Source organism: Maylandia zebra, unplaced genomic scaffold (assembly GCF_041146795.1).
Source record: "Maylandia zebra isolate NMK-2024a unplaced genomic scaffold, Mzebra_GT3a scaffold25, whole genome shotgun sequence".
Classification (NCBI taxonomy): Eukaryota; Metazoa; Chordata; class Actinopteri; order Cichliformes; family Cichlidae; genus Maylandia; species Maylandia zebra.
In genome coordinates this window covers 223166-295254 of record NW_027490055.1, presented here as the reverse complement: position 1 = coordinate 295254, position 72089 = coordinate 223166, and the positions used below count along the sequence as shown (strand labels likewise).

Genomic DNA, 72089 nt, shown 5'->3' with positions numbered 1-72089 from the left:
AGGCCCAGAGAGCGACCTGGTCAGGGTGGGGATAGTGTATCTCCCCACATGCCTGAGAAGGTCCCTGCGGATAGCTCGTCCACCAGAAGCTGGCTGATTTCTGCTATTCTGTGTTTGGATGGAGCTATTAAAATCAGTGACAGCCCTGATCTCTCACTCTGATTACTCCACACATTCGCTGAACACCCTCGGAGCTAAGGATAGCCCCAATGGGATAGTTTGAAACTCGTTCGCTACGCTCTGATAATGAGATATTTCCTGTGTGGAGGATAAATGAAAATATGCGTCTGAGAGGTCAGTTGTGACAAACCAATCGCCTGAGTAAATTGAGCGGCAGAGCATTTTGTGTGTGAGCATTCTGAACGTGTACTTTCTTAAATGCTTGTTTAACACACACAGATCCAGAATAGGACGGCGCGATGTTCCGTCCTTTTTCGGGATGAGGAAATAGCGGGAGTAAAAGCCCTGCTGAGCGTCTTCGCTTGGGACCGCTCTGATTGCCTGTTTGTGTAACAGGGAGGATATTTTGTCCTCCAGGACGTTTGCTGAATCGCCACTGGCCACTGAAGTTAACACTCCGCTGAATCTCGATCGTTTTACTGCAAACTGTAGTCTAACATGGGAAACGGTTGACAAGACCGAGGGATGAACTGCGCATGTGCACCACCGCTCCAGCCGAGCTACGAGAGGGTCCCTGAAGACGGGGTAGTATGACATCACGCCTGTCTCCCGGAAGGAGTTGGGGCTGTCCCCCTCGGGAAGAGTGTGAGCTCCCCCCACTGGGGACAAAGAGAATTGCCAGTGATTTTCTTTTGTTTTTTATTATGAAACTGGGGAGACATTCTGCCCTTGGCGAACTGCCTGACTGCAGAAATGCACATTTTATTTCTTTTGTTACCCCAAAGCACAGTGAAGTGCCTGGTGACTCTGGCCAGTGCTCAGTGACACTGACAGAGTGCTTAGGGATTAGATTAGATTATTTTGTCAACCTTTGGAAAGGTTGACTTTAACCCGTTTCATCTTTAAAACTTAGGCCTGGTTTCTTCGCCCCCCTTTAGCGCATATCTTTTATGCTCACATTTAACCTGTGTCACATTTTCTGGAACAATGGTTCTCTGTGCTCTGTGCTTCTTTTTCGGGTTCTCCTTTCTCGGTTGGTTCCATTCGGTCTGGGGCCTCCAGGATTCTCGCCACCCCTGTGGTTGCTATGGTCCTGGAATCTTCTCCTGTAAAGGATAGAAAACAAAACGCCTCTCTCTGCTACACCTCAATAATCTACTGTGTTCATCTATTGTTCTCTTAATTATTCAAAGTTGGTTCAAAATATCATGTTCTGGGCTCTGTCCTTTATATTAACTTTACTTAATCTTAATGTTCTTTATGTGTGTGAGCAACAGTTTTAATTTTTTAAACACACCCAGGGTAAGATATACACCATCCCCATATCAGCATAAATCTCCGCTAGAAAGCACACTCCAAAATTTTCGTCTATCAGGGTTTACGCCTCTTTTTGCTTCAAGCAGCTACATAACATGCAAAAGTTACAGTTAATGACAATTAGACAAGTTTCCGTTATCTGCAACATTTTTGTTTCAGCCGTCTCACCCCCACACGTTTCCTGTTGACTTATGGCATACTTATCTTTAACACCTTCTGCATCACTAGTTGCTAAGCAAAGACAAAACAAGATGTTTTCCACCTTTACCCTAGAAAATAGATCTATGTGATGTTTGTGTATGTAAGCCTGTTATGCATTCATTCCCTACACTTCACGCCATCCCTGCAATATATCAGTCCAGACAGTCACACTGAACCAAGCTTATGACCTTCTTAAGGCTGAGTGCTTAACAACTCTTTATGAGCACAAAGCAATGTGTGTATGGAAAATGATTATAAACGCTTATTCTACTAAAATACATCCAACCCAAGTAAGATGTTCAATCAGTTAAGCTTAAACGTATAAGCAATCACTTATGCATAAGTTTTACCGTACCTACATTATCAAACACCCAACAAGTCATAAAATGATCATAAAGACCATTATTTCAAATTAAACCTAAAATCCCCCCTTTTGACACCTCTTATGTGTCACAAACTGAAAATGCTTCACCAGAGCTTAGGAAATTAAAAGAAAAAGGTTAGTCATATTATTTCTCAAAACACCTCAGTGAGGTAACATGAGTTATATCAAAAAATGTTTCCCCTTTAGCATTTGGCATTCTCCCACCCATATACTATAATACCATAATCTAACCCCAGTCAATAAAACAGAAATTTTCTCAACGCAAACATCAGCAACCCAAAATCAGCATCCCCAGAATTAAGTCTTCCACTCCTCCTGCTCATGGCAAAAGCAAATCAAAGCAAAGCATCCCCTTTCTCTTGCTGGCATGGTAAATTGTTTGTCCACATTTATTCATCCCAACCTTGGTCCAGTCACATGCATTCACACGAGATATTGCTGATAGTGGAGATTCCCGTGCAAATAATCCGATTCTCCACCCTCAGCAACATGAGCTCATTCATTTGTTTTATTTTGGGTTTTTTTTAAGGAAAATAGTTCTTTATGCTTTTGGACAGGATTGGCTAGCGGCAATCCTTTTAGACAGGGACTTTCAATCTGATCAGGTCCCCACAGGTAGCCCTTTCCTCCGCCCATTGTAATCTGGAAAAGCTCACCTTACGTTTGTTCTCCCGGAAATTTTTACAGCGCTGTTCATTCACTCTTGCAGGCCTGCTTAGAACAAAAATGAGAAAAAACAGAGCTGATTATTAGCTCATCAAAGTACAAAACAAAATCACCTGCCTGGTTTTCTCTAAGTGCACTGTTACAAAAATAATGGGCCCCCTTAGACATGTCCATGTTCAATAAAACTCCCTCTATTAAAATAAGAAGAACACCCAAAGCAAACTGACCGAATCAACCCATCACTACAACAACCTCAAAAATCTTAAAAACAGAAAACTTTGCTTATTAATCTATCCATATGTTGTTGGGATTAGAACTTCAGGGCCACAAAAGTTTTTCCCTACTTTTGGCTTAACTAATACTTACATAGTCTGAAATCAGACTTAAATCACACCCTCTGTTCATTTTCCCCACATCATATTTCAATGGCCTCAGGTTCTTCAGCATCCTGACAGTCTGAGGTCAACTGACATAATTTCACCTGTCAATACACAGAAAATCTTGTCAAAAGCCGCACAACTTGCACACCATCATCACTAAATTCTAAATTTTCTTTTCTAAAAGCTACTACACACTAAGCGATTTGGACAAGATGATAAACAGACTCACATGCTCAACATGCTGTCTACTCGTCATGAGCTCTCTTGTATTTCTAAGGTTAATGCATTTTCTGTTTGTGTGTGAATTTTTGCAGTGTTTCAGACTCCTTCACAATTTTCCCACTTAACAGTCAGTTTTCTCTTTCCCAGGTTTGCTAACCCAAATTTTGATTTCCCACATTAAATAACAGTATTCCTCTGTGTTCTCACCTCCTGCTCCGTTGTCCTCTCTCACTTCAACAGTTCAGTATCGGGCAGTTCTCTCTCCGAGACAGAATCCACTCTTGGGTTCTGTCTCCTCTGTGTACACATGGCTGCCGTTAATGCACAGGTTGTTCAGGTCGCTGTTGCTCTGCTTGGAGCGGCCCATCAGTGAGAAAGGACCCAAAGACACCTTGCTGTCAGAGCTGCCGGTTTGTTTGTGTCCCAATTCGAATTTCTTCTTAACATCAGGAGAGTTGACATTGACAGTGTTAGCGGCGCTAACGGCTGCAGACAGGAAGATACTGCCAGCACCGGAAACGTGCTCGTCATCTCCGAGCATGAAGTAAGGAGAGCCTTCAAGAGAGTGAACACCAGGAAAGCAGCAGGACCAGACGGCATCCCAGGTCGTATCCTAAGAGACTGCGCATACCAGCTAGCTCCTGTGTTCACTGAGATATTCAACATCTCTTTATCTCAGTCGGTGATCCCCACATGCTTCAAAGAGTCCATCATTGTTCCTGTCCCGAAGAAACCCCACCCTGCTTCTCTCAATGACTATCGCCCTGTAGCCCTCACCTCAGTAGTGATGAAGTGCTTTGAACGCCTGGTCAGAGACTTCATCATTTCTTCACTACCAGACACACTGGACCCACTACAGTTCGCTTACCGTCCAAATCGTTCCACAGACGATGCCATCTCTCATCTCCTCCACACATCACTCACTCACTTGGACACTAGAAGGGGGAATTATGTTAAAATGCTCTTCATAGACTACAGCTCTGCATTTAACACCATAATTCCCTCCACACTCACCACCAAGCTGGAGCATCTGGGACTCAGCTCATCTATGTGTCAGTGGATCTCCAACTTCCTAACTGGCAGACCACAGGCAGTAAGGATGGGCGGACATGTCTCAGCCTCCACCACTCTCAGCACTGGAGCCCCCCAGGGGTGTGTTCTGAGCCCCCTGCTGTACTCTTTGTACACATATGACTGTGTGGCCACTACCAGCTCCACCACCATCATCAAGTTTGCTGACGACACCGTCGTGGTGGGCCTGATCTCTGATAACAACGAGACGGCCTACCTGAAGGAGATTAGGAATCTGGAGAACTGGTGCCAGAGGAACAACCTCCTTCTAAACGTCAGTAAGACAAAGGAGCTGATAGTGGACTTCAGCACTAAGCAGGAGAGGAACTACCAGACCCCCGTCATCAACGAGTGCCCAGTGGAGAGAGTGGACAGCTTCAAATACCTCGGAGTTCACATCACGCAGGACCTGTCATGGTCCTGTCACGTCAACACCGTGGTGAAAAAGGCCCGTCAGCGTCTCTACCACCTCAGACGCTTGAGAGACTTCCAACTGCCCTCCAAGGTGCTCAGGAACTTTTACTCGTGCACCATAGAGAGCATCCTGGCGGGAAACATCTTAACCTGGTTCGGGAACAGCACCATGCAGGACAGACGAGCTCTAGAGAGGGTTGTGCGGTCAGCTGAGCGCACCATCCGCTCCGAGCTCCCTGACCTGCACTCAATCTACAGCAGGCGGTGCTGGACCAAGGCCAGGAAGATGGTGAAGGACCTCAGCCATCCCAACAACAGACTGTTCTCTCTGTTGAGGTCAGGAAAGCGATTCCGCTCCCTGAAGACCAACACAGAGAGACTGAGGAGGAGCTTCTTCCCGCAGGCGATACGGTCTCTCAATCACACCACCACACAGTACTGACCCACACATACAGTTCTTACACACACACTGGACTTTCTGGACTTTGGTTTTGCACAACACTGGTCACTATATTCTTCATTTCCAGTTAATACTTGTACAGCTGCTGTTATTGTGTATATATTTATTTATATTTAGATTTCTTCATACATTCTTATATAGTTCTATATTGTGTATTTTGTTGTACAGTTATTTTATTTTCAACTTTAATTTATATATTTTATCTTATTCTTCCCAGTTAAATTTACCCTTCATTCTAATTTGTGTTGTACAGTTATTTCATTTTTAACCTTAATTTATATTCTATTCCTTCCTAGTTAAATTTACCCTTTTTAATTTTTCATATTTATTTCCTATCTTATTCATAGCCTTTTCCTTTTTTGTTTTCTTTAGGTCACGAGCAGTTGTCCAAGCATTTCACTACATATCGTACTGTGTATGACTGTGTACGTGACAAATAAAATTTGAATTTGAATTTGAATTTGAATTTGAGACCAGATGAGCGGCTGCCACTCAGAGATGAATTCTTCTCAGGTCGAGTCCTCAGTGTGGACATGGACTGTGAGATGTTACGCTGAAAGTTTGATCTTTGGGCAAAGAGCCTTTTGAGCTTAGATTTCTTTTCTCATCCAGGTTATTGCTCTTTGGAACTGCATTCCTTGTCTTCAGCCAGGAGTGAGAGCTCGCTGGTGAGGTTTAGTGACACATGGCGCTGTGAACAGTTCAGCCAGAAACCTGGCCTGAACGTTTCCAGTAATGTTAACCTATAACTTTCTTCTGACTGCTGCATGTGGAAAATTGATCCAGGTCTGCTTCCACCTACAGAAACTGAGACATTTTCATTATTATCATCAGTGCTTTTTTTTTTTTTTTTTTTTTTTTCTTTTGCCTGTCCCATTTGGTTCTTTAGCCATCAGAATTGTTGTCTGAAGACCAACAAGGATACCCAATGGATTTACTTTGCCAAATGGATCATCGTGGCATTGCCGTATTGGTCCATTTGGTCGATCTTTGTTTTTATTATTTATTATATTTTATTTTCAGATGTTACAGACGGGACAGACATGAGTGAGGGATAGGAAAGGGAGAAAGAAAGAGGAAGGAAAGGAAAAACAGAAGGGGAGAGGGACAGTGAGAAAGGGGGGGAGAAAAAAAAATCTCCTGGATCACCTGTTGAGAGAAGAATAGAAAACAAGCAAAAAAACAAAAAAAACAAAGCAACATACTAAACACAACACCATCGCATTAATCTAGCTAAGTGTAAACAGCAGTAAATACTAAATATTCAATGTTGTTGTGCAGCAGGCAGGACAGATGTGCTTCGAAGTAGTAGCCAAGAAAGGTGTAATTTAAGTCTACGAGCAGTGAACACCTGTGTGCATACCTGTGTGGATCAGCGTGCTTGTATTCCAAAGGTTTCTCCATGTAACGATCTGCTAGGGAGTGTGGGGGGGCCACAGCCCCGTCCTCCAGGGCATGAAGCAGGTATGGAGGAGATCAAAACTCCAGACATCCAGAGGCCCCCAGAACACAAGAGACCAAGGAAGACCAACAGAGGGGCAGCCGCGCCACTGTCCCAGAAAGAGCTGAGGAGAGTCCCAGATGAGGGTTCACTCAGCAGCCGCGGAGCAGAAGCCAGGGGGAGTTGCAGTGACGCACCCGTGAGCTCCGCCGGCAGCCAGCTGTGCCTGAGTGACCGAGCCCCAGGCCGAGAGGCCGGGGGCACCCCACCTCCGAAGTGGCCCGAGCAAGCCCCAGGCTTCAGGCCCCGATAAGCAGCCACCAAGGAGTGAGCCGGTGTGTACCTGGACGCCCACCCCCAGACACAAAGAACCACCAACACACCGACACCTGAGGGAGTCCGCCACCGGCAGGGGAAGTGGTGGTGGGTGGAGATAGGCCTCCAAACCTTGGAGGGCCTGAGGTGTCCCCAGAGAGGTGGTGTCTGATACCCAACCTGACATATAGACACAGACATACAGGCACACAGATACAAACATCCATTCCCCCCCTCATGCTCTCATATGCACTCACTCCACACTCAACCAACGTGGAGACAGACATAAAGAGACGTTGTACACACGATCACACTCCCCAAGCGTACTCTACAAACCGGGTCTAGGTGCCCTTGCCCCTGGAGGGGGGAACTGCACCCAGACCCAGGTGGTGTTACCCTTTTCCCTGCGGTGGGGAGAGGCAGACCACCCCGACTCCGTAGCAGCAGGGAGGCCCCACACTCCAGACCGCAGTCGGATGGCCAACTCCTCCTAGCCCCCCCGCTCCAGCAGGCCGCAGAGAATGGGGGTGGGAGAAGACTCCAAACCTCCCTCCACCCGCTCATTGTAGTGTTGATGCATGTGTGTTCTAAGGTGCAATTAAAACCCAGGAGGGCATGGAGCTACCTGCCAAGGAGCAGCAGGTAAGCGCATAGTCCCTCCTGATAGCCCTCAATGTCTACGTGTATTTAACATTGAGAGGTGGGCAACGACGCCAGGGGTGAGGTGTACACCCTGATGATAATATGGACTCCGTGATTGTGCCCACCCCCAAGATCCTATATGTATGTGTAATGAGAGTGTGAGTAATGTGAATGTCTAAGTTGTGGGATAAAATTGAGGCAGAGGCAGCCGGAAGGGGACAGAGGGGGGGGGGGGGGGGGGGTGGCCTCCTCTGCACCCTGGTGACATACCCCTACTCCAAGGCCCTGCATGTGTGGGTGGTTGTGGTGGAGCGGGAAGAGGGAGGCAGCTGGAGATGGGGAGGGAAGGAAGGGAGGGGCAGGTAACCCTTCCCTGGGGTCAGCTCCCCCGCTGACCCCAGTAGGCACTCCCACACTCCGCGACCCGCCAGGGAAAGGGGGCCCAGGCCCATCCAGACCGGGGACCAGTGCAGCAGCGCCTCCCGGCCCCACAGAGCCCGGTCATCAGTGCTTAACCGACCCGCTTCTCTCTCTCCGGTCAGAAATATCAATTTATGTCATGTATGTAAGTGTAAGCGTGTCTTCATTGCATAGGTATTTTTGTAATCAGGTGTAATTCATGCCTCTTTGCACTGAGTTGTGGATTCAAACCAAGGGCGTAGATTTGGCATGGACGGAAGGGACACGTCCCCACCAATATTCAGCGATTATTGAATTGTCCTCTACTGGAGTCCTACCTCATGTGAGTCCTACCTCAGGTTCTCCTGACCCCATTAAATCTGCCATATTGATTCCTTCATGTGTGAATGTCAAATTTGGCGCATCTAAAATTTTGCTCAACCTCTGTTGCGTCAATGGGGTCATTGTGAATGCCTGTGAGTTCACATACGCAACTACACTGTGTGTGGTAAGCACTTTCATTGGGTGTTCCCTCACTATGTGTGCTGTTTTCTGAATTATTTTTGCTACTCCTGCTGCATGTTGTGTGCATGTGGGATGCCTTGCTTCTGTTGAATTTAATCTTATGCTGACATACATAAGCACATCTCCACCGCCCCCTTTTTTCTGAAACAATACACCATTTACAACTCCATTTGTTTCTGAAACATCAAGGTAAAATGACTCATCGTAGTTAGCTGTGGCCAGATCTGTGGCTCTTGACAAATCCTGTTTTAGTGAAATGAACGCTGTCTCTGTGTCCGGCGTCCAAGGCAATTCAGCCTTAAGATTTCGAACGCCGACTTTCTTGATCAGGTCCCTTAAAGGGGCGGTTTTGCCAGCATAGTTCGGGATGAACTGCCTGCTGTAACCTGTCAAGCCAAGAAAAGAAAGCAACTCCTTCACAGTTCTTGGTTTTGGATGCGTCAGAATTTGGTCTCTGTGTGTGTTCATTAATCCCACTGATTTGTGTGCGATCACCCGGCCCAGAAATGTTACCTCTGGTCGGACCAACTGCAGTTTTTCTTTACTTACTTTGAAGCCACACTCTGCCAATCTGTTCAACACCACGAGCGATGCTGCTGTACAGGCCGCTGCTGACGGGGCTGCAATAAGAAGATCGTCAACATACTGTGTCAGTGTACAACCCTCCGGCAGTTGACATGGCGACAGTGCATCTTTCAGCACCTGATTGAAAATGCCTGGTGAGAGTGCAAAGCCTTGTGGCAAGCGTGTGTACCTAAATTTCCGGCCTCTGTATGTGAATGAGAAAATGTCTCTGAGTGACTTGTGCACCTTCTATTAGAAGGTTTCTATATTGGCTAGAATTAAGATTATTTTTATTTTTCCAGTTCATGAGGACCGTTTTCTTTGCGATGCATAGGGCAGTAAAAACCATGTGGACTGTATTAGTTTCTGTAGTGACCTCATCCAATTTTCCCAACAAACACACTAAAGGGGAGGTTGGAATTTTACATTTCAGACACTTTGATAAGTCTTCACATATCTCGTGCCAAAACTTCTGCACTGGTGGACAGAACCAAAGAGCGTGGATGTAATTGTCTGGTGTATTGCCTTGACAGTGTGAGCAGTTGTTGGAAGATGTAAAGCCCATCTTGAACATCCGATGAGCTGTATAGTGCACTCTATGTAGTATTTTGTATTGTATTAATTGCTGTTGAAATCACCCAATTCTTTGAATCTTTGGGCTGAAGGAAGGACAATACTCGGTGTATAAATGCTCAATCAACAATCATTTATTTCCATACAATTCAACAGTCAGAGCATTACAACGTCCGGACGGGAGAGATGCTACCAGAGGGTCAGGCACATGTCTCAAAATGGTGACGGGTTGCTCAGCTTTTTATAGTCTCTAGTGGCCCCCAGCTAGTCGTAAAAGCCAAAACATCACATTCTTTCTCTGTTACAGCGCCTAAGTTATGACCTCGGCAGTTGTTTCTCTGCTTTCTGTAAGGTGGGGGTGTGGAATGTGGTCTATCTATCTCCCCTGTCTTTAGACACAGAGTCTCCTGCTTACAACCTTCTCTTCATGATTCAACAATTAAGCATGTCAAGAAAACAGTGTAACACATTCCCAGCAGATCAAGGATACAGAGTGATGCACATTTATCTAATGAACTAATATGTGAATATGTTCTGTTAACTCAAAAGTATAACGAGAACTAAACTACATACAGCTCACACACTCTATATTAAAGGGTATAATATGGTCTACAGCAGTATTCTAATTTAACTACTTTGATTACATATATAAGGTAACATATAATAACAGAATAATATCACAATTCCCCCTTTGATCTCTTTTCTTCAAAGAGATCACTTACAACATGCACTCCAGGGTCGCAAGGTCCAGGTCTTCTTGGTCCTGAGGCCCTCTGTCCACCTTTAACGGGTGGACCATCTGTGGGATGACCTTCAGTGTTCACGCAGTTCAGATGCAAGCAAAGTTAGATTTACAACCATAACAGCAGTTACAGATGACACTCCCATCACTCCCCAATTCTCCCACAGCTTTATTTTGGTGCTCCAGTTTTCCACTCCCATTTTAATGCCCCCTTATACCTTTCAAATGTACTTAAACTAGAACCTCTGTCTAAGGAGCTTTTAACCTTTATTTTTATTGCTGCAGCTACCAGTGTCTTCCAGTTGGGTGATTCTCAGCTTCTTTCTTCGACCTCCGGGGTTAGACTACCCTTTAGTCATTGCACAGTTCTGGGGATTATTCTGCCCCGATTTCAAACAAAGATCTGTGTGTTTTGGGTTCACCGCCGTGTCCCCCTTTTTGCCAAGAGCCTCTTGAACCTCGTTGGTCTGGTGTTCCTGGTTCTCGCCAACCCCTTCATGGTTATTGCTGTGTTTGTGGGATCCATCTTCTCCAGGAGCTCAAACGCCATGACACTTGACCCCAGTTGCTGTCTCGGCAGTCCCTACATCTGTCTCTGCTGTGAAGGGTCCTCACATCTCCGTGTCCCCGTCTGGTGTCTGTTCCTTTCTCTGCAAGAGAGAGAAAACCAAAACACCTCTCTCCCTAGCCTTGATAATCTAATATTGTTATCCATTGTTCTTCTAATGATTCAAATTTGGTTCAAAATATTATGTTCAGGACTTATTCTAATCATAATCTATGTGTGTGTAAAAGAAATCAAAAATTAATGAACCCTTTCTAAGTCTAACACATTATAAGCTTAAGTTTTACCATAGCTACATTATTAAACACAAAAATAAACTCATAGAAATTTTCATATCACCATTGTTTGATGTTCAAACTCAACTTCCACTTCCCCCTTTTTTGACACACTCCCATGTGTCAATTCACCGGAGCTAGACACTTAAAAGAGAAGGTTAGTGACATCATATCTCAGAAAGTATCTTCAATCCCGGACATTTCCCTTCTCCTTATGTAATAAAGTCTGTCATCCTTCCATGCCCTGGTAACTGGTCCATCCAGAGCTGTAACATTTTGAAATGTACATACAACAAGCCAAACCACACCTTGGTCACACCAACCCTTTTTCTGCCCCGAAGATGTCCAATGCCATCCTAGTATGGACTGTCAAAAGTGGCTTTAACGCTGACTATCCTGACAATCCATTTTATAACGTTTCCTGGTCAGATTTGCCAATCTCTGCACCAGGGTTTTAAACTTTTCGCCATTTCCATTAGTTGTTATTTTTATTTAGTTTCGACTCCAGATTTTCAATTTTTACCAGTTGTAATTAGTTTTTACCAATTCTTTGCTAGTTTAGTGTAGTTTTTATTTTCTGAAAATCCTTAGTTTCAATTTAGTTTTATTTGTGTTTTGCAAAAATTAAGTGTAACAAAATCCCAGTTCCATCATATCAGTCATACTCTTCTGGTTATCCTTGGGTGTTGAGACTAATAACTATTAACTCTTGCCGCACCGAGTGGTCCTAATTTTGGTTGAAGTGAATTGATAACCTTTTGAAGGCGATTGTTTCACACCTTTATTTAGATGTCCCAGTCCTGTTGTCTCGGGATACATCACGCTGCCTTATCTGGGGTTAGCTGTTTTCTGGGGATGCGGGTTGAGTGGGTGAGCTCTTCAAGGAGGGGGAGTGTGCTCCCCCTGATGAGGTCTTCTAGGTAAGCTAGGTTAACCTTCTTGTGTGAGCTTTTCAAGTGCACTTTAAGGTTAGTAAATGGTAAATGGCCTGCATTTGTATAGCGCTTTTCTAGTCCATAGGACCCCAAAGCGCTTTACACTACATTCAGTCATCCACCCATTCACACACACATTCACACACTGGCGATAGCAAGCTACATTGTAGCCACAGCTGCCCTGGGGCGCACTGACAGAGGCGAGGCTGCAGGACACTGGCGCCACCGGGCCCTCTGACCACCACCAGTGGGACTTTTAGTTTTATAAATGTCCCTCATGACCCCCTGATGACCCAGTATTTCATTTTTGCACACTGTAGTACACATTTTAGTTTTTGCTTGTAGCTCGCATACTCTACTTGCCACTCCTCTAATTCCTGATGTTTCTTAGAGAGGGCAACAGTACCTTTAAAATTATATCACATGTGTGGGGGTGTGGCCTTGCCAATTGTTTTGCCCACCTTTTCAAAATGGCTGGCGTGCCCACTAGCACATTTCATGGAAAAAGAAAGGTAAGCTTGATATTTACATTTAAAATGTTTTGTTAAACTCAGATTTTTATTTTATTCTTTTTGCAAGTACCCCTCCTCGGTGGCGAGAAACTGTTGGTGTGGTCAAGTGGGTGCTCTAGAAACAAACGCTCAGGACAGAACAGTTATCAGTCATGTACTTCCTACAAATTTTGCATATGTTTTATTTCATATTGATCCTCTGAGTGTAATGGTACATTTTAATTTGAATTTATCCAAACTAAACACAATAGGTTTTCTTTCTTTACTTTGCTCTTGTTCTTTTGCAGTACCACATCCTATCAAATGTCCCTGTCAATTATATTCTAGATCTAATAACTTACTATTTCAAATGAGAACCTAAATCACGTGGACCAATGTTTATTATTCCATATCTCTATTCTGAACGTGGCAAGCCATTCATAGGTATTATTAAGGTTTTGGCGATTTTCCTCTATAAAATTTACTTGACTTTTTACAGTGGCCGGCTATGGTTAATAATAACCTATTCCAGTCATGAGTGGTATCAAAAGTCTTCTCCACTGTAGCATTTGGCATTCCCAATAATATAACATGATACCTTAATCAAAACACATCTAATATAGCACAGTTTTCTTAATGCAAACATCAGTAACTCAAAATCAGCAACCACAGTGTTAAGTCTGCAGTTCATACTTATGTGAAGCTACAGTCTCCTCCTCCAGTCTCTCTTATCCTCCTGCTCCTGAAAAAACAAAACAAAGCGAAGCATCCACCCTTCTCTTGTCCGCTGGGTGAATTGTTTATTGGCATTTACTAATCCTAAAGTGGGTGCAGTCATTGTCTCAGTATCAAGTCAGTCAAAACTTTTAGTCGTCAGTCCATCACAGTCCATTCACATGCATACCTCCATACACATTCATACCAGATGTTGCTGATAATGGAGTCTCACGCGTAACCTATTCGAGCATCCATCACCAGCAAGATGACGTCATCATTTTAAAGGAAAACAATTCCTTGTTGTTTTTTTTGGGCCGGATTGACTCGGTGCAATCCTTTTAGACTCAGAACTTCTCAGTGTTCCCTATAAGTGAATTTCTCCCAAGCCAATTACAATCATGGAGAAACACACTTTGCAACTGTTTTTGTAAGAATATTTCATAGCGCTTTAAATCTCAATCTTTCAGGCCTGGTTTAAAGAGCTGATTGTTAAATCATAAACTCAGAAAATATCAACATATCACCATATCACCATCGGTGGATCACACCTCTCAGATTTTCTTATCTCAGTGCACTGTAACAAAAACGAAAACAGACATAACCAACAAAATACTACTAAAATAACACAAACTAGGGCCCGTTGCAGACATGTCCAAGCATAAAACTATCCCTCTCTCGCTTACGAGAAAGAACACAAGCCAAAGCTCACTGATAAAATCAAGCTAGCGCTAAGCAAAACCAAAAAATCAACCAGAAATTCACAGGAACATTTTGCTTCCTGCCGGGACAATATTGTGTGGGAATGAGAACCTCAGGTGCCGTAACACCTTTCGTTCCTCCTTGAATCAAATCTCAATCACAGAAAATGCCGTACTCCGACCTAAAACTTACACTATTAATTCATCAATTTCACTCTGTGCCACTGTTCCTCATCAGGGCTGTGTGAAGCACAGCAAAGAATTCAGTCAAGGCCTTGAGCCATAAACAGACATCACGCACAGACATTGTTTTCATAACCAAACTGTTTTAGACCTTATTCCTAAAATCTACATAAATGCCCTCTGGGTGACATATAACACATTCTAAGTAATCAATGGCTCCTCATAAAAATTATGCATTGGGATGTTTGTGTGCAGCATTTTGCATATCAGCATAAGCAAAGCATTCTTCATTGCATCAGCGTGTATGTGTGTGTGCATGTGGATCACTCTTCATTGCACAAGCGTGTGCATGTGCATGTGTGCATCACTTCTCAGTGAATCAGCATTCCAGTGTGTGTGTGTGTCATTTCTCACTCACTCAACGAGTGCACGTGTTCATGTGTGTATTTCACTTCATTCTGAATCTGTGTGTTTGGAGACGTGTGTGTGTGTGTGTGTGTGTGTGTGTGTGTGTGTGTGTGTGTGTTTGTTCATCACTTTCCTGTTCTGGTGTTCTGGGTAAACCACTGCCTGAAGTGTGCCCTGGGGTCCTGCCCCCCTCCTTTTCAGTTTGTTTGCGACCATTGCTGCTGCTGCTGCCCAAAGTTCTGTCCGTCCTGGTTCTGACCCCAATTGGGGCAGTCCTTTCTCCAGTGTCGATGTTCACCGCAGGTGAAACCTGCATCTTCTTCTGTGTTTTTTGTCCATTCTGAGGTGCCTTCTGACCTCAGTTACTCCTCCTGTCTCGGTCACGCCCTTTTTGCCGCCCGATCATCCGTGTTGGTCCATCACTGTCCTGCACAGTGTGAATGCAAAGTTATCAAGGTCAGCATTCTTTCGCTCGGCCTTACTTTTCATTCGGGCTTGGCGGGCGTCTCGTCACAGCTGAGCTCTGTCAGCTGACGCAGTCTGGGAATTTTCCCCCGTGTAGTGAAACGGGCCTTAGGTTTAGTGCTCTCCGTCTCGGCTGCATGAGATCACATTCCTGCAGGTCTGTTGACATTCTCAGGTCGTTGTTGTGGGTCCAGCTGTTGCAGCATTTGGTCAGTGTCACATATGGGGGAGAGCAGGAGTCCAGTCAGCCTCGGCTTTCAGGGCCGGCAAAGCAGCCTGTAATTAAATATGTATAGAAAAAACAAAAACAAAACAAAACAAAACGCGTGTGACTATTAAAATCATCGTTTGACTCAACCCTGCCGGACCAGTGTTGTTATTGTGGTTTTTTCTCTTGTCTCCATCCCCAATTTTGAACTCGTAACAGCTTGGGGGCTCGTCCTGTGGTATTGGGGTGGAAGTTGGAGGTTTGGACGGTCCGAGGTTGTCGAACGGACAGGCACAAGCCAGTGGTCTGACGTGAGTGGGCATAAGCCGGCTTATCCAAAGGTAAGGCACTACCTGTTGAATTATTTCCAAAGTGTGCCAAATTGGACATGATTAAATTAAAAGTCTACTCACTGAAATTACTGGTAGAGGGTCTGTTTTGATTTTGATGAGGATCCGCGTGTGTCTAATGCAGTTAAAGTCGGTTAAGAGTGTTTAATGCAGTCGGAAACTGCTAGGAAGAATAAATGCAGTCGGAAACTGCTAGGAAGAAATACTGGGTTTAAGTCCCATGAAATTGAGTTAAACGCTCAAGTAGTATGGTAGGGAATTGGTCATGTCGTTGGTTAAAGTCCAAATTGGTTATAAGTGTGGACCTGTGTGATTATAAGTGAGGGAAAGGCTCCATTGACCTCTAGGTTGCACTTGCCTTAGTCAGACTCTTTTATTAGGGTTTTATTAGGGTGTTGACTGTTGTTTCAAGGTGTTATAAATTATTATAGGACGGCAGTTAGAGGCTGCTAAGAAGCGCATAGCCCGGAGGTTACGCTCCCTCCTGGCCGTGGACGCGCGGTCTTGACCTGTCGGCGAACAGGGGTAGTTCAGTTTGGCTTATCTGTGGGGTACAGGGCATCCTGGAATAAGCTAGGAGTTAGAGTCTCCTCACCGTCGGAAACGGTGTGATGTGCTTTTTTGGACACAGTTAAATTGAGTTAGGGACTTTAGAAATTAGGCCAGAGACTGTGGAAACAGATACTGGGATTGGCTGCAAAAAAGTTATCTTTCTTCGGTGAGACCCGTTATGGTAAAATTTGTCGAAATTTGTTAGGTGCTAAATCTGTCAGGCCTTGCATTGGTTGTAAATATAAGACGTCTTTGTAATATAAAATAACAGAGCTTTGTGTGAGACTGTGTGTGTGACGTGCAGCTGCAGCGCTGCGAGCTATTTTTAGACGGTGTGTGAACATGCAAATGAGGTGGCTGCTGTGAAGCGCACAGAGGACTTTTGCTTGCTGTTTAGCGTGTTATTGAGTTTTATAATTATGATTTGCAAACAATGATACATGCCCGTAATTAAAACGCTGATTTTGCTGATTATGAGATTACAAATAAGGTTTTGAATGACTACGCTGAATGTTTGATGTTTGGCTGGGTTTTGATATAGAAGTGTCACAGGCTGGGTCTCCGACCCAGCACTCTGAGTTTTCTTTGTATTTTTCTTATTTTTTGATATGTTATTAGTTTTTGTGTTATTTCCTATTTGCCTTTAGTTTAGGCAGTTATTGTTCCTGGGTTTTCTATGTTTTGGGGTTTTGTATTTATTCATCACGTATTAGGTCTGTTTAGTGGTGTTGTCATGTTTAGTTTTAGTATTTCCTGTTTTATTCTGACAGTGTCATGTGTTCTTTGTTCATTGTATTTAGCTTTCCTCTCCTGGTCCTGTCATTAGGTTTATGTCAGTCAGCTGTTCCCCCATGTGTCTCCACTTCCCCTGATCACCTCATGTATGTATTTAAGCCCTTTGTTTTCTGCATGCCATTGTCAGGTCGTCTGTTTATTTTGACCTTAGTCTTAGTCGTTGTTAGTTTTCCTCACCCTCAGTCATAGTTATGGTTTTCGTCTGTCAGTTCTACATTAGTCTTAGTCATAGTCTTTGCCTGTTATTTTCCACCACAGTTATAGTTATAGTTTTTGGTCTTAGTACCTCTTAGTGTTTTGTTTCTTAGTGTTTTGACAGTTTGCTTTGGTTTCCTGGTTTTCCCTTGCCGTTATCATTAAAGGATCACTTTTCTGTTCAAACTTACAACTCATCGTCCTCATCTGCTTTTGGGTCCTGTTTCATCACACATCGGCGCACCCCGCCGTGACAGTACGACCTGACCAGTCATGGACCCAGCAGACTCAGCTCTCACCGAGTGTCTGGAGGAGACGGCTCGGATCCAAGCGATCCTCAACCGCGTCTTCACAGCACCCGATTTGAAGAGCAAGCTTGTGATGGTAAACATTGCTGAAGCTATTATGAAGAGGGATCCCCGCCTCCTCCAGCTCCCGGACTCACCTGCCATAGTTGATGCCTTTACGAGGATAAAGGAGATGCTGCAGGCCCAGGAACTGTCGAGTCATGTAATGGCTTCCAGCACCTACCAGTCACAACAACCCCACAACCAGTCGTCTCCACTGCTGCCTCTAGAACCTGAGTGTGTCCGTGTCGGTTCGCTGAGATTCGCCGCAGCGTCACCACCTCTCAGCTTACCAGTTTCCACGCCCTCATCACAGTCTCGCCATACTCCTGCCACAGTCCAGCGCGAGGAAGCGCTGGACACCATAGATTTGGACCACGACGAGCGTCAGACAATACTCAGCGCTCTATTGGAGGAGGAGCTCCGGTGGAAGCCATGGCTCATTCCGGAGCATGAGCCCTCTTTCTGGGGTACTCGACTGGCTCTGGGGGGACCTCGGAGTTACCAGGGACTTCCACCCATTGCTCCGTCGTCTTCCACTCACAAGAAAAAGCGGCGTGCGCGCCACCGACGCTCCGCACCACGAACGCAAGTGAGTGACTATATTTTCTCCGGAGATTATTGGAACGGACACTGCCTTTCCGGGTCATGAGCCCGGCTATGATGAGACTGTTTTCACTGGAAATGCTAGCCATCAGGCTCAGCTAAGCTGTTGTGGGACTGCTATCCAGGCCGGTTTGGAGCCGGAGACGGAGGTGCAGCTTGTGCAGCCTATTTCAGTGTCAGCTGGAGGGCCCGGGGAGCCCGTCCGGCCTCACGTCTCGTTTGCTGGAGGTTCGGGAGAACCCAGCCAGCTTCATGTTTTGTCTGCTGGAGGTTCGGGAGAACCCAGCCAGCTTCATGTTTTGTCTGCTGGAGGTTCGGGAGAACCCAGCCAGCTTCATGTTTCGTCTGCTGGAGGGCCCGAGGAGCCCGTCCAGCCTCACGCCACGTCAGCTGGAGGGCCCGAGGAGCCCGTTCAGCCTCACGCCACGTCAGCTGGAGGGCCCGAGGAGCCCGTTCAGCCTCACGCCACGTCAGCTGGAGGGCCCGAGGAGCCCGTTCAGCCTCACGCCTCGTCAGCTGGAGGGCCCGAGGAGCCCGTTCAGCCTCATGCCTCGTCAGCTGGAGGGCCCGAGGAGCCCGTTCAGCCTCATGCTTCGTCAGCTGGAGGGCCCGAGGAGCCCGTTCAGCCTCATGCTTCGTCAGCTGGAGGGCCTGAGGAGCCCGTCTGGCCACCTTCTGCTTCACCACCTGTGGCTGCAGCGCCACCTCCTGTGGCTCCCGTGCCGCCGCCTGCACGAGCACCACCTGCTGCGCTACTGCTTGCTGCTTCTGCGCCTCAGCCTGAGGACGACGCCTCGCCTGGTTCTGCCACACCTCAGTCTGAGAACTCATACAAACTCATTTCACCCACTATAGACTGTGTGTTGCTGCAACTTGAAAAGCAACCTGCCTCGTCAGCTGGAGGGCCCGAGGAGCCCGTCCAGCCTTCTGCCACGTCAGCTGGAGGGCCCGAGGAGCCCGTCCAGCCTCCTGCCACGTCAGCTGGGGGGCCCGAGGAGCCCGTCCAGTCACACGCCACGTCAGCTGGAGGGCCCGAGGAGCCCGTCCAGTCCCACGCCACGTCAGCTGGAGGGCCCGAGGAGCCCGTCCAGCCACCATCTGCCTCTGCCTCTGCTTCGCCTGGTCCAGCTTCGGCTTCTGCTTCACCTGGTCCAGCTTCGGCTTCTGCTTCTGCTTCGCCTGGTCCGGCTTCAGCCTGTGCTTCGCCTGGTCCGGCTTCAGCCTCAGCTCCTGCTTCACCGTCGCCTGGTCCGGCCTCTGCTTCTGCCTCGCCTGGTCCGGCCTCTGCTTCTGCCTCGCCTGGTCCTGCTCCTGCTTCGCTGTCACCTGGTCCTGCTCCTGCTTTGCTGTCACCTGGTCCTGCTCCTGCTTCGTGTCCGCCTGGTCCAGCTTCGGCCTCTGCTTCTGCCTCGTCTGGTCCAGCTTCTGCCTGTGCTTCGCCTGGTCCGGCTTCGACCTCAGCTTCTGCTTCGCCTGGTCCGTCTTCGGCCTCAGCTTCTGCTTCGCCTGGTCCGGCCTCGGCCTCTGTTCCTGCTTTGCCTCCGCCTGGTCCAGCTTCGGCCTCGGCTTCTGCTTCGCCCTCGCCTGGTCCAGCTTCGGCCTCTGTTTCTATGTCGGCCTCGCCTGGTTCTGCGGCTGTGTTGCTGTCGCCCAAGCCTCGTTTTGCCCCTCGGGATCGCCGGCCGCTTTTCGGGCCGTCAGCTGGACATCGTTGCCCTCCGGGTCGGCCCCCTGAACTTTTGACCTCTGACCTGCTGTGCTCTCGACCTCCGGGTCGGCCCCCTGAGCTCATGGATTTTGGACTGCTGGACCGTTGGCCTCCTGGTCGGCCTCCTGAACTTTTGAACTTTCTTTTGTTTTGCTGTCGACCTCCGGGGCGGCCACCTGAACCACTTCGCCATTCTCTCCTGTTCTGCCGGGTTCATGGTCGCCCTCCTGAAGCTGGGTCTTGGACTTTTATGCCCTTGTTGTTTTTGGCCTGTGTGCTTCTGGTGCTTTGTTTTTTGTGGTTTTGTTTCTGGCCCTCCTTCCTGGTCCCCCTCCGCCCGCCCTGGGTGGGTTGTTGTGGTTTTGTGTTTGTTTTCTGGGTGTTTTTGGGCGTCTGGAATCCACCCTTAAGGGGGGGGGGGGGGCTCTGTCACAGGCTGGGTCTCCGACCCAGCACTCTGAGTTTTCTTTGTATTTTTCTTATTTTTTGATATGTTATTAGTTTTTGTGTTATTTCCTATTTGCCTTTAGTTTAGGCAGTTATTGTTCCTGGGTTTTCTATGTTTTGGGGTTTTGTATTTATTCATCACGTATTAGGTCTGTTTAGTGGTGTTGTCATGTTTAGTTTTAGTATTTCCTGTTTTATTCTGACAGTGTCATGTGTTCTTTGTTCATTGTATTTAGCTTTCCTCTCCTGGGCCCTGTTTCAGGAAGCCGGTTTAGTGGAAAAACTGAGTAAGTATACCCTGAGTTAACGAAAACTCTGGGTTTTCGGTTTCACAAAGCGAGTTCAGCTGAAGCCTGAGTGAGTCACTATGACGACACACGCCGTGAAGCTAACCTGCCCCCTAGCAGGTTTACTACAACTAACCCTGACTGTCTCCGCCCCTTTGTCGGAAACCTGACAGTAGGAAGTGTCGGACATGGCGTGTCCCTTCCTTGAAGAGCCAGTAGATCGTGAAGCCCAAATTCTCCGCAGAGCTCTCCGCCGGGAGAGAGTGATTAGAGCGCGTTTGGACATTTTATCATTTCCTGATGATTTTCTGTGCGAACGTTACCGTTTCTCAGCACAATCTATAAGTTATTTGAATAACATCCTCAGGCCATATATTACGCATGTGACACATCGCGGACATGCTCTCAGTTCTGTACATATTATTTGTATTGCGCTTCGTTTTTTTGCAAACGGGAGCTTTCTGTATAATATTGGTGATGCTGAGCACGTTTCCAAGGCTACCGTCTGTCGGGCAGTCAGGAATGTTACAGTTGCACTGAAACGTCTCCTGTACACGTTTGTGGTGTTCCCCGGTCATAGACCCACAAGATTCATCAAAGAGGGATTCCACAAAATTGCAGGTATCAGGATGACCAAAACTTAATTTATGGTGTGGTGATACTTGGACTACTACTTAAATTTTACATTTATTTTCAGGGTTCCCAGGCGTGATTGGCTGTATAGATGGCACTCACATTCCAGTCATTGCTCCTTTAGTAAATGAAGGAGACTATGTGAATAGGAAGTCTTTCCACAGCATTAATGTACAGGTACATAGTTCCCTGTAGCATTTCAAACTAACAAATTATTTCATTATAGTAATGGATGCTAATTTGTGTTCTCTGCACTGTGAAGATCATATGTGATGCTGCCAACATTATCACAAATGTGGAAGCCAAGTGGCCAGGCTCTGTCCATGACTCACAAATATTCCGTGAATGTACACTGAGCACAAAATTTGGACATGGTGAGTTGAGAATACTTTAAAATATATAAAGACCAATTGCTTCAGGGACATTTGAACTGAAGTGTATCCTTCTGTCTTAGGAGAGTTCACTGGCTACTTGCTTGGTGATAGGGGGTATCCATGTTTACCCTATTTGCTTACCCCTTACCCTGACCCTGAACCGGGCCCACAGCAGCGATATAATCTGGCTAATTGCAGGACAAGAGCCAGAATTGAAATGACTATCGGAATGCTTAAGGCCCGGTTCCAGTGCCTGCAAAGACTCAGGGTCACCCCAGAAAGGGCATGTGACATTATTGTGGCATGTGTGATTCTTCACAACATTGCCACAATTAGAGGAGAACACTGTCCTTCTGAACCAAACATCAGCAGTGATCCAAACCATGAACATCCTGACCCTCCCACGGACATACAAGATGGAAGTGCAGTCAGAGACACCATATGTCACAATCATTTCTTTTGACCCATCACCTCAACATGTTGAAAGACGAATAAACAGATTTTTTGTTCAACTGGCTTTATTGGTCACCTGTGTTTCCTGTACACAAAGTATTAAAAGATGTACACCTCATAAAGTGTCTCTGTTGCTTCCTCCTCTGTAACAGCTGTCAATGTTTCTTCATTATTTTCCTGTAGTAAAGAAATAAACAACATTGCTGTTCTACTGTAAACTCATATAATCTGTGGAGTATTACTCACAACTGCATGTTGGTCTGGCTCAACAGGAGGCTGCACCAGATGCAGTACACCACCACCATCAACTGATAGAATATGAGGTTTATACAGGTCACTTATAACTTACAAGGGACCAAATGGCAATTAACAAACATACCAATCACCTTACACTTCATTGTCATTATGCTCTCAAAGACAACCAAGCCTGAGGGAAGGCAAAATCAGTAGGAACATAACTTCACTACAAAATAATCCATTATGGTAAAGAGTTTATCAAATGAATGAGTAGCACTGCAAAGGTGACTGTGAAGAAAGGATGTATGCACATCATGTATTATTTTGAATTTACCCCCTATGTAGGCACTTGTGTCTTGCGGGGTTATTGACTCAGAGGATGTCCCCGCAGAGATGCCTTCGGCCACAGGGCGCCCACTGTTTTGGCTGAGGGCCAACTGCTCAGCCTCTGTGAGTGGCGGTGGTGGAGGACCCCCACCTGTTTTTCGGGCCTCCGCTTTTTTTCTGTTGGCTATAACGGGCCACATTTGAGCATACAGAGTAAGCAAATATGTACTTGTAATGTGCTCAGATAATTTCAATAAGTGCTTACAGAAAGAAAATTAATGTAGCCTCTAACTGCAATTGATTTACATTGGACAAACAGACCAAGCACTATGGCTCATAATACAATTACACCTTACCTGTTTGGACTATATTTTTATATTTCATTTTTACTTGCTGCCAGGAACGTTTGGGGCCTGTTGGGTTGCACCTGCGCTCACATCACATCACAAAATAAAATGTATAAAATAACAAATAAAATAACATATGATAAAATAACGTGTTAAATGGGTGGAAATCCCTAGATCAATGTTTATATTAACACTCACGCATTGACTCTGTCGGCTATGTTTTGCCATACATGCTCCCTGTCTTTCGCAGCTGTGGCTGTGTTACTTTTTTCCGCGGAATTTGCGTGTTATCGGCATATACTGCCATCAGAATTTCGGCCTCAAGCGCTGTAAAATACATTGATCACGCCTTCTTTCCCTCCGTCTCCATGGTGACTCGCTTAATCTGTGCTCCGCTTATCAGGGCTTTATGTATCCTCGTCCGCGCGCTTCACTTGGGGTTAAAGCAACTCCGCGTTGACTGAACTAATTGTTATCAGCCTTTCTGAAACCGAATATTCCGAGTTGGACAGTTCGGGGTTACTCAACCCTGCGTATCGTTTTTCACTCTGAGTTTTCTAAACCGGCTTCCTGAAACAGGGCCCTGGTCCTGTCATTAGGTTTATGTCAGTCAGCTGTTCCCCCATGTGTCTCCACTTCCCCTGATCACCTCATGTATGTATTTAAGCCCTTTGTTTTCTGCATGCCATTGTCAGGTCGTCTGTTTTTTTTTACCTTAGTCTTAGTCGTTGTTAGTTTTCCTCACCCTCAGTCATAGTTATGGTTTTCGTCTGTCAGTTCTACATTAGTCTTAGTCATAGTCTTTGCCTGTTATTTTCCACCACAGTTATAGTTATAGTTTTTGGTCTTAGTACCTCTTAGTGTTTTGTTTCTTAGTGTTTTGACAGTTTGCTTTGGTTTCCTGGTTTTCCCTTGCCGTTATCATTAAAGGATCACCTTTCTGTTCAAACTTACAACTCATCGTCCTCATCTGCTTTTGGGTCCTGTTTCATCACACATCGGCGCACCCCGCCGTGACAAGAAGAGACAAATCGTGCATGATTTAGACCGGCACTTCAGTCGGCAGAGTAAGATTGTGATGAAAATGATATTAAATAAATCTCTTAGTGTGTTGATACATGTGGCTACAGGCCTGGGCCAACTGCCCCCACAAGCACAGCGGCCGAAGCAAAATTATAGTAATGGAAACCACACTCAGCAAGAATCAGCAGCTGTGGAAAAGACAGCAGCGAGGAGAGAATTAGAGGAGAAATTAAGAGAAGTTTTAACACATAAAATTGGGGCCAACAGACTTGTGGAGGTTGGGAAGGCGTCCGGAGCATCACAACAAAAAGGTGAAACAAAACACACAAGCAGAGTAATGTGAGAGAGAGGCACGTGCTAGAGGAATTCCTGGTTTGAGAAAAAAAAGTTAAATTAGCCCACCTACAAACGCACACACGCAATGAAGAAACAGCTTACATTCATGAACACGTGAAGATTTTCCAACAAGGTTAAAGCAGCGAAACTTAACACACACCTGTTGTTAAATGATAAAGTTTATCCACTACTAACAAATAAACTCTCTGGGTTGCAGGTGTAATACTCTGATAAATATCAGTGGTATTTATTTTGTTTTCATGAGAATAAGTCGAAGAGAAAATAACAGTTCATGGTGAGGTTAAGAGTGGTATAGATATGTGATATAAATGTTTGTATTAAAATGCATAAATAGTGTGTGAAAAAATCAGTTACGTTAAAAAACCATAATTTCATGGAATGTGAATGTCTGTTAAAAGAGAAGAAGTGTAACTTGTTTTGTATGCTACGTCACGAGAGGTCATGACTTGCAGATGACTTCCGGGGGAAAGAGACTCGGGAGGAAGAGAGGAGAAAAAAAGGAGGATTACTAAAATGGCATAGACGAAGCATGGACTTCGGGACTGCTTATGTCACCAAAGTTGTTCGGCAACAACATATCACCCGTCTGCGGACTTCCCGGTAATCATTCGGAGCGTTTGAGCCGGGCTTCCCGTATCTTTTGTGCTTGGCTAAGCACGAGGCACGTTTGGCTACGTTGGCTAGCTGGAGCTAGGCTAACGCCACGGTCCTGGCTAACGGAGATTCCGCCGGAGCGAAGAGACGGAGTTTGAGAGTTGTCTCGGGAGAGAGTCGCTAACCGTGGATGATTTGCTGCTATCTAAGGAACCGGAGATTCGTTGCTCGCTGCCGCGAGTGGAGACGGTTGCTACCACAACGAGCGAGTTATTCATCGGAGGAGGTGGAGACATCACGGATACTCGGAGGTATTGTTGTTATTATTAAGAGCTCCAACTAAAGCGCGCCAACAACAAAAATAAACTAAGAGTGCACTCTGGGGAAAGAATAACATTGGACAGGTTAAGGGAAAAAATACTAAAATCTATCCCCCGGGGGTTTATTGTATGTTTTGTATATGTGTTTTTTTCATGAAGAAAAAAAAAGGGTTGGATGTGAATTTCCTGCAATTGTTTAATACATTTTCTAACCCTGAGATCCTGTGTTGGGTTTATTGCATGGTGTCTTATCATTTGAGTATTCACATGTATTAGCCTTAATCGGTTAAGTGTATTTCCTTAGCCTCCGCTTGTCTGTGTAGACACGAGAATCATATGAACCTTAGACTGATATTTATTTTTCGAGATGTATCTTTTATCACAGAATGTTTAAGTAGAGTCAAGACTGCACCCGAAGGCATAAGGGGGGAGTCTTGTCACACGAGCCGGTGGTAAAAGTGTTACACAGGACAACAACTTAACTTCAAAAAGACACTGGTCTGACCAACCAGTGAAGACACAACAAATTTAGTGGTAAAAAGATTCAAATTGTGACATGTTTTCTGCTGATTGATTAATACAAGTGATTACTGAGTGAAAGAAATGTCCATTTTTGGGCTTTTAAACATGATCTTAAGAATTTTAACATGTACCTGTGTTGTCCTGTCAGCTTGGTGGGTCATGAGTGGATTATATGGCAGAGGTGTGGACTCGAGTCACATGACTTGGACTCGAGTCAGACTCGAGTCATTAATTTTATGACTTTAGACTTGACTTGAAAAAATGTTCTAAGACTTGTGACTTGACTTGGACTTTTATACCAATGACTTGGGACTTGAATTGGACTTGAACCGGTTTACTTGAAAAGACTTGATATTTTACCCCAAATATAAAATTTAACATGCATATTATATAGAGATTGAAAATGTGACGTCATTCACGGGTAGAACCGCAAAGGATTCTGGGAACTCGTGGCAAGCGGTAGTAGCGCACGCAGACTTTCAATTAAAATCAGTCACACAGCGATAAAAAGAAACACAAAAATGTCAAGAAGCCGTTGTATTATTAACTGCAATAGCCGGTCGCATGACAGCCACGGGAAGCCGACGGGTAAAGAGATCGGTTGTTATCGGATTACGTCGTTGAAGAGAAATTGTTCGAGCCATGTTTCCGAAGTAACAAAGACGCGACGGATGGCCTGGATTGCAGCCATTCAAAGATCAAATATAACGTCCCAGAACACTCCAGCTCACAGGTTACTCTGCTCCAAGCATTTACACGAAGGTCAGTGTTTTTTAATAGTTAATACGTCATTTTCATAACATAATTGGTGATATAGGTTACAAGCAAGTCTGGCGCTGAACAGAAATTGTCGCGCTATGCTCCTTTATTTATTGTGCATAAATAGTGAATTGTCCTGACACAATATTGCGTTTCGCTTCTGTTATTATGGTACACTGACAAAAACATATACTTTTATTCACAGGATAAAACAGGTTTTTTGTATCACTAATTGCCCAGTACGATTACAGCATACAATATTGTTGTCACTGCTACATTTCTGTAACGTGTACCAGAAATTATTTCCACTACTAATTAATTACCGTTGAGCTCAAAGGTCCTATTAATAAACGGTTAATGAATGTGTATTTATGACGACGATTTGTGAGACTGGTAAACTTATGATACGTACGATGGTCTTTCGTTCGACACGGTGCGTTTCAAAGTCCTGCACCCATCTGTCGGTAAACTGTACCTGGGCTTGTTGCAGTGACCGGAAGTTACTAAACTTCATGAGTGTATGCACTCACTCCAAGAACCGTATGATTATAAATATGCTACGATGAGATAGCTGACTTCATCTAACTAGCAAATGTTGTCCAGGCTACGTTGGTGATACAGTTTTTTTAATGTGTATGATATTTTTGTCATGCGATTTTAAAGCTGGTCCTACAACCGCATCCAAGAATAACATGCAGCTTATCTCAGAACTGTCGGTGAAAATTATTCTTGGAGCTAGGTTTAATTGAGCTGCATTTTAAAGAGGTGCAATTTCACAATTTGTGTATATTTTCTAAGTTCACTATTTTGTCATGTGTTGAGAAAAACACAGATTTTAAAATTACATGGTCTAATATTTACATTTAGCATATAACTGCAACATGCTTTTTTTCGTTGTTTTTTTTAAAGACTCGAAAGGACTTGAAATTCAAAGTTTCAGACTTGTGACTTGACTCGGACTTTTACACCAGTGACTTGAGACTCGACTCTGACTTGCCTGACATTACTTGAGACTTGACTTGAGACTTGAGGATAAAGACTTGAGACTTACTTGAGACTTGCAAAACAATGACTTGGTCCCACCTCTGTTATATGGTGAGAAAAAACAAAAAAAGGGGGAGAGAAGGCTTGAATGCTTGATTACAGGCTGCTTTGTCGGCCCGGAAAGCCGAGGCTGACCTGGACTCCTGCTCTCCCCTCCACCATCGTTGCTCACTCCTCTACCATCTTTGCTCACTCCTCTACCATCTTTGATGTGACCCTGACCAAATGCTACAGCAGCTGGACCCACAACAACAACCTGAAAATGTCAACAGTGCTGCAGGAAAACGATCTCATGCAGCAGAGACGGAGAGCATTAAATCCAAGGCCCGTTTCACTACACGGGGAGATTTCCAGACAGCTTCAGCTGACAGAGCTGTGACGAGACGCCCATTAAGCCCAGATGAAAAGTGAGGCCGAGCAAGACAATGCTGACCTTAACAACTCTGCATTAAAACTGTGCAGGACAGTGACGGACCAACACGCATGATCGGGCAACAAAAAGGGCGTGCCAGAGACAGGAGGAGTAACTGAGGTCAGGAGGCACCTCAGAATGGACAAAAGCACCAGGAGAAAATAAGCTGAAGGCACAGGTGCCGGGGCTCGGCCAGGAGCTGACCTCTGAGAAGAGCCGAACAGCAGAGTTGTAGAAGGCCGTGGAGCAAAGCAAGGGAAACATCAATAAACTTCAATCTGACCTGTACGGAGAAGACTCTGAGGTTTCTGCCCTCAGTAAGAGCTCAAGGCATCAGAGCAGAAACTGAGCATGGATCAGGAGGAGCTGGCTGATAATCGAACCCATCAGGCTTGGAGTCCCAGACACAGGACTTGAAATCAGGCCGGAGCTTGCTGGAGCAGGAGGTTGCCAAACCTGACGAAAAAGCTCCAACAGCAGGAGCAAGCCTTGAAGGAGCTACAGAAGCAAAGGGTCAAGTTAAGGAGGAGTGGAACAAGGAGAAGATGCAGGACACTGGAGAAAAGGACTGCCTCAATTGGGGCCAGAACCAGTATGGACAGAACTTTGAGCAGCAGCACCAACGGATGCAAACGGACTGAAAAGGAGGAGGGCAGGACCCAGGGCACGCTTCAGGCCGTGGTTTACCCAGAACACCAGAACAGGAAAGTGATGAACACAAACACCCACACAAACACACACATCTACATGCACTGACTCAGAATGAAGAGAAACACACATATGAACACATATGCACTCGTTGATTGAGTGAGAAATGACAGACACACGTGCACAAATCGAAATGCTGATTCAATACACTGAGAAGTGATCCATACACACGCTGATGCAATGAAGAATGCTTTACTAACAAATGCTGCACACAAACATCCAAATACGGAGTCGGTTACAACAATGTAAGGGGATTTTTATGAAATACAATATAATCAAGTGTGCCTTATATTCAAGTGTTCATATATTTTCACATAACCGAGCCTATTGTTAATAAGAACATGATGCATTCTTTATTTCAGTGTCTGTGATGTCAGATAAAGCATGATATACTTCTGTATTCTTTACTCCAGTGTGTGAAAGATCAGATAAGCTGAGCTAATGCCTAACCTCTCTTTGACTTCTCACAGAAGAGGAAGTACTATGTAACCTGCTTTGCCCTATAAATAAAGCAAGCAAGCCTGCACTCGGTGTGTGTGTCTTCTCAGAGACATTCACCCGTGCGCACGTTCTTAAAACTCTCTGAGTCTGGTCTGCAGTGTCTTATTTCTCTTACTTGTGAACAAATGTCTACCCCTGACAAACAACAAGAAGCCATTGATTGTTTATTGGTTAAATGCATTTCATGCCACCCAGAGGGCATTTGTGTAGATTTAGGGGACAGGGTCTAAAGCAGTTGGGTAGTGAAAACAATATCTGTGCGTGATGTCTGTTTATGGCTTAAGGCCTCCACTGAATTGTTTATTGTGCTTCACACAGCCTCATAAGGAGCAGTGGTACAGAGTGAAAATGATGAATGAACGGTGTGAGTTTTATTTCGGAGAGAATATGAAAAGGTTGTGTCGATTTAACTTAGTTGTTTAAGTTTCTGCCAAAGCAAAGCATTTGTGTGCAACCAGTGTCCACTATTGAGTTAAGTCAATCCAACATGTTTTTGTCAGTGCAAAAAGGACTTACGGTACCTGTATTCCTGCACAATATTGTCCCGGGAGGGAGAAAAACTTTCTGGTGAAGTTTTGGTTGAGTTTTGGGTTTTGCTTAACACTAGGTTGATTCTATCAGTGAGGTTTGGATTGTTTTCTTTCTCTAAGAGAGAGATGGATGGTTTTATGTTTGGACATGTTTGCAACGGGCCCCAGTATTTGTTACTTTATTAGTATTTTATTGGTTACGTTTGTTTGTGCTTTTGTTACAGTGCACTGAGATAAGAACATCTGAGAGGTGTGATCCACCGGTGGTGATATTTTGGTATTTTGTGAGTTCCTGATTTAACAAATCAGCTCTTTAATCCAGGCCTGAGAGATTGAACTTTAAAGCGCTATGAAATATTCTTACTGGAAACAGTCGCAAAGTGTTTTTCTCCATGATTATAATGGGCTTGGGAGAAATTCACTTATATGGGACATTGATCACATGAGAAGTCCTGAGCCTAAAAGGATTGCAGCGAGTCAACCCATATGGAAAAGATATATATAAATCTTATAAAGTTTGTATCTGTCTTGTGTGAAACTTGTATGAAAAGCATATAAGTGTGAAAACAGATATAAGATCCCTTGAAAAATTATATAATGAAACTTGTATGTTTTGGATACTTACTAAAACAATGTATGAAAGTAATGCGAAAGTGGCCACTTTCATGAGTAAATCATGTAAGCCTTATATGATTTACTCATGAAAGTGGCCACTTTCATGAGTAATCACATATAAGTTTTTACTATTTCTTTTCCGTATGGGAATCCAGTCCAAAGAAGGAAAAAACAAACAAGGAACTGTTTCCTTTAAAATGATGACGTCGTCTTGCTGGTGATGGAGGCTCGAATAGGTTGCGCGTGAGACTCCGTTATCAGCAACTTCTGGTATGAATGTGTATGGATGTATGCATGTGACTGGACTGTGACGGACTGACGACTAAAAGTTTTAACTGACTTGGTACTGAGACAAAAACGGTGCCGACTTTAGGATTAGTGAATGTCCACAACAACTCACCCAGCCTGTAGAAGAAAGGTGGAGGTTTTGTCTTGCTGTGTTTTGTTTTTGCAAGAACAGAAGGATGACAAAATAGGCTAGGGTTAGGGGCTATTGAGCTATTTGCAGATTACGTCCCGGATCAAAATGTGAAGTTTTACAAATCACCACTTCTTTAGTTAATATCATTTCAGTCTCAGACAACCTCGTTTCTCTTACAGAGGTTGAATGGGATGGCGGTACCACACAGTGTGCGTGGACTTCCCCTGCACAGAAGGCAACTACAAATGCTGTGAATGCTAAATAAACAGAAACAAATGATCCCTGTTGTCTTTGCTTGATGATTGGTTTGAGTCTTGACAATCCACATTGCTGGCGTTGCATCTTTCAATGCCAGCAATGGCAGGTATCAGTGCTCAAAGCTTTTGTGTTTGTTTCCAACAAGTTGCCCACCTCGGGAAACAAAAATGTGTTCTTTTACTTGTCAGATGAACATATGAGACACTTTGACTCTTCAGTGCAGTGTGGAGCCTAACAAAGATCTGTTTTGTGTCCCAGCTGATCAGCAGGAGGAGGAGAGTCTGACGGAGCAGCAGAGGAACATTTTCAGCTACTTGGACTCAGCTCAGCCACTACAGAGGAAACAATGAGCTCAACACAGAAGGTGACAGACAGAGCAGGACCATATGACCAAAGATATTTATCACCATATACATTTGAACATTTGCCATAACGATGTAGCTGACGATAGAATTGACACCAGACAAAATACTTTACAGCTCCACAACTTTATTAAAAACCCATCAATGTATTTTCACTGAAACAAGCAGCTGTTGTTTATGTGCATTAAAGTTATATAAAAATGTAACAGTGCAAATGCAAATTCCTCGCTCACAGTTTAACCAAAAGGCGTTTCCAGTGGAAACTGGCCGACACATCCTGAGCATAACCATGTATAACATCCACTAAACTTCAGAAGAGGTTATACAGTCGTGGCCAAAAGGTTTGAGAATTGCATAAATATTGGAACCTGGAGAAGTTGCTGCTTAAGTTTTTATAATAACATTTTGCCTGCACTCCAGAATGTTATGAGGAGTGATCAGATGAACTGCATCGTCCTTCTTTGCCATGAAAACGAACTTAATCCCCAAAAAGCCTTACCGCTGCATTTCATTGCTGTCATCAAAGGACCTGCTGAGACCATTTCAGTGATCGTCTTCTTAACTCAGGTCAGAATGTTGGCGAGCACGAGGCTGGAGATCATCATGGCTGTATCCCGATTCAGGTTCTGCAGCTTTAAAGTCCTCAAGGGCCGCGTACTCAAAGACCGCTAAGGCCGAAGTGCGAGGCTCGTAGGCTCGTGAAATGGGACGTCTAGCCTCCGTCGCGCTGCCCAGGTTGCCTAGCAACCATGATACTAACAGCTGGAAACGTTTCATACAGCTTTGTTTGACAGAAATGAAGGAGAACATATTTAGTTCATTTGTTTCTACATGAGCTCTGTGTGATTTGATGAGTATCTGAGGCTGAGACCACAGGACTGTGAAACATGATTGTTGGGCTTCATTTCTGTGCTGAACAGTCGTTTAAGATTAGCTGTAAATAACAATTAGCTGATGTTGTTCATGAGACTAAAGTCATCTCACTGTGGTAATGTAAATATAATATGGCCAATATTATAGTTATTATATTAATCACTTCACTCACAGACAAGTATCTGTGACAGTGTGTATACAGATGTATCATATATAAGAGACAAATATTGTTCATTTAATATGTTGGTACTAAATGTGGCTCAATGCTTACATACATGTGTAAAAAGCAAATGTACGAGCTGTGATAACTGTGTCTGATAGAATGAAGAGTCGACTGATATATGAAATATTCCTTTATTGGGTGAGAAAATCAGACCATGTCATAACTGCTGTAAGTCACACAGAATAGATATCAGAGCCTTAAACAGGCTGACGTCTGCTAAATGGGTCAAACTGGGCAGAAAGTCTACAAACACATAACATCCTTATAGAATATGATGTAACACTATAGATCAACTTAGCTCAGAATATATAAAGCATATAAACAGTTACAGCAATATGATGCAACAAACACAGCAGCTACTGATCCAAAATACTCAAAGCTTCATAGAACTGAAACCAACATTTATTTTAGCTCCATTCTGCTGCTGATACAGACTTTAGGTTTCTGAACATTAAACTTGTTGCTGCCTTTCATAGTGTGTAACTTGAAGGCCCTGAGTACTCTGAGTACTTTCTCCCACACTGGAAACACTGGGATGATCACATTATGTGAACATTACCTAATAAGACTGATTCAGCACAGACAGTTATGTTAAACTTTCCTAGCAGTCCTTCACAAACAGGGAACAGTCTGTCTATTCTCTCCATCTGTCAGCTGCTGCTGGCTCTTCCTCCTCCTCTTCCTCACACACTGCTGAGTTTGTCCTGGTGGATCATCAGGGCTGCAAAGCCTCACAGATGATGTGCAGCAGTGGGTCCCTCAGTCTGTCCTCACTCTGGACACTTGCAGTCGTCACACATGGAAATCAAATGTGTGATAAGCTGCAGGATTCAAACACAAGTGTAACTTATAAACACATGTTCATACTTTTATTACACAATCAGAGAGAAAGAAACAGAGAGAGAGTGCAGGACAGACAGACAGGTGGCAGTCTCAGGTGTACACACTGCTACACAACAGCAGCAGAGAAGCAGGATTTAGTGTTTGTGTTATTACGAGTGTAAACAAGAAGAGTTCCAGATGGTGCAGTGGACACATGTGTGACTGCTGTGATTAAAGCATCTTTCTTTCAGCTTAACGAGTGAACCGTCAGCTCGTTCAAACACACGTTAAAGTGCGTTTGGCTCGACACCACCGAACAGAGGCAGCAATATAACACAGCTCACATTAACAGTGCAGTGAATCCTGCTTGTGCCGTGATGTTCAGGACTGCAAACCGAGCAGCATCACTGACTTTCAGCCTGTTGTGTTTGTGGATATATGACTGACTTTAATTATCCACAAAATCATCAGATTCTCTGTAAGATTAAGGTCGACTATTGAACGGCGTATATTTTAAAGGCTTTAAAACCAAGTTAACGCTGAAACTACAAACATCACTAATGTCACATAACTCTGCCGACAAGGCATAGCTATGGCTATGAAATGCTCTTTGTGTATCACTTCTTCATTATGAAAGATGTCATTAATGCACTAGTAATGTCTCATCTGGAGTATTGTTCAATCATTTGGTCAGCAGCTAATAAGACAGATCTTAACAGACTTCAGTTAGTCCAGAATAAGGCGTCCAGATTAGTGTGAAGATGTTCATACTATACTAATATTGATCAAATGCATAATAACCTTTCTTGGCTTCCTGTACAGGCTAAAATATTCTATGGCTTACTTGTAGTTCTAAAGAAAGCAATTCTGTTAAACACGCCACATTTATTCTGCTCAGCTGCAGTATCCAGATGAAATACATCATCATATTACACAGTTTTCAACAAGCTGCAACTTAGTAAATGCTCGAGTTAAAAGTAACGTTTTGTAAAACTGTTACATTGAGAGCAACTTTTAAGTGGAATAAGTTGCCTTAAAAAATTAGAGAATTATTCAAAACTTCAATGAACACTTAAAAGCCGATTTACAGAGCTTTTAGTTGTTGTAAATATTGTAAGACATGATTTGTTTTTGAAATTTGTGTAATGTGCCTCAATGTTATTGATATTATTATTATTATTATTATTGATTGCTTATATTTGAACAATTGTGAAACCTCACTGTGGATGTAAGAGTGAAATTATGTGGATATCTTGAATCCACTTTATTGTGGAATATTTTATGTGAGTATTTGACGGAAGACGAGCAACATCTGTTGTGGAAGCTAACGGGGTTCCTTTAGAATAAACAAACATAGGATTTATTATCACTGAATAATTATGAAAACAAAGGGTGGTGGAGTCTGCTTCTACATTAATGAAGGTTGGTGTACTGATGTCACAGTGTTACAGAAACACTGCAGCCCACACTTGGAAAGTTTTTTCATCAACTGTAAACCTTTTTATTCACCGCGGGAGTTTTCTTCCTTCATGCTGGTCGGAGTTTACATCCCTCCACAGGCCAACGCGAACAACGCACTGTGCGAGCTGGCTGACCAGATTACTACCCTGGAGAGGAAATTCCCGGATTCCTTTACAATTATTCTTGGGGATTTTAACAGAGCAAACCTAAACTACGAACTCCCTAAATACAGACAGCATATAGACTGCCCCACCAGGGACAACATCATACTGGATCACTGCTACACCACTCTAAAAGATGCCTATCGCTCTGTGCCCCGGGCAGCTTTGGGACATTCTGATCACTGCCTGGTCCATCTTATTCCAGTTTATAGGCAAAAACTCAAACGTGCCAAGCCTGTAGTCAAAACTGTGAAGAAGTGGACTAACGCAGCAAAGCAGGAACTACAGGACTGTTTTGACTCCACTGATTGGACTGTTTTTCAAGTTGCATCTGACAACCTAGATGAGCTCACGGACACTGTGACATCATACATCAGTTTCTGTGAAGACGTGTGTGTGCCAACAAAGACCTTTTGCACATACAACAACAATAAACCATGGTTCACTCCTAAACTCCAACATCTTCGTAAGGCCAAGGAGGACGCCTACAGAAGTGGTGACAGGGTCCTGTACAAGCAAGCCAGGAACACACTGACCAAGGAGATCAAAGCAGCTAAAAGGATCTACTCCCAGAAGCTGGAAGAACGGCTCTCAGCCAACGACCCTGCGTCAGTGTGGAGGGGCCTGCAGGAAATCACCAGCTACAGACGCCCCCCACCCACTATTGAAGCAAACAAAGACCTGGCCAACGAGTTAAACACTTTCTACTGCAGGTTTGAGACGGACAGACTCCCACGCCCCACCCTCCCCTCCCCAGGGACATTGCTTCAGACATTGACCCCCAACACACCTTCCATCTCTCCCCCCTTCACCCTGCCCCTCCCCAATCAAGACTCAACGACCACCCCCACCTTCCCCAATCCAGACTCAACGACCACCACCACCCTCTCCAATCCAGACTCAACGACCTCCACCACACCTCTCACCCCCCTTTCCTCCTCCCTGAAACTAAGAATACACACTCAGGATGTGAGCCGACTATTCCAGAAACAGAAGCCCAGGAAAGCCCCCGGACCAGATGGCGTCTCACCCTCCTGCCTCAAAACCTGTGCTGAACAGCTGGCTCCCATCTTTACTCGCATCTTCAACAGATCCCTGGAGCTGTGTGAAGTTCCCTCCTGCTTCAAACGCTCCACCATCATCCCTGTTCCCAAGAAACCCACCATCACAGGACTGAATGACTACAGACCTGTCGCCTTGACGTCTGTGGTCATGAAATCCTTCGAACGACTGGTGTTAGCCCATCTGAAAGACATTACAGGCCACCCGCTGGACCCTCTGCAGTTTGCCTACCGGGCAAACAGGTCGGTGGATGATGCAGTGAACATGGGGCTGCATTACATCCTGCAACACCTTGACCGCCCGGGAACTTATGCCAGGGTCCTGTTTGTGGACTTTAGTTCGGCTTTTAACACCATTGTGCCTGAACTTCTCTCCTCCAAACTCTCCCAGCTCAGCGTGTCACCAGCTACCTGTCAGTGGATCACCAGCTTCCTGACAGACAGAAAGCAACAAGTGAGGCTGGGGGAGATCACCTCTGAAACCCGGTCCCTCAGTATTGGTGCCCCTCAAGGATGTGTCCTCTCACCACTACTGTTCTCCCTCTACACTAACGACTGCACCTCCAAGAACTCGGCTGTCAAACTCCTAAAGTTTGCAGATGACACCACTGTCATTGGCCTCATTTAAGATGGTGATGAGTCTGCATACCGGCAGGAAGTTGAGCGGCTGGTACTCTGGTGCAGTCAGCACAATCTGGAGCTGAACACTCTTAAGACTGTAGAGATGACAGTGGACTTCAGGAGACATCCCTCAACTCTGCTCCCCCTCACCATATCAGACAGCCCTGTGTCAACTGTGAAGACCTTCAAGTTCCTGGGTACAACCATCTCCCAGGACCTGAAGTGGGAGACCAACATCAACTCCATCCTCAAAAAGACCCAGCAGAGGATGTACTTCCTGAGACAACTGGGGAAGTACAGTCTTCCACAGGAGCTGCTGATCCAGTTCTACACTGCGGTCATTGAGTCTGTCCTGTGCTCCTCCATCACAGTCTGGTATGGAGCAGCCACTAAACAGGACAGGAGCAGACTGCAGCGGACTGTACGGGCAGCAGAAAGGATCATCAGCGCCCCCCCTGCCCTCCATCCAGGATCTGTACCTCTCAAGAACCAGGAAACGGGCAGGGAAAATCATCACAGACCCCTCACACCCTGCACACAGACTTTTTGATCTGCTGCCCTCTGGCAGACGGTACAGAAGCCTGCAGACCAGGACCACCCGACACAGGAACAGTTTCTTTCCCCTCGCCATCTCCCTCCTAAACAGTTGACCTGTCACACTGCTCCCACTGCCAGACTGCAACTGCACCTTATGTACATTTTGTAGTATTCATTCCACCTCATTCATTTCTGTATTTATGTATATAAGTTTAGATTCGTTATTTATAGTTGGTTTACACAGCTTTGTGTATGTATGTGTAATGTGTATATATATAGACACTGTGTGTGTGTGTGTGTGTGTGTGTGTGTGTGTGTGTGTGTGTGTGTGTGTGTGTGTGTGTGATTTACATTGCTGTGCTTGAGAGCCACCATCTACCGGAACCAAATTCCCTGTATGTGTCTGCACATATACTTGGCCAATAAACACGATTCTGATTCTGATTCTGATTCTGATGTATAAATCTATACAAATTATAGAAATATGTAATTGGAAACAACAAAATAATCTAAATTATAAAATAATGTGTGTGTGTGTGTGTGTGTGTGTGTGTGTGTGTACAATCAGGAGGGATGGGCATGATTTTAGTGTTTGAACAGTCATGAATTATCTTTAACAGCAGGTTGGATGTAATGTGTTAGAACTACCAGCAGGTGGGGATAAGAGACCTTTAAGGTGTTTGGTGCCACGCTCCACCTTCAGGTTTAAAACTAGTGTTAATGGAGTTTGAAGGTTGAGTTTGTTCCACGACTGCATTTCACTCACTGCCTCTGTTTGTATCTCTGTCACTGCAGGACCAACATGGAGCCAGAAGTCAGCGCTCTCAGGAGGCCGACAAACCTCACAGAAGAAAGGGAGAGAAAAAACACACCTGTGACGAGTGTGGGAAGGGTTTTACTGTGAGGGCTAAACTAAAACAGCACCAACTCATCCACAGTGGAGTTAAAGCGTACAGCTGTGATCAGTGTGGCAGAGCTTTTACTCGCAGTAGCAGCTTACAGAGTCATCTAGCCCTCGTGCTACCCTAGCAAAAAACGGGACCATTTTGGGTACTTTTGGATTTTCGATTTTAAATATATCAGTAATTTTAAAGACCAGTTGCATGATACTTGCCCAGGATGTGAATTTTAGGATTATTTTTAAAATTCAATGATCCCCTCTATGGTGTGGTGTATAGTAAAGGAGATTCACATATTTGTTGAGCAGAGGGGGGAGGGGTGCAAAAACAGCCACCTGTTTGCTGAGCAGAGGGGGGAGGGGCAGTCGTTACTCTCCCAGTGGCAAGTCAGCAGAGCTGGGGGAGAGACAGAGAGAGATCCTTTTCTATCTTCTTGGATTCAAGTGCACATTTGAAGTCTGTGGGAATAGTTTGCAGCCTGGTCTTACTAGTCATTTCTGCACAGACGCCACGAAATGCACAGATGCGCGCACACACAAGACGAAGCGCGCGGTCAATATAGGGGAGCTTGGAAGCAGTGATCATCCTGCAAACAGCGCATTATTATCGTAACAGCTGCAAAAGTTAGGATATGTCCTGTCTGCAACATCCATCCATCTAGAGGTTCGTGCTATAAAATGTAAATTACATCTTTGTTCAGTTTGTTGTTGAGTTTGTTAAGGTCAGTTCAGTTTCCCAGTGGCACAGGAATGGAACAGGAGGGAGAGACAGAAAAAGATCATCGTCTATCCAATAAGATAGAGGATGATCATTTTTTAATTCAGGTGCACCTTTGAAGTCTGTGAGAATAGTTTGCAGCCTTGTCTTACTAGTCATTTCTGCACAGATGCCACGAAATGAACAGATGCGCGCATGCACAACACAAAGCACACGGTCAATTTAGGGGAGGCTTTTGCTGAGAAAGCGCAGCGTTCCAAAAAGCGGAAGCAGTGCTCATTGTGCAAACAGCACATTATTATCGTAACTGCTACAAAGATATATATAAGATATGTCCTGTCTGCAAAATCTAACCATCTTATGGTTCATGCTATGTATGATAATGTAAATTACATCTTTGTATAGTTTGTTGTTGAGTTTGTTCAGGTCAGATCAGTTTGTTTTTTTGCAATAAAGTGTTATTGTTCCAAAAATAATAATGCATCCAAATCAATGTTGTTATGAATTATTTACCTATTCAAGGCTGTAATAACCTCATGCCAAATATTTCCATTTGCAACTAATTTTTTGAAAATATTGCATATTATGGGTTTTTTCCCCCCCAAAAAACAGGGTTTTTTTTATGACAATAAAGCCATAAAAACCTAAAAAATATTTTAAAAATAATGAAAAACTTTATATCTGTGGTTAGGTCTGAAATTGTTTAAAAGATCTGATGTGAAACAAAAAGAAAAAAAAATCATATATGATATTGCTATATCACCTTTTGTCAGGGGACCCGTGTGGGTACAAAGGGTAAAGCATGGGTGTAAATTTTAAAAACTCTTATTACTCCAAAAATAATAATGCATTCAAATCAATGTTGTTATGAATTATTTGCCTATTCAAGACTGTAATAACCTAATGCCAAATACTTCCATTTGCAAGTCATTTTTTGAAAATATTGCATATTATGGGTTTTTCACCCCAAAAAAACAGGGTTTTTTATGACAACAAAGCCATAAAAACCTAAAAAAATATTTAAAAAATAATGAAAAACTTTATATCTGTGGTTAGGTCTGAAGTTGTTTAAAAGATCTGATGTGAAAAAAATCAGAAAAAAAATTCATATATGATATTGCTATATCACCTTTTGTCAGGGGACCATTTTGGGTATGAAGGGCAAAGGATGGGTATAAATTTTAAGGGATGGTCAAGAGCTAGTTAGCCACTCTGGAATTAAGCCATACAGCTGTGACGAGTGTGGGATGGAGTTTACTCTGAAGGCTTCACTAAAACAGCATCAGGTCATCCACACTGGAGAGAGACCGTTCAGCTGTGACTTGTGTGGAAAGTCTTTTTCCTTGAAGGGTTCCCTAAAAAGACACCAACTCATCCACAGTGCAGTTAAAGCGTACAGCTGTGATCAGTGTGGCAGAGCTTTTACTCGCAGTAGCAGCTCACAGAAGTATCTAGTTACCCACTCTGGAATTAAGCCATACAGCTGTGACATCTGTGGAAAAACTTTCAGCCAGAGAGAGAGCCGAAATACACACCTACGCATTCACACCAGACATGATGTGTACTGCTGTGAACAGTGTGGCAAACAGTTTATAACTCACACACACTTACAACAACACATGTTTACCCACACTGAGGAGAGACCTTATCGATGTGACCTGTGTGAGAAGACTTTTAAATCTCCACATTACCCGAGAGAACACCAACAGATCCACACCAGAAAGAGACTCTACAAGTGCAGCTGCTGTGAGGTATGTATTTATATTGTTATCTTGTCATTTTAGCCTGACTGTTTGGAACAACTCTGCTCATTAAACTGTGTTAGCATGTTAGAAATTCTACTGCATGGAAAAGCAGCTCTGAGTGATTATTCAGATTTTCCTTTCAGTTATGATTTTAGTATTACTGTAGTATTATGGTGGTAGTATTGTAGTTATTGCAGCCCAGTAAACTGAGTGTGTTAACTGAAACAGTCAAATGTAGTTGGATGTCTGCAGAGATGCTCTTTATTTCAGGCGACGTTCAAGATACAAATGTTGAAGGACTGACTTACACTGTCTTTGTGTCTTTGTTTAGAAGCAGAGCGACACAGATGGATCCAGTTCTCAACCCTGTCATCACTGTGGTGGTGGGAAAGACTTTCATTGTGACCTCTGTGGAAAATCTTTCAGTCAGCAAAAGACCCTAAAAGTACATCAACGTAGACACACTGGAGACAAACTGAAATACTGCAAAGAATGTGGGAGAAGCTTCACCACACCAAGTGAGTTAAAACAACATGAACTGATTCACAGTGGGGTTAAAAAGCACCTCTGTGATCAGTGTGGGTCATCCTTCACCACTGCAAGGGACCTTAAATCACACAAAAGAGTCCACACAGGAGAGAAACCACACAAGTGCAGACACTGTGAGAGAAGCTTCTCACAGTCAAGTAATCGTAACAGGCATGAACGTGGACACATGGAAGGAAACTACAGCTGTGACCAGTGTGACAAGAGCTTCAGGAATCTCAGTTCATACTCTGCACACAAACGATCCCACGTTACTAATAAACTGTTTCACTGTTACCAATGTGCCCAAACATTCACCTCATTGTCTGCTCTGTGCAAACATCAGCGCGATCACTCAGGGCTGAAATCACTCCCATCACTGGATCACAGTGAATCTGAAGACACAGAAAGATCCTCTGGTTTCTGTGTCAGACTCAAAAAGCTTGAGATCAGGCTCCACAGAGTTCAGATAGAATCATTTAAACTTGTGTTGAACTGAACTGGTTGTTGGGCTGAACTTCTACATAATACAGATCTACATGGGATCTTCTTTTCTGTTTTTTACTGAGTCAGTTTTGTCCTTTTTTCTCTGTCCTGGTTTTGCTCGTCTGTAAATGATTGAAACTCAGTCAAATAGTTCATTGTTCTCCAGCAAAACGTTTTGGAAACTCATGTTTAACCTTTAAAACTCTGACATGTTTTAGCACACAAGGCTTCATCGGGGAGTTCACTCATGATTGGACCATGAGAACAAAGGTTTTTAGTTCTTTCAAAGAGAGTCTTGGAGATGTTTGATGTTTCTGTTTTTCTGAAACCACCTGAAAGAAAAACTATTTTTCTTGCTTTATGTAGTGTGGAAGTTTTTAATGTTAAAAATAAATTCAATAAATAAATTCAAATAAAATAAATTCAAATTTTATTTGTCACGTACACAGTCATACACAGTACGATATGTAGTGAAATGCTTGGACAACTGCTCGTGACCTAAAGAGAACAAAAAAGGAAAAGGCTATGAATAAGATAGGAAATAAATATGAAAAATTAAAAAGGGTAAATTTAACTAGGAAGGAATAAAATATAAATTAAGGTTAAAAATGAAATAACTGTACAACACAAATTAGAATGAAGGGTAAATTTAACTGGGAAGAATAAGATAAAGATAAATATATAAATTAAAGTTGAAAATAAAATAACTGTACAACAAAATACACAATACACAATATAGAACTATATAAGAATGTATGAAGAAATCTAAATATAAATAAATATATACACAATAACAGCAGCTGTACAAGTATTAACTGGAAATGAAGAATATAGTGACCAGTGTTGTGCAAAACCAAAGTCCAGAAAGTCCAGTGTGTGTGTAAGAACCATATGTGTGGGTCAGTACTGTGTGGTGGTGTGATTGAGAGACCGTATCGCCTGCGGGAAGAAGCTCCTCCTCAGTCTCTCTGTGTTGGTCTTCAGGGAGCGGAATCGCTTTCCTGACCTCAACAGAGAGAACAGTCTGTTGTTGGGATGGCTGAGGTCCTTCACCATCTTCCTGGCCTTGGTCCAGCACCGCCTGCTGTAGATTGAGTGCAGGTCAGGGAGCTCGGAGCGGATGGTGCGCTCAGCTGACCGCACAACCCTCTGTAGAGCTCGTCTGTCCTGCATGGTGCTGTTCCCGAACCAGGTTAAGATGTTTCCCGCCAGGATGCTCTCTATGGTGCACGAGTAAAAGTTCCTGAGCACCTTGGAGGGCAGTTGGAAGTCTCTCAAGCGTCTGAGGTGGTAGAGACGCTGTCGGGCCTTTTTCACCACGGTGTTGATGTGACAGGACCATGACAGGTCCTGCGTGATGTGAACTCCAAGGTATTTGAAGCTGTCCACTCTCTCCACTGGGCACTCGTTGATGACGGGGGTCTGGTAGTTCCTCTCCTGCTTAGTGCTGAAGTCCACTATCAGCTCCTTTGTCTTACTGACGTTTAGAAGGAGGTTGTTCCTCTGGCACCAGTTCTCCAGATTCCTAATCTCCTTCAGGTAGGCCGTCTCGTTGTTATCAGAGATCAGGCCCACCACGACGGTGTCGTCAGCAAACTTGATGATGGTGGTGGAGCTGGTAGTGGCCACACAGTCATATGTGTACAAAGAGTACAGCAGGGGGCTCAGAACACACCCCTGGGGGGCTCCAGTGCTGAGAGTGGTGGAGGCTGAGACATGTCCGCCCATCCTTACTGCCTGCGGTCTGCCAGTTAGGAAGTTGGAGATCCACTGACACATAGATGAGCTGAGTCCCAGATGCTCCAGCTTGGTGGTGAGTGTGGAGGGAATTATGGTATTAAATGCAGAGCTGTAGTCTATGAAGAGCATTTTAACATAATTCCCCCTTCTAGTGTCCAAGTGAGTGAGTGATGTGTGGAGGAGATGAGAGATGGCATCGTCTGTGGAACGATTTGGACGGTAAGTGAACTGTAGTGGGTCCAGTGTGTCTGGTAGTGAAGAAATGATAAAGTCTCTGACCAGGCGTTCAAAGCACTTCATCACTACTGAGGTGAGGGCTACAGGGCGATAGTCATTGAGAGAAGCAGGGTGGGGTTTCTTCGGGACAGGAACAATGATGGACTCTTTGAAGCATGTGGGGATCACCGACTGAGATAAAGAGATGTTGAATATCTCAGTGAACACAGGAGCTAGCTGGTATGCGCAGTCTCTTAGGATACGACCTGGGATGCCGTCTGGTCCTGCTGCTTTCCTGGTGTTCACTCTCTTGAAGGCTCTCCTTACTTCATGCTCGGAGATGACGAGCACGTTTCCGGTGCTGGCAGTATCTTCCTGTCTGCAGCCGTTAGCGCCGCTAACACTAGCATTGCTGGAGACCTTAGCTGCAGCCTCGAAGCGAGCATAGAAAGTGTTCAGCTCGTCTGCCAGAGTCACGGCCGCGTTCGTCATACCGGTTGTTGGTGCTTTATAGTCCGTTATTGTCCTTAGTCCCCGCCACAGGCTCCTAGAGTCACTCTGTTGGAGTTGTGACTCTAGTTTCCTCCCGTAGCGCTGCTTCGCCTCTTTCACCGCCCTCCGCACGTTATATGACGCGGCTTTGTACGGGTCCATGTCCCCCGTAATGAGTCCCGTGTTGTAGGCAGCGGTGCGGGATCTCAGAGCATCGCGGATGGTTTTATCCACCCACGGCTTCTGGTTGGGAAACGTTGTGATAGTCTTTGTCTCCACGGTATCATCCGCTAGTTTCCCGATGAATCCCACAACCGCTTCCGTAAACACGTTGACGTCATCGTCGGAGCTGTTTCTGAACATGCCCCAGTCTGCGTCATCGAGTGCGTCCTGTAACGCGGCCACCGATTGATCCGTCCAGCGCGCGACCTTCCTCTGAACCGGAACTTCCTGTTTCAGCCTTTGTTTGTATTTTGGCATGAGGAAGATGGCGGCGTGATCAGATTTGCCAAACGGAGGGTGAGATTGTGCTTGTAGCCGTCCTTGACCGTAGTGTAGCAGTGGTCCAGTGACCTTTCACCTCTGGTGGGGCAGGTGATGTGTTGATAAAAGTTCGGCGCTGCGCGTTTGAGGTTGGCGCTATTAAAGTCCCCCGTCACAATAAGCGCAGCGTCCCGGTGTTGTGTCTGGTGCTGTGTGAATGCCTCATGCAGCTCGCATAAGGCGGTGACCGTGTCCGCTTGTGGTGGAATATAAACGGCACTTACAATGACCGATGTAAATTCCCGAGGTAGATAAAAAGGACGACACATGATGGACAGTAGTTCCAGATTTGGTGTGCAGGAGCGTGTGAGAGGAACAACGTTCGCACTGTTGCACCAGTTGTTGTTCACCATTAAACACACGCCGCCTCCCCTTGACTTCCCCGAGTTTCTTCCCAGATGTTTCTTCATCTGTGATGTTCTTGAATGTGTTCACGTGAAGATGGTACAAATAAACTGTCCTTTCAGCTTTAGCTCCTAATTTATTCATTATTTATGGATGTAGCACAGCAGCCGTCTCTTGATTAACACATGGAGGGCTCGGGATCTGATGGTGTCGTCTCCCTAATTTGCCCACTCAGTAAATCTCACTCATGGCCAAGAAATTGAAATAAACCTTGTTTCCCTGCTGGATAGTGATCCACTGTAACTCTGCTCCTCCTTCCTGTTTAGGATTTCTGTGGCTGAAGTAAAATTCCCTCCATCCATCACTTATCCCAGCTAACCCAAAGTGAAATAAAGTTTTGCTCGTCTTAAAAAAGCATTACAATAATGGGCATTACCAATGCAAACTGAATGATACAGAAGATGAAAGAAGAGACTTTGATCAGTTAATAAAGCTCATGATCTGGATTCATTGTGGCTGCTACACAGATACTTCTGGGTCACTTCTCTCAGTTAGGAACCTTCCTCACCAAACTGACTGTTGGACCACACCCCTGGTTTCATGAGAAATTGTTTCAGCCATGATTTCTCTTCCTGTATTTCAGAGTAAAGACTGAAGTGACAAATGGAAGCATGTTTAAAAAACACAATGTGAGAGAGACGTTGAGGTCCTTAGAAGTTACCCTGGGTTTTTCTGTCACCCTGCTAGATGTTACACACCTTGTTATTGGACTGATTTCTACTGCTGGACTACTCCTGCGGAGAGTAACAATACTCTTACTAATTAGCTCCCTTTCACACCTTTGGGGATATTTATTTCTGTGTTTGCAGCGCTGTGAGCCAGAACAGCGAGAGAAAAATCTGCAACAGCGACGAGCCGAATGCTTACGTGAATCGCAGCAGCTGCACATGTGCTACGCTGAATTAGAGGATATCTTTGCTCTGGATTTCTATTTCTACTTTTTCATTTCTATATGATTCTTCTTGCATCTAAACAAAGATGATTCAATTTGCTAAATGTTGATGGCTCTTCGTGCTCAGGTGTAAATGAGACGTAATATTTGCTCTTGGTTTGGTTCTCCTGTACAGAACCTTGCAGTACAACAGAAACCTAAAAACATTATTTGTAGTTGTTATTCTTAGTTGTTCTGCTGCCTAAATACCACAGGGTCTGATTATGAAGTTATTGAGCTGCACATACTTTACGACCTGCTTAAGTTCGAGGTCACAGCGTCTGTAGAGCAGCTGGAACATAATGAAGTCTACAAGGTTAAAGTTTTCTCTTCAGTTATTGTTCTTTCTGCTGCTTGGTTTGATGGATCTGAGAGCTTTTGTTTTTATTATTGTTATTATAATTATCATTAATATTTTACTCTCTAGAAGCTTTCAAATAGTGTTTGTGTTTGAAAAAATTGATTTAAGAATTGAACAGAAACATCTGTCCTTCTGAAAATCACCCAAAGGCACGGAGACAAAGTCAAAGGATGCAACCTGTAACTTTCTCTTCCTTCATGTCAGGACCATCATCCATGATTTATATAAAATGCATATAGCAACAGTAGCACTTTAGTTTGGACTTTATGATTTCTGTAACTGGAAAATATTATTTTGTTTAAAGACAGAAGTGACCGCATAGTTGCAACATCAAAGGGAAATATTAATTAATTAGCATTAAGTATATTTGTTGCTTAAGCGTTTGCACTATAACTTAAGTAGGATTATAACTTTTAAGGAAGGAAAGATTTCAGATATTTAGTTCACTGTTTCAACGTTGAAGTGTCAAACGTCCAACATCTGGAAAGGAAACCACGCCAGTGTACTGTGATGTTTCACCAACATGTGGCAGACGCTGGTCCTGCCTTTCATGCTGACATCAGCAGAGAGCCCCGCCTACCTCAAAGCCTCGCCTGTCATGTATTGATCAGGATGATTATGAAGATGAGCGAGTGCAAATAAGACTGTAAAAGTCCACGAGCAGAATGTTTGGATGCTTTCTAATGATTCATGAATATCATGAGAGTGTTTGTGTGTTTTGTCTTTTCTTTGCTGACGTTTGTTACTAACAAAGACAATTTACGCTCTGTGTGTGTTTTCATCCTTACCAGCCGCACTCTAACTGCAATGAAGGAAACAAACTGTAGAAATGGTCGACTCAGTGACTTCATAAAATATTGAAGTGGTTCAGGTAGAGCCAGTTTTTAAATGACCATGAACACTGAGCGTATTGTATCTGTACAGCATGTTTTTCTATTAGACAGATTTGTAACAGAGGCCTTGCTCTCAGTAAGTTTGAAATCCTTGTCTGATTTATTTTGTAATCTCTGATCTTTGTGTATCCTGCTCAGTTTGCATGCTGCCTGTAGGAGTTTCTGTCTTTGTATTTGAAGAGAATTCATTGAATATACTCAGCTGCTTCCCTTTGGTGCCTCACACATCACTGAAGTTTTTCAGTGTCCAGTTATTTGTTTTTAATAGCTGTTTGAATTCTCTGTATGTTTGACCCTGTAGACTGTTTAATGGACTGCTCGTCTTCCTGTTTGTAACCACTGCCTGTTTAGGACTAAAGATTTGGATTTTTGACTTTAACACAGCCTCTGCGTGTCGTCCCTTTGTGTCCTCGTCCTCTGTGAATGTGTCACAGATGTTTTCATGATAATAAGACAGCTTTCCCACAGTGGCTTGCAGCAGCATTTATTCACAGCACATTTGAGAAAGGTTCAGATTAACTCGATGAGTTTATATTCAGAATGATTCTGACAGTGGGCCACTGTGAATTGTGATCTTTCATCAGGTCAATGTTTAAGTTCAGTATTTCAAAGCAGGAGCTATGAACAGTCATCATGTTGGCATTAGAATTATTATTATTAATCATTATTAATAATGTCGTTACTCATGTATAACCTTGATTAGTATACATGAATTTTATCAATAGTGAAAAATAATGAATAATTCATGTATAACTTTTATTGTGTTTTGTATATTAATTATATTTAAATAGAGATGTTGACACTGTCTCTACAGTAGCATCAATGTAACATACATTATTGGTCCAAGCTGTCATAAATGGGGAGCCTGAGCCTTTATTATGAAAACATGACGAGTATTTTTCTTGTCAGTTGGGAAGAAGTTGGTCTTTTTTTTCCTTCTTTTTGCTCAGTTTGTCTTTTCTTTGATAATTGAAACTCTGATCAAACCTACTCATGTTCACAGCATGTAAAAGCAGCTGACAGTCCGTGGCATTGTTGTTTGTAGAGGTGCAGTGTAGTGGGAGCATAAATCAAAAGAAAACAGTAACATTTATGTAATAAAACATCTGAATGAAAATGAACAGGCCCTTTATGAACTTCAAAGGGATCTGAAAACAACACTTTTTAAAAGAGTATCTTGGGGTGTAGGTGGTCAAAATAGAAAACTGAGCTGAGACTCTAAGTTCAATCCATCCATTCGTTTTTACTTAGGAGGAAGAAATGTCAGGCTGGTGCAGGCTGGTTAGGTGCATGTGGTTATCTTTACCTAAATGAGTTCACTTTGTGGCTGCCAGGTTGGGCAGAAGTACCTGTCCCCTGTTAGGCTTAGCAAGGTTCTCCAAGAGTTTCTCCATGGGTAGAGCTTCTAGCTCTTCCAGCACATCTGTGGCCGTGCAGGCTGCCACTTTCTTGGTTGCTCTTTTTACCCCACTGGTTGCGAGTGTCTAAATACCCCCACTAGCTCGCTTTGGCTGCAGTTAACTTGGGAGGAAGGGGTGGGTGTCCCATGACTAGATGAAAAACAATTATCTGGGATACATAAATATAATAACACATGCATATATCTCTATCAATTTTTATTTCTCTCAGAAATATTGGATCTAAATTGCAAATGTGTTCCAGTTATACTGTTACTGTGTGACAAAGTGGATGAGCTGCAATGGTCTCCATTTGTCCCATATGTGTTTACTTCTTCTTCTTCTTTTGCATATTAAACACTTTATTCTGTTTCTATGTATTTGCTATGATTTGCTATTTGTTAAGTAACATTGCTTCACTCACTATGCCGGGTTTGTGTGTGGAAGCATTCAGTTGCTGGCAAATCAAACATTCTGCAAATGAAGCTGAATACTCAGTTACATGTTTCTTTACATTTTATTATGTTACAGATTAAGTCATTCGTTCATACTTACTTTGTTTGTCTTTTCAGTCTTCATGAGGGTCAGGTGTGGGGAAACGCCCGCCCGGCATTTCTTCATTTTAAAGTCCTGCTGATGTCACACATGACATCAGCAGGTCAAACCAAGTGGAGGGGTTTGTTTGTCCATAGAGATGCTTCCTTTTGTTTGTTTTAAGGTTTAAATGGATTTGTTGAATGTGTTTCTTTTCATCAATATTGCCATTTAGTTGTGTAAATGTGCATGTTAGAAGTTTGAAGAGGTTTTGTGTTTAGAAATGTATAGAAACCAATCATTTACTGACAGCATGTCTGATGGAAATAAGTGCAGATTATGTATGAAGTATAACTGCACACAGTAACTGTGTTACAATAAGTAAGTAAGTAAGTAAGTAAGTAAAATTTTATTTATATAGCACATTTCTAGATAGAAATCACAAAGTGCTTAACAAGATATAACAGATTAAAAAGACAAAATACAAACAAAGTTAGCAAAAAGCAATTTTAAAAAGATGTGTTTTTAGCTGTTTTTTAAAAGTAATCAATGAATCAGCGGATCGTAAGTCCTGAGGAAGGGAATTCCACAGTCTGGCGGCCACAGTAGCAAAAGCTCTATCACCCCTAGTTTTCAGTCTCATATACTGAATGACAAGTAGGCCCTGACTACTCGACCTCAGAGACCTACTAGGGGCATAGGGCTGTAAAAGTTCAATAATATATGGTGGTGCTTGTTGTTGAAGAGCCTTAAAAGTTAAAACCAAAATCTTAAAATGGACTCTAAATTCGACAGGAAGCCAATGTAACTGCATAAGCAACGGTGTTATATGTGAATATTTAGAAGCTTTCGTCAACAGTCTTGCTGCAGCATTCTGAACGATCTGCAGACGCTCCAAAGAACCTTTGTTTAGATAAGTAAACAGGGAATTGCAATAGTCCAGTCGTGAAAAGATAAAAATAAGGACTTAACAGCGCCCTCTGCTGGAGTGTTTCAGTACTGCGTTAACTAGAATACACCACCTCCTCCTCCTCCTCACACCACCTGCTACAGCTCTACTCTTCTATGACTACAGTCATCCACAGCACTGATGTGAGGTCACATGGTTCATATGTAAGGAGCACAGCTGACCTCAGGTCAGTTTAATGACTGTGAGCAGCAGCTGTGTTATTGTCACTGTGACAGGGAGACACTCTCAGACACAGCGCTCATGTCAGCTTGTTCTCATGCAGGAGGATCAGGAGCTCCATGTTTGTCTTTCTGTTTGAATCATGATGTGTTTGTGCCATCAGAGTCTGTCATGAGTACTCAGGGTTTCACAGCAGCTCTTCTGGATGCTGACGAGGACTCCAACCTCATGTTTCACCTCTCTGAGCTTCTGATGTCTGTGAACACTCGTGTTTCTTCTCTGGGCTCATCTGGACAAAAACACCTTTCTGTGTTTGGCTGCAGCCTCATTCTGACTGACAGGAAGTGTGTTATCCATGAGCTGCACTTCTGTGAGGAAGTTTCCTGCTGTGTTTCCTGTCTGTGGACAAACACGAGTGTTCCAGCTGAGGACTTGGTTCCTTCCACCTGTCCATACAGGACATCACGCTGTCTGCAGCTCTGTAAATGCAGCTCCAGGTCCTTCCACGTGCTGCTCTGTATTTGTGCAGTTTGTAGTGTGTCCTGGGAAACGTAGCACACATGGTGTTCTTCTGCTGTTTCCTCCTTTCACTGAGTGTGAAACACTGACGCTGTGCTGTTGTTCACAGAGGGGAGCTGATTCTAGCTGCAGCTGGACTCTGTCATCTAACTGAATGTGTTGGTGCTGATCACGGGGCTCTGAGGGGGGAGCAGCAGGAGGACTCTGGATGCTGACGTCAGTGTATCTGTGGAAGCTCCCACAGCGTGTCTGTCATTCAATATTGTGCTGTATATTGTATCTATGCAAAGATGAACAGACTGTGTGTTCACTGGTCTCTGTGCTGCAGCTCTGATGTCATCATCACTCCCTCCTCCACCCTCAGCAGTCCCAGCATGCTGCTGTGGTGCACCCCACCCTCACTCTACACCTGAGCCACAGACCACACCCTCCACCTCAATATACACCACAGTTTTCTCTGCTGTGGAAATGAGATCAGGAGGAAATCATCATTATTATTATTTAATAAACGCTCACATTAATGTGGGCTTATTTGTTTCATATTAGAAACATTAGTTGAGTGTTTTTAGTATAAAATGGTCAAAGTCCCTCTTTTTGCTCCTCCCCTCACCTGTGGATGGACGGTGCTGTTACCGTGGTGACAGCTTGGATGTGTTTCAGTCCTGCCTGGTTATCACTGCAGGAATCTTTCACATTTATTACAGGTAATAACTCTGATTTTTCTGTGTGTTATGAACTAAATGTATCCTGATACACACAGAGATGGATGAGCAGAGGTCACATGATGAAAGAACAAACATGGAGTCTTTGATTGATTTAGATATTTATTGATGAATGCAAACAAACCCGACACTGAACCATCGTCCAGCAGAACAAACCTGATCACATGACCTGCTGACCCAAACAGTGCAAAGCTCCATGGCAACAACAACAAACAGCCTCACATATGTTAACAGAGGCTGTTAGAAGCACAGAGTCTTTACAGTCTTTCTCCTGTTTGGACACAGATCTCTGCACATCTTCATCACAGTTACTCACAGACGTGCAGAGTGTGTGGATATCAAAGCTAAGTTTCCACCATGTTTGTAGTCTGTACTGGGACTCATGGAGCATCTCTCTATGAGCACTCAGTGCTTTAAACAGTGAGTCCCAGTTTAACCAGCAGCCTTCACACCACACATCACACAGACATGGAAACTTCAAACCTCAGACTGAAGACACCATCAGAAATAAATAGATTGTGATGAAGATGAAGAACTGGACCAGTTTGCTGTGGTTTCTTCTGTTCCTGTCAGAAATAAGAGTCTGGCAGCACTTTGCTCTCCTTCCACATGTTTAAGGAGGAAGTGAAGAAGAGCGAGTGAGCCGTCTTCCTCTGTGGGCCCAACATCAGGCAGCAGCCACGGATTTTTAAAAACCCAGCACACTGGTTAGAACTACATTCAAAACTATCGAGACAGTATTTTCAGCTTCTATGGCTGAAACATTTTCAAATGATGAGCTTCCAACAATGAGTGAAACAGTAAGAGCATGTGGAAAGTTTGGAAACATCCCATTAGGAAAGAGAAATCAAACATTTGGATTCATTTTAATGAGCTCAGACTTGTTGAAAATGCAGAGGAGCTGGTTGTGAACTGAGCTTCAGAGAAACACAACACACTGAGATTCAATGTGAAGCTTTGACTGGAAAAAGACAGAAAAACAACATGGGGATCCTGGAATAATGGGAGCTTCCATCTTTAAAGGACTGAAGAGGAAGAAGTTTACAAGGAATCATTTAGAACAGTTTCAAACATCAACTGATTGAATCTATGAATCTGAAAACGTGTTTGTGAGTGAAAGAGACAGACATGTACAGACTGAACTATCTGCTCAACAGTCTGAGTGTTTCTCTAACAGGAGACACTCTTTACACTCCACTCAGTGGAGGTGGATCAGAGTGTCAGAGGAGACTCTGTAGAAGGACAGAGTGCCAGCAGGACAGTCCACATACACTGCTACTCTGTTAGAGACAGAGGAGGAGGAGGAGGAGGAGGAGGATGTTGATCTCTTATTGTGCCAGACACGAACAGGACCATCCTCAGTGCAGTACAGACTCCAGGAATGATTGTTCTCTCCAAACTCACACTCATCACTGCGTCCTTTCCTTCTGATGCTTCTGTAACTCACTGATATATAAACGTCTCCTCTCCACTCGACCTCCCAGTAACAGCGACCAGTCAGACCATTTCTACACAGCAGCTGAGAATAGATATTAAATCTGTCTGGATGATCAGGATATGACTGATATCCTTCACGTGTCACCTTCCTGTTGTTGTTGGACATTTTAAGTTTTCTGCCTATGGTGTTTGTGTTGATTGTGAGTTGACAGGAATCTGATGGAGAGAACAAACACAATCCAGCTGCAGTTATTGATCCATCATCTGTTCATTGATTGACACTTTGATGATGACTCCTGACATGATGAAGATGGTTGAATGTGTGCTGCTTTGTTTTCATGAATCCCATTAAAAACACACTTACACTTCCTCAGACCTGGTCTCAACCATCGGACTCCAGCAGGCTCCACCCTGAAAGGAGGAGGGGGGTCAGAGCAGCACAGTCAGCATGCACACATGGACATTACATGGCTCTCATACACATACTGTTAGACACTGATAAAGGAACAGTCCAACATTTTCACAAATATACTTCAATCCATACGTTACTGATGATGATTTGGACTGATCCTGGATCTGTCAGTACACGACTATATTGAATGAAATATGACCGATTCAAACTGTGACCTTCACTATCTTTATATTCCTCTTCTGTTAAGCTGAAATGGACACCTCCCTGCTTTTGCTGCCAGCTGTTTTTCTCCTCTTGGTGTCAGTGTGGTTACTGTACATGACCTCTGACCTCTGAGTGAGTGCAGCATCCCCATGCAGTACAGCACACAACGATAACAGCAGAATGGAAACACAAACTGTGTGACATGCTGTTTATTTTTCATAGTTTAGAGATTTACATAATGAATTCATTGCCAAAACTAAATGAAAGGTAAAAGAGAAAAAACATGTGTTCTCCTCCCTGAATTTCTACCTTATCACGGTGGAGGGTTTTGTGTGTCCCAGGTATCCTAGGCGCTATGTTGTACCAGGGAGCAAGGGTCTCCCATGGCAAATTGGTCCTGGTTGAGGGACCAGACAAATAGCGAGACAAAAGACCCCATATGAGTATGAAATCAAAGGAACAGTTCACTCCACATGGGATAAGGGTAGCCGATTACTATGACTTAGCAAATGGGACATGGAATGTCACCTCTCTGGCAGGGTAAGAGCCTGAGTTAGTGCGTGAGGTTGAGTGGTACCAGCTAGATATATTTGGGCTCACCTTAATGCACAGCTTGGGTTCTAGAACCAGACTGCTAGAGAGGGGCTGGATTTTGTCCCAGTCTGGAGTTGCCCTAAGTGAGAGGTGGCAGGCTGGAGTGGGTATCTTGGTATCACCTCAGGTTTCTGTCTGTACATTTTTTCCTGGTGGACAAGTAGGAAGAAGTTCCTTGTGCTTTCAGGTTGGGGAACAGGTCCTGATTGTCATCTGCACTTAAGTGTCCAATGATAATTCAGAGTACCCAATCTTCTTGGAGTCCCTGGGTGAGGTATTTGTGGATTATTCACCTTGGGACTCAGGTGTCCTACTGGGAGACGTCATATTTGCAACAGTGGCAAGATCCTGGAGGGAAGTGATTGGAATGAACAGCCTGCCTGATTTGAGGCAGAGTGGTGTTCTGTTACTGGACAGATTTTTCAATAACAAACACAATTTTCGAACATAAGTGTGTCCATAAGTGCATGTAAATGGTAAGTGGCCTGTATTTGTGTAGCGCTTTATGTCTGTGAAGGTGGCTTCTTTCACTCCTCTTTCAAACCATCTATCCTCGAGGATGCCAATGTTCACATTTTGGACAAAGAGGACAGATGGTTTGAAAGAGGAGTGAAAGAAGCCATTTATGTCCACTGTGACCATCTTTGAACAGAGGCGGTGGTTTACGACACCAACTGTCTGCCATCTATAATCCAGTTTTGAGTTCCCTCCCCAGATGCCCTAATGCCCACTCACATCCTGGGCCACCTGACCTCAGGAAATCACATGATAGGGTGGGGCCAGGTTTCACAATGAGCTCAACCGAAACCCTGGCTGATTGGGACCCACACCCATTTTCACATCTCGGCTGTGATTAGGTAGAGGATCATCAGGGGGTCCTTTGTCCCTCTTTGGAGCGAAACTCCCACTGGGTTTAAATCTGGGACTCTCCACCATTTGACCCTTAGAACTGAAGAAGCTTCTCGGTTGAGAGGTGAAACGTCTTCAAGCAACTTAAAGAAGTCCTTTGACTCCTCTGACTGCTAGCCCTCGCCATCCCGCTGTGTCGCAGAGGTCTGCGCCATCTCCACCACTACGCCCCCGGAGCCGCGGCGGGCAACCCGACGCTGTGGTGCAAACTCACCGCGGAGAGCTGTGCTTTACCCCGGCTCCTCGGAGAAGAGGACCCACGGCTGGCGCATCTCCATCTGAACACCCCCGGCGTCGCGGCGCGGGCATCTCAGATGGCCAACAGCCCCCAGTGGCACCTCCTCTCTCCACGCTGGTCCTCGGGGATTCCATCGTCAGGAACGTGCGGATGAGGGGGGCGCTCACGCTGTCGTTCCCGGGAGCCACTGTTGTTGACATAGTGGACAGAATTCCCAACATTCTGGCATCCCACCCACAGGTTAACCGGCTCATCATCCACATCGGCACCAATGACATCCCCAAACAGCAATCTGAGCTGCTGAAGTTGGACTTCCTCGAACTCTTCAGCCTCCTTGGTCAGTTGCAGGTGAGTGCTTTTATCTCTGGGCCCACCCCCACCTGTGGCAGAGGGATAGGCCGTTTCAGCCGGCTGCTCAGCCTTAACACCTGGCTTTCCTCCGCCTGTGTCTCCCACGGCGTGGGTTTTATTAACAACTTTGATGCCTTCTGGGAGAGGAGGCATCTTTTTGGGGCAGACGGGCTCCACCTCAACGCCTGTGGACGCCGTTTGCTGTCCGCCAATTTGGCATTTGGCGTACAGCACTCCCGCACACCGCCCTGTCACTACCCCAAACTGACATTACCTGCAGATCTGTCTGCCACTGACTGATGTTCCCCTGGTCCCAGCTCCTATATTTGTTCCACTTTTAACAGTAATACACAAAACTCTGGACTAGGACCTTTCTCTCCCACAGTCAACACAATACCCGTCATAATCACAAACAGAGAGCAACAGAATTATCATAAATCCAGTAACTCCAAAAACATTAATAACCTAAATATCAACATCCATCCAACTCTATTGTCAATAATCCACCAGTCTCAATCAGTATGGCACTTTTAAATGTCCGCTCTCTGTTGAACAAGTCTTTTATTATTAATGATTTAATTTTAGATAATAAACTTGACTGTTTATTTTTAACTGAAACATGGCTGGGTTCGGATGCACCAGTTGTTCTCACTGAGGCCTCCCCACCAAATTTTAATTTCTCTTTTTCTATTAGAAGTGGTGAGAGAGGTGGTGGGACTGCATCTTTAGCCAACAACACAGTCACCTCCAAACAAATTTTATTTGATCATTTTACCACTTTTGAATTCCATGCTATTGTTTTCAGCAGCCCTCCAGTTTTATCTGTCACAATTTATAGACCACCTAAAGACAGCGCTGCTTTTATCAAGGAATTCTCTGAATTTTTAACAAACATACATTCAAAATATAATATGATAATTTTAACCTGCACATAGATAATCCTTCTGACCCTGCAACAAAAGAATTCTTAAACATTCTTCACTGTTTGGATTTTATCCAGCACGTCACGCAGCCGACTCACAACAGAGGACACACTCTGGACCTGGTCATCACCCATGGGCTGTCCACCAGCGTGTCCTCTGTTGTTGACTTGGCTGTCTCTGACCACTACTGTGTGTTTTTTAACATCACCGGTTTTATTCAGCGGGAGACCTCGGTGCGAACTGTGAGGAGGCGCTATCTAACCTCTGAAGTGGCTGCAAATTTTACCAGGGTTTTAGACGAATGCCCCCCTGTGATTTTACCTGCACCCTGCGATTTGATTTTTAGTTATTTCAACAGCAAACTGAAGAAAAGCCTTGACTCCGTTGCTCCACTCACCACCAAAAAGATTAACGTAAAACATGCATCACCCTGGAGAAACGAAGAAGTCAAAACACTCAAAAGAAATTGCAGGGCAGCAGAAAGGAGATGGAGGAAAAATAAAAATACTATCAACCATCAAATATTTTGCGAGCAACTTAAAGTGTACAATAATACATTAAGGAAGTCAAGAAATTCATACTTCGCCAAAATAATCAGTAATAACAAAAAGAATCCCAAGGTCCTCTTTTCCACCATAGATCATTTATTTAACCCTGATTTTAAAAGCTCCCAAAGAAGCTCACAGACTCGCTCTGTGAGCAGTTTGCAGACCACTTCAGGGGAAAAATCAGCGCCATCAGATCTGATATTTTATCTAATCGCGATATGTTTGTAAACACATCTGAGGGCTCGATTGTACCTGAGGAGACACTGGACAGCTTTGTCCTGGTTAATGCTGAGAACCTTCAGAAAGTTTTCTCCACAGTGAGACCCACCACATGTCTTTTAGATCCAATTCCTTCTTCACTCTTTAAAACACTTTGTGGATTTTTTGAGGCTGAGCTTTTATACGTGATGAATTGCTCTCTTCAGTTGGGTGTCTTCCCTGCTGCCTTTAAAACGGCGGTGGTGAGGCCCCTTCTGAAGAAGAGCAATTTGGATTGTAATGATTTTAATAACTACAGACCTGTATCCAACTCACCATTTTTAAGTAAAATCTTAGAAAAACTTGTTTTTACTCCGATTAATGACTTTCTGAATGATAGACAGATCCTGGAGATATTCCAGTCTGGATTTAGGGTGAACCACAGCACAGAGACGGCTCTCCTAAAGGTTTTAAATGATCTTAGATGTAACTGGGACGCCCAAAAGCTCTCAGTCCTGGTGCTACTGGATCTAAGCGCAGCCTTTGATACAGTAGACCACGCTATTCTTTTAAACAGACTGAAACACATGGTGGGTCACTTCCTATCTCTCTGACAGAACTTTTATGGTGAGTATGGATACATGCTCCTCTAAGATCCATAAAATGACATGTGGTGTGCCTCAAGGGTCGGTTCTAGGCCCTGTACTTTTTAATTTGTATATGTTGCCTCTCGGCAGTGTCATCAGGAGGCATGGAGTGAACGTCCACAGTTACGCTGATGACACGCAGCTGTACATCTCCGTGTCTCCTGATGACACCAGACCAATGGATGCCCTTTTTAACTGTATCTTAGATATACGATCTTGGATGGCAGAAAACTTTTTACAGCTTAACCAGGACAAAACTGAAGTTTTAATCGTCGGTCCTGAGGCTCAGAGAGAGAAACTCTTGTCTAAATTAGAGGCATTTTCACTATGTCCTTCGCTACAAGTGAAAAACCTGGGTGTTATTTTTGACTCTGAGCTTGGTTTTATCCCACATGTTAAACATGTAACTAAAATTGGATTTTATCATCTAAAAAATATAGCCAGAGTCCGCCCTATTCTCTCTCGGGCCAACACAGAGATGCTGATGCATGCTTTTATTACCAGTCGCATTGATTACTGTAATGCCCTGCTCTCTGGTCTTCCTAAGAAGAATATTTCAACTTTACAACTCTTGCAAAACTCGGCAGCTCGTGTGCTGACGAAGACCAGAGGGCGGGCCCACATTACACCGGTTTTAGAATCGCTGCACTGGCTCCCCGTGTGTTTCAGGATCGATTTTAAAGTTCTTTTATTGGTTTTTAAATGTCTTAATGGTCTTGGGCCTTCTTATCTCTCAGATCTGCTTTTACCATACGAACCCTCGTGGACCCTGAGGTCCTCTGGTACTGGCCTTTTGATTGTCCCTAAAGTCAGGACACATGCTCACGGAGAGGCAGCTTTTCAGTGGTATGGTCCTCGTCTGTGGAACAGCCTGCCGGAGGAGCTCAGGGCCGCAGAGAACGTACATGTTTTTAAGAACAGGCTCAAGACCCACCTTTTTAATTTAGCTTTTACTTAGCGTTTATTTATTTTATGCTTATTTATTCTATCCTGTTATTCTATTATTAATTTAGGATTTACCTAATATTTGTTTGATTTTATTCTTATTCATTTTTTAATCTTCTTATTCTATTTATATTTATATTGTATCCTGTTCTTATTTATTTTATCATTTTACCCTATATATATTGTATTGCGTCATATCTCCAGTGTTTCCTCGGAGGGCGCTCTCTGCACCGGGGCTGTTATTGACCGTGGCTGCTGGGTCTCTGGGGGTCCTCTCAGCCTGGCTGGGGGGCTCCTTGGCCTCCCTCCTGCTGTGTGCCCAGCCCGGAGGCTGCGGTCTGTGACCGGCTCCCGGTGCAGACGGCTCCCTGTTATAGTGTTTCCTTACTTGGCTCATGCGAGCTCAGCCCAATTTTTACTCTTTAAGTGTGTGTGTGTGTGGGTGGGGGGATATATGTGTATTGAGAGTGTGGGGAGTGAGTTGGAGGGTGGGGTGGGCTGCTTTTAACTATGTAAAGCACTTTGTGCTACATTTTCTCTGTATGAAAAGTGCTTTATAAATAAAGATTGATTGATTGATTGATTGATTGATTGATTGATTTAAGAAGTCGCTTTTCTTTCCAAGCTCCTTAGAGTATAGCACTTTACTTAGTCCCTATGGACCCCAAGCGCTTTACTCTGCATTCAGTCATCCACCCATTCACACACTGAGGATAGCAAGCTACATTGTAGCCAAAGCTGCCCTGGACCGCACTGACAGAGGTGAAGCTGCAGGACACTGGCACCACCGGGCCCTCTGACAACCACCAGTAGGCAATGGGTGAAGTGCCTTGCCCAAGGAAACAACGACCGAGACTGTCAGAGCCGGGGCTTGAAGCAGCAACCTTCTGATTACAAGACAAACTTCCAACTCTTTGAGCCACGATCACTAGGTTGATGATCGATTTTGTAATCGTATCATTAGATCTATGGCCATATGTTCTGGATGCTTGGGAGAAGACAAGGGCTGAGTGCTCAACTGATTACCACCTGGTGGTGAGTTCCTTTTTACCCAGAGAGAACCCACGCAAACACAGGGAGAACATGCAAACTCTAAGAATGAAAGAAAGAAAGAAAGACCCTGGCCTGATGGTGGAATTGAACTCAGGACCTCCTTGCTGTGAGTCAACAGTGTTAACTATCGTGCCAATGTGCTGCAGTCACGTGAAATTTTTAAGTATATTTTTTTAATTTATATGCATATATTTTAAATTATATTTCCCAATATTAAATCCTGTCTTTTTATTTTTTTAAAGAAAACCTGAACATGCTAAGAAAAATCGTCATATGAATTTGAATATGGATTGGCTTAAAATATTTAATTGGTTAATTTTAGTGGTGTCAGCATTAATCTCATTAAAATGACATTAACGCCATAACCGCAGTTGCACAGCAAATCTTCGTTAGCAAGTTAATGCGGATTGCCCCGTACATGGGGCTGCATGGCATCAAAGAGTTAGCGCAGTTAGCTCGTTAACGCGGTAGTGCCTTGCAACCCCATGCACAGGACGATCTGCATTAACTTGCTAATGAAGATTTGCCGCATTAATGCGGTTATTACGTTGATGTCATTTTAACAAGATTAACGCTGACAGCACTAGTTAATTTTAAAAATACAAAATGTAATTTGACCCGACCTCAGAGGATTCAGGTTACAGTTTAAATTTTGTAGTCCCACAGCCAGAAGCTTCACTCCTGAGTCATGCAGGTTTTTGATACACAGGTCCAGCTCTCTCAGACTAGAGTCCTGGGAGCTGAGAACTGAGGAGAGAGCTTCACAGTTTTCCTCTGAGAGTTCACAGATGTTGAGTCTGAAAATAAAAACATGAACAAAGTGTTAAAGTATAACCAGGGTGTAATAACTAATGATGTATTTTAAAGTATGCTTAATATCTTGTCCTCAACAGGTTAGTAAAATTTTACTTTAACTTAGAAATGATTAAAAATGTTAAGAAACAACAATACATGGATAAAGTTTGCCTTTACTGGTTAATTTGTTTCATTGGTTTATTTTGTGATTTGATAAAAAGAAGAAACAAACATATAAACAAACAAAACAAAACAGAATACATATTGATCTGACCTCAGAATATTCAGTTTGGCATGTGGACTCTCCAATGCAGCAGACAAAAGCTTTACTGCTGAATCATTCAGCCTGTTGGTACTCAGGTCCAGCTCTCTCAGACTACAGGACTGGCAGCTGACGACTGACAACAAACCTTCACAGCCTTCCTCTGAGAGGCTACAGCTTCTCAGTCTAAAAAACCCCCAAAAGGAATATTTGAGATCAAATCTCTTTATATGTTGAACCTAGATAATAAATCAAATATGCCTGTGTACACTACAACTCAAAATTAACTTCAAAAATGATAAAACTTAAGTATGGAAGAAAAAAAAGTAAATTAAATTTATAGAAACACAATTGTACCAACATATCTAAATTGCAACCAGTGATCTAGTGACACTAGATCAGTGTCTGCAGACATGCCTGTGGGTACTAGAGTACTACAGATACTACAGTACTGTTGGTCACTTTTTCTAATTCTAATATCTGCAATAACTGTAAATGTAGCTATAAATAATGGATCACATGCTGGACTTGGTGCAGACTCTTGTTTGATTTCTGTCTACAACATGCTGCTTTGGCTCATTCCCTTTAAAGTCCCGGCCTCCCTAAAGGGCAACTTTCTATTGCTTTGATAATTTCATAAAGCACACTGAAGATCAGTCATTACAAGCTCCATCTACTCAACCTTCTAGTTTACAAATTCTAAAAAACTGTAACCCACATTAAAACCTGATTGGAAATAAAATCTTCTCAAATGCATTTTTACATTTTAGATCCACAGTAACAAAGTTCACACGTCTTTGTTCAGTAATTATTATGTTCATTACCTGCATACTGTGAGTAACACTGGATTTTAAACAGTACCTGTATAAAACTCTTCCTGTTAAAGGTGTTTATAAAGGGTATGAGCTGAAATGCTGACTTCATGGAGAATGTTTGGTGTCAGGAAATATCAAAGGTAAAGCAGTGATCCATCCAGTCTCTTCCATTTGGCCCACAGAGAGACAGACAAGCATTCTTACTCACACTTGCATGAAGTTTAGATCACCAGTTAACCTAACTGCATGTTTTTGGACAGTGGACAGAAACTGTAGAGTACCATGAGAGAACCCACTGTAATTGGTAACATTGGTTATGGTGACATTACAGTTAGATATGGTTGCTGATGAGAAACAGAACCTTAGTAGGAATTTCAAATATAAAGCACAAGTATTTCCCTCCATACTGGATATAGTCAGGACAGCCACAGCTGATTTATATATATTAAAAAAAAGAGAGATTGAACATTGAACATTGTACTAAAGCTGAGACAAAAACCAAAACTTGGATTACGAACACCAGAAAAAGATGAAGGTGTAGTCTGGTAGCGGAAGTATATGCTTTAGAAAAAAAGGTACAAAATTCCTGGAGTTGGGGACAAGTAAAAAGCCTAAGGACAATAAACTTGATAAAGGGGCTGAAGGATCAGAACTCATGTTTTTATAGACTGGGTCTAGATTGTTATTTGATTTGAGTTAAAGAGAAAAATGTTTCAGAAATGCTGAAATGTCCTGCTGGAGGTAAACATTAAACGTATCAAATATTTGTCTGAGTGACTAATGATCATTGTTACGTGCCAAGAGATGTGGCTTTGCTTTTGTGTTCTTTTTATCTTTCAGGTGTCAAGCCTCCACCTATTGGCCAGTTCAAAGTTGATTGGCATGTGTCTATTGGCTGGTCTGGGCACAGATGGCCAATCACTCTCCGAGGATCACTACAAATGAGCAGCTCCCTGGCCAGCTGCTGGCTGCTGCTTTATGACAAACATTTGCAAACAGGCTTTTTTGTATTTTGTGTGGTGGGAGGCTGGACAGGTAAGCTGGGGTACCCTATACACTGGTTGCAGGTTTTAAACTGTTAGTCACACTAGGTTATGCGGTTGACGCCACTCTTGTATGTTTTCACTGACCTTTTGTCGAGTAGCTAGGTAGGCCTTTTGTTTTGCATTTTTTGCTTCAGTTAGGCCCTGGAAGCTATCGACCTCTTTTTGTTTTATTAATTTCTTTGATTTGGCTCAACCGCCCAGCCCTCCTCCCCCACCTCTTTTCTTTTGTTAAGTTTGACTATCAAGGCAAGCAACCAATAAATCCTGCCTGATTCTTAACAAAAAACAAATATATACCCATTTCAATTATTTATTTTTACCAGTGACACCAATATAATTTCAATTTCCAATTTCAATTTTATTTATATAGCGCCAAATCACAACAAAAGTCGCCTCAAGGCGCTTCATAGATACAGAGAAAAACCCAACAATCATATGACCCCCTATGAGCAAGCACTTTGGCGACAGTGGGAAGGAAAAACTCCCTTTTAACAGGAAGAAACCTCCGGCAGAACCAGGCTCAGGGAGGGGCGGCCATCTGCTGCGACCGGTTGGGGTGAGAGAAGGAAGACAGGATAAAGACATGCTGTGGAAGAGAGACAGAGGTTAATAACAGATATGATTCAATGCAGAGAGGTCTATTAATACATAGTGAGTGAGAAAGGTGACTGGAAAGGAAAAACTCAATGCATCATGGGAATCCCCCGGCAGCCTACATCTATTGCAGCATAACAAAGGGAGGATTCAGGGTCACCTGGTCCAGCCCTAACTATATGCTTTAGAAAAAAGGAAAGTTTTAAGCCTAATCTTAAAAGTAGAGATAGTGTCTGTCTCCCGAATCCAAACTGGAAGCTGGTTCCACAGAAGAGGGGCCTGAAAACTGAAGGCTCTCCCTCCCATTCTACTTTTAAATACTCTAGGAACAACAAGTAGGCCTGCAGAGCGAGAGCAAAGTGCTCTAATAGGGTGATATGGTACTACAAGGTCATTAAGATAAGATGGGGCCTGATTATTTAAGACCTTGTATGTGAGGAGCAGGATTTTGAATTCAATTCTGGATTTAACAGGAAGCCAATGAAGGGAAGCCAAAACAGGAGAAATATGCTCTCTCTTTCTAGTCCCTGTCAGGACTCTTGCTGCAGCATTTTGGATTAGCTGAAGGCTTTTCAGTGAGTTTTTTGGACATCCTGATAATAATGAATTACAGTAGTCCAGCCTGGAAGTAATAAATGCATGAACTAGTTTTTCAGCGTCACTCTGAGACAGGATATTTCTAATTTTAGAGATGTTGCGCAAATGGAAGAAAGCAGTCTTACATATTTGTTTAATATGTGCGTTGAAGGACATGTCCTGGTCAAAAATGACTCCAAGGTTCCTCACCGCGTTACTGGAGGCCAAGGTAATGCCATCCAGAGTAAGAATCTGATTAGATACCATATTTCTAAGATTTTCAGGGCCGAGTACAATAACCTCAGTTTGATCTGAATTAAGAAGCAGAAAGTTAGCAGCCATCCAGGTCTTTATGTCTTTAAGACATTCCTGCAGTTTAACTAATTGGTGTGTGTTATCTGGCTTCATGGACAGATAGAGCTGGGTGTCATCTGCATAGCAGTGAAAATGTATGCTATGTCTTCTAATGATACTGCCTAAGGGAAGCATGTATAATGTAAACAGAATTGGTCCTAGCACTGAACCCTGTGGAACATCTCCATAACATCTCCACATTCACAAATATACATTTCTGACATTCAAAAACAAAACAAAAACAAATCAGCGACCAATATAGCCACCTTTCTTTGCAAGGACACTCAAAAGCCTGCCATCCATGGATTCTGTCAGTGTTTTGATCTGTTCACCATCAACATTGCGTGCAGCAGCAACCACAGCCTCCCAGACACTGTTCAGAGAGGTGTATTGTTTTCCCTCCTTGTAAATCTCACATTTGATGATGGACCACAGGTTCTCAATGGGGTTCAGATCAGGTGAACAAGGAGGCCATGTCATTAGTTTTTCTTCTTTTATACCCTTTCTTGCCAGCCACGCTGTGGAGTACTTGGACGCGTGTGATGGAGCATTGTCCTGCATGAAAATCATGTTTTTCTTGAAGGATGCAGACTTCTTCCTGTACCACTGCTTGAAGAAGGTGTCTTCCAGAAACTGGCAGTAGGACTGGGAGTTGAGCTTGACTCCATCCTCGACCCGAAAAGGCCCCACAAGCTCATCTTTGATGATACCAGCCCAAACCAGTACTCCACCTCCACCTTGCTGGCGTCTGAGTGGGACTGGAGCTCTCTGCCCTTTACCAATCCAGCCACGGATGTGGTGGTCCCCACATCCTTCATCATCATTCCCGTCCCCAAGAACCCAGAAGTCTCAATGTTCTGGCTGAGCAGGAGAGGACACTGCAGTGACCATGACAACCAACTTATGCATCCCACTGTTGCCAGGAAGAAGGATCATATGAGGACAAACAGCAGAGCCAAAGGAAAGAGATCATCTCTCACTCATGGCTCTACTCCACTTTACTCCACCAGGGGGTGCTGTAAGCAGCCTGGTCTACAGGGGGAAGTAGCTGTGGCCAAAGCCCTGGCTCCACACATCAGGATTCAAAACCAAGACTGAACAGTGTGCCACCATCACCTGTAGAATGTCACAGCCTGGTGTCAACACAGGTAATGGAGACATTTCATTGGCCACACCCACATCAACAGGTGCAATAACAGGACTAATGGTTTGGAAAAGACAAGTGGTGGTGACAGTCGACTCATCTCTGTGCTTGTCCTGCTAGACTTCAGTGCAGTAGAAAAGAAAGTGGTGGATCTATGTTTCTGAGTGTGGGGCCATCAAGAGGCCACAATATTCATAGAGGGGCCAAGTATTACTCCAGCAGCATGTACAATGCTCATTCTAACTGCTGTTTCCTTCTTATTTCTTTGTATACATGCAGCTCACACTCGACTGTGACTCCTGACCGTGTTTATGGGACAAAGGTTTTGTTCTTTACATTGTCTTTCTTCTATATAATTGTTAAACATTTAATAAATATGTCTACAAAAAAGATTTTAAAAAATCAGACATTTCACACAGACACCCAAATGATTTCTGCCTGATGAAGGGGGCTGAAGGTGCCCTGCTCTTGCCCAGCTTCTGCTGCTCTCTCCCTGCTCACTGTCAGCAGCTGGCAGGCTCAGGTCCTGCCTGAGACTTTTCATCTATCAGTGCCAAAGAATATGGGAAATAGCAACGCACAACATGCACATTACAAAACAAGTACATGGACCAGCATTACATTCATTAGTGAAGTGCTGACGTTCTCTCCTAAACTTTGGGCCTTAATTGATTGATTGATTGGTAATTTATTTCAACATGTGAACAATATACAACTACATTTAGAAAAGAAAATAAGAGAGAAAAAAATACTATACAAATTACATACAAAAAAACCCGTTCTGATTAATTTACATGTTGAAAGGGAAGAAGTATACACTTATTTGATCCCACCCCTTTGCCATAAATTATCAGTTAATATTTAGTCAGCTTCCTTACTGATATAATTTGTAATAAAAATAGTGAACAGATTTCTGATATACTATATACTATAATATCACATCATGAGTTTTTTGTTTGTTTGTTTTTAAATAGAGACATTCACTTAATTTAAATATTTTCCTTTTCTTTATAGTTCGAGAAGATCATACTTTTATAACTCTTTTTGAACAGTTTTATGTTTGGACGTTGCTTTAATTCCATATTCAGACTGTTCCACAGTTTCACTCCATGAACAGAAAAACAAAAGCCTTTTCTTGTAGTACGTACGTGATTTTACATTACTGTTAACTAATGTTTGCTTTGCTTCTTAACCAGTGAAGCAACGAGGGGCTTTCTGAGGTTCCTGCTCGTAAATGCCCAAAATGAGTCGAGTATTTCTGCAACTACAAACTCTGTTTTCATCAGAGGTGTAAATATTACAGCACTGTGTCAGAGCCACTGAGGCTGGAACACAGAAAAAGAAGTGGATGGATTTATTTTTAGACTTTATTGCCTGGAACCAACCCTTGTGTTGTCCTTGGGTCATTTTTGTCCTCTAAAGAAATCTTTTGCTATCAAAAATTTGTTTTTTATTCATCAAATGGTCTGAAAATAACAGAAGTTATTCATTACTATACTATGCATGATTGCAATAAGTTTTAAGTAATTTGATTTATTTATGTGGTTTTTATTGGATTCTATAACACCTGTGGTCCTCGTGGACAGAAATGACCCCAAAGTACAAAGTGTTGCAAAGAGCCGTATTTTCACACCATACTGCTTTCAAACATCTTTGATCTTGGATCACTGATGTGTGGGGTCAAGCACTGGTCATAACCACAACAACAACAACAGGCAGCACAATGAGGAGGCAGGTGCTCTATATTCAATGGAATTTTATTTATACAGCGCCGAATCACAACAACAGCCACATCAAAATGCTCCATATTGTAAGGTCGACTCTACAATAATACATACACAGAAAGTATGCTCACAGGCCTCCATTGCACTGGAGATTTGCATACTTTGATGAGCATACTTTTTTTACCATGTTGTGCAAAGCAATGACCAGTAGGACAAAGCACATATTGTCCTCTAGTACTTCTGGATCTGCTGTTGATGTACCAATTGCTTGTCTAATTTTTTGGATTTTTTCAGTGAAAAATTTGGCAAAGTCATTGCAGGCCATGGTTGAATGAAGTTCAGCTGCCACTGGCACAGGAGGGTTTGTTAGCCTGTCAACTGTAGAAAATAAGACCCGAGCATTATGGCTGTTTTTAGTGATGATGTCAGAGAAGTAGGACCTCCTTGCATTCCTCAGTTGTAAATTATAATTGTGAAGTTTCTCTTTTTAAATGTCATAATGAACCTGGAGGTTTGTTTTTCTCCATCTGCGCTCAGCTTTCCTACACTCTCTTTTTTCATTTTTCACCAGTGTGGAGTTTCTCCATGGAGACTTTTTCCTTCCAGAGATAACCTTCACCTTAATGGGAGCAATAGTGTCCATTACATTTAACATGTTAGCATTGAAGCTATTGACGAGCTCATTGACTGACCCTCTGGACAGGTCAGGTGTTAATGGGAAGACCTGGTTAAAGATTGCTTCGGCAAGCGCGTACGCTAAATTGGATACGATACAGAGAAGATTAGCATGGCCCCTGCGCAAGGATGACACGCAAATTCGTGAAACGTTAAAGATCTCACTACTGTCTTCAGTTATACACCGTTTTGTGATCACTGCTGTTGATATATTTGTGTGGGCTGAGATTTTACTTTCAAAGAAAACACAGTAATGATCAGACAGGCTCACATCAGACACAGTAACCTTTGAAATGCTCAGGCCTTTGGAGATCAGTAGGTCGAGAGTGTGTCCTCTATTATGTGTGGCCTCTGTTACATGCTGAGTCAGCCCAAAGTTTCCCAGAGTGTTACTCAGGTCTTTAGTCCCTTTGTCCTGAGGGTTGTCCACATGGATGTTAAAATCCCCAGCAATAATTACACAGTCAAAATCAACACAGATCACAGACAGCAGTTCACTGAGGTCATTAAAAAAGTCTGTGCAGTATTTGGGAGGCCTGTAAACATTAAGAAACACAACTTTGGATGGGGCCTTCAGCTGTAAAGCCACATATTCAAAAGACTGAAAACTTCCAGGAGATAGCTGCTTACATTGAAATGATTCATTAAATAAGACAGCAACCCCTCCTCTTCTCCTGCTCACCCTGACCTCACTGATAAAACTGTAGTTAGGAGGGGTCGTCTCGATGAGAACAGCTCCACTGTTACTTTGGTCCAACCAAGTTTCAGTTAAAAACATAAAATCAAGGCTGTGCTCAGTGATTAAATCATTAATTAAAAATGTTTTCCCAGCTAGAGATCTAACGTTTAATAAAGCCAACTTAAGTGTTTTAGAGGTATTACTTGTCCCCTCGTGTTTGGGAGCAGTCTGTGGCACACAAGCTATGTTTACTATGTTTAAAGATCTTTTAGAGTGCAGCTCTCTGTGTTTTGACCAGGCCACATGTCTCCTGTCACCTAAAAGTACAGAAATTTTAAAACCTTCTAGTAAACAGGGTCCCAGCTTCTCCTGGGAAAAGTCATCACTGCCATAATCCTCACAGCCCGGACCCTTCACACATCACGCATCAGACTGTGGAGACAAAGCATGAAGGTGGTAAAGAGGAACTAAGGGGGGCGAGGCTGGGCAATGTGACTTCGATTGCTCTGTTGAGGGTGGGGCTCGATGGCGAACCTTTGGCCGCTCTGGTGGGGGGTTTATGGGGGACAAAAAGGGATTGGGCTGGGGGTAGATCTGAGCCCAGCATTGATGCACCGAGTGGTCAGTACATGCTGATATAAGCCATTTATTCAGTGTAAACAACCTGCTGAATCTCTCGTCTCCTCCTCTGACCGGCGGTACAGGTCCACTGATGAATACAGCTGCATTCAGAGAGTTTACAGTATTTAATAATCCAGTAAAGTCCCGTTTCAGAACCTCCGACTGTTGTTTGGACACATCGTTTGACCCTGTATGCAGAACAATGTTTGTCACAGTTGGATATTCATCTGCAATTTGAAGAATTCTCTCCTTCAGGTTGTTGACCATATCCTTAGGAAAGCAGAGGACTTTAGTGTTCTTACCGCACATCCTTTGTACATCCTTTACGGCAGAGTCACCCACAATCAGAGTTTCAGGCCTAGCCTTTAGCTTTCCCTGTGGCCTTTCACTTTTCAACAGATTTTCAGACCTTACTTCGCTGCTTTTAGATGGATGGTTGTCTGATATAGATCCAGGGTCCTTTGATAGTGGAGCAAATCTGTTCTGCAGTTTCACATTCAGTTGTTTTGGAGGTTTGTTGTTATCCTTCCTATTCACGGTTGTCCAGTCCTGTTTCCTCTCGTATACAGGGGTAGAAGAGCTTCTCTGTCTCGTAGGAAGTGAAGGCCAGTCGGTTTCAGAGATTTCAGCTCGCTGTGCTCTGCCCGTGATACGTCCTCCCCCTTCCAGGAGACATGATTTATGTCTTGGTTTTGCACCAAGACAGTCCAAGGGGGGATTATTGCTTGAGGATTTATAATAATGCACAGAGTCTACTTTCTTGGTCATGTTATCTGTGCTCCTTAGCTGTGTACTAGCTTGCTCGTCGCCATTGTTTTGAATCAAAGGCAAGGTTGTTTCATTTCCACACAGTCCATTTACCTCCACGTTTACTTCTAAGCGATGAATTTTTGTCTCCAGTACTGCAATCTTCTGCAGGAGGCTGTGGTAGTCATCTGTGGAGAGGGAAGGCATCTTGTTGCTAGTTAGCCTAGCGGTTAGCACCTTTCCAGGCTATTGAGGCTGTTCGGTGCCCAGACGCTGTAATCAGGCTTCAGCTGTGTCTAGGCCACAGACACACGGAGCGCTGAGGATAAGGTAACTATAAAAATGTTGCTGCTTCTGTTAAGAACACTTTAGTCCTAATGATCTATAAGTGTCCAGAAGCTATCGCAGGTAAGCTAGGAAAAAAGGGAAAAAATCAGCATAAAAATCAATAAAAGAAGCAAAGCATTTAAAGAGCAAAGAGAGGAGGCGTCCAGCTCATTTAAGTTTGAAGCTTACTTCCTCACTCAGTGACATGAAAGTCTCTTCATACACAGCCTTCATGTGTTTGTTACTATTTTTGCTGCTCCTTTAATAAATAATTCAATTCAGAGTTGGAGGAATTATGAGAAAGTTGGGACAAAAACATAATAACAGCACGACAAGTGGCCTTACTTACTTACATCCACTAAAACATGAATTCACCATGGCAACAGAGTCATCTTCACTCAGACGATACAGAAGTGTGTTTTTTCTATTTTTTGTGATTGGTTTGAGAGGTACAGCATAATTGGCTTGTTGACAACAAACAGAGGACCAAAGGATTTAAACACAGGGACCGGAAATCTTTAGAAGTGGATAATTAAAAACATCATCATTATAATAATGGTCAAGTTTCTACATCGTCATGATAGCACGTTGTTGCAGAGCACAGTCACCACGTGGCCTGTTGGCTCAATTCTAAAGCTTTATGTTTCAGAGGTACAGCATAATTGGCTTGTTGACAACAAACAGAGGACCAAAGGATTTAAACACAGGGACTGGAAATCTTTAGAAGTGGATAATTAAAAACATCATCATTAAAATAATGATCAAGTTTCTACATCGTCATGATAGCACGTTGTTGCAGAGCACAGTCACCACGTGGCCTGTTGGCTCAATTCTAAAGCTTTATTTGTCCCCATGATGGACAGCACCTCCTGCAGGAGGCTGTGGAGGCCCTGAGAGCAGTGCACACACACACACACACACAGTCAGACGAGAACAAAATAAATCACAAATAAATGCATGTAACAAATATAAAACATTTTTTCGACATGAGATAATGAACATGACTCTGTGACCATGGATGCACCGGTACATTTACCCACTTACCCTGCTGCTTTTTTTTTTCAGACACAAAGAAACAAAAATAAAGCCATTTAAAAAATAAAAAATATTTTTTCATCATGAGGTGAAGATGACTCTGTTGCCATGGTGAATTCCTGTTTTAATGGCTGCGCTGATGTGCTGGGAGAAGTTTTTCCTAACCTTCCCAACACGGACTGTTCACAGGTCACCCTTCATATTAAGCTCATTGGTCTTTTGCACACATCTCTGTTGCACACGTAAATATTCTGTCTTCTTTTTTGTCTTCATTTATTTATTTGTTCTATTTGTATTTATCTGACATATTTCTATTGTATATATTAATCAGCATCTGTCGGTGGACAGCAAAGAAAGAATTTCATTGCACAGAGAAATGCTTTTTTCCCCTTCGGACACATGACAATAAACACTTTGAATCTTGAAATTACAGAGGGGAGAATAATTATCTGCTCAGTTACAAACAGGGAAGTCTTTTATTTTATGCTGTTTCATTTTAATGGAGACAGAATATCAACAAAATCACGAAGGTGTGTATGAAGTGTGTTCATGTGCCTGAGTGAGGTAAGTATTAGATGCCTACAGCCCAGCCAGAGGCAGCACGGTGGTGCAGTGGGCAGCTCTGTTGCCTCCCAGCAGGGTTTGAATCCCCCACCTGGCCTTCCTGTGTGGATGTTCTCTCTGGGTTCTCTGTGTTTGGAGGCTTCCTCCCACTGTACACAGACATGCAGTTAGTGGGTTGGGTCACTGTGAGTGT

General features: G+C 43.5%; 3 long non-coding RNA genes and 1 other non-coding gene across 4 annotated transcripts; 3 read left to right on the top strand and 1 right to left on the bottom strand.

The window, feature by feature from the left end:
• Window positions 1–20631: 20631 nt before the first annotated feature.
• Window positions 20632–22359, top strand: LOC143416150 (uncharacterized). The gene is made up of 3 exons (XR_013096526.1): window positions 20632–21479; window positions 21565–21676; window positions 21757–22359. It is a non-coding gene; the product is annotated as an uncharacterized LOC143416150 (long non-coding RNA).
• A 2279-nt stretch (window positions 22360–24638) lies between these two features.
• LOC143416149 (uncharacterized) lies at window positions 24639–38155 on the top strand. The gene is made up of 3 exons (XR_013096524.1): window positions 24639–25325; window positions 31363–31468; window positions 38021–38155. It is a non-coding gene; the product is annotated as an uncharacterized LOC143416149 (long non-coding RNA).
• A 14174-nt stretch (window positions 38156–52329) lies between these two features.
• LOC143416154 (uncharacterized) lies at window positions 52330–53452 on the bottom strand. The gene is made up of 2 exons (XR_013096528.1): window positions 53281–53452; window positions 52330–53132 (listed from the first exon to the last, which is right to left on the bottom strand). It is a non-coding gene; the product is annotated as an uncharacterized LOC143416154 (long non-coding RNA).
• Window positions 53453–67981: 14529 nt separating this feature from the next.
• LOC143416155 (U6 spliceosomal RNA) lies at window positions 67982–68087 on the top strand. Its single transcript, XR_013096531.1, has one exon. It is a non-coding gene; the product is annotated as a U6 spliceosomal RNA (small nuclear RNA).
• The last annotated feature ends 4002 nt before the right edge of the window (window positions 68088–72089 follow it).